Consider the following 63996-nt stretch of genomic DNA (forward strand, 5'->3'; position numbering starts at 1 on the left):
ATCGATTTTGGGGGTTGGGAAGGATCAGGTGATGGTTTTGGGTGTGATTTGATTTTCGTCTAGAACATCAAAAATCCTTCAGGATGCTCCAAAATGACTCATCTATATCTATAATGATAGATCTTGATTAGGAGTATCTTTTTCTAGCACATGTCAAGTATCTATTTTGAAGTCTTGATCGATTTTGGGGGTTGGGAAGGATCAGGTGATGGTTTTGGGTGTGATTTGATTTTCGTCTAGAAACATCAAAAATCCTTCAGGATGCTCCAAAATGACTCATCTATATCTATAATGATAGATCTTGATTAGGAGTATCTTTTTCTAGTATATGTCAAGTATCTATTTTGAAGTCTTCATCGATTTTGGGGGTTGGGAAGGATCAGGTGATGGTTTTGGGTGTGATTTGATTTCGTCTAGAACATCAAAAATCCTTCAGGATGCTCCAAAATGACTCATCTATATCTATAATGATAGATCTTGATTAGGAGTATCTTTTTCTAGTACATGTCAAGTATCTATTTTTAAGGCTTGATCGATTTTGGGGGTTGGGGAGGATAAGGTGAAGGTTTTGGGTGTGATTTGATTTTCGTCTAGAACATCAAAAATCCTTCAGGATGCTCCAAAATGACTCATCTATATCTATAATGATAGATCTTGATTAGGAGTATCTTTTTCTAGTACATGTCAAGTATCTATTTTGAAGTCTTGATCGATTTTGGGGGTTGGGAAGGATCAGGTGATGGTTTTGGGTGTGATTTGATTTTCGTCTAGAACATCAAAAATCCTTCAGGATGCTCCAAAATGACTCATCTATATCTATAATGATAGATCTTGATTAGGAGTATCTTTTTCTAGTACATGTCAAGTATCTATTTTGAAGTCTTGATCGATTTTGGGGGTTGGAAGGATCAGGTGATGGTTTTGGGTGTGATTTGATTTTCGTCTAGAACATCAAAAATCCTTCAGGATGCTCCAAAATGACTCATCTATATCTATAATGATAGATCTTGATTAGGAGTATCTTTTTCTAGTATATGTCAAGTATCTATTTTGAAGTCTTGATCGATTTTGGGGGTTGGGAAGGATCAGGTGATGGTTTTGGGTGTGATTTGATTTTCGTCTAGAACATCAAAAATCCTTCAGATGCTCCAAAATGACTCATCTATATCTATAATGATAGATCTTGATTAGGAGTATCTTTTTCTAGTACATGTCAAGTATCTGTTTTGAAGTCTTGATCGATTTTGGGGGTTGGGAAGGATAAGGTGATGGTTTTGGGTGTGATTTGATTTTCGTCTAGAACATCAAAAATCCTTCAGGATGCTCCAAAATGACTCATCTATATCTATAATGATAGATCTTGATTAGGAGTATCTTTTTCTAGTACATGTCAAGTATCTATTTTGAAGTCTTGATCGATTTTGGGGGTTGGGAAGGATCAGGTGATGGTTTTTGGTGTGATTTGATTTTCGTCTAGAACATCAAAAATCCTTCAGGATGCTCCAAAATGACTCATCTATATCTATAATGATAGATCTTAATTAGGAGTATCTTTTTCTAGTACATGTCAAGTATCTATTTTGAAGTCTTAGATCGATTTTGGGGGTTGGGAAGGATCAGGTGATGGTTTTGGGTGTGATTTGATTTTCGTCTAGAACATCAAAAATCCTTCAGGATGCTCCAAAATGACTCATCTATATCTATAATGATAGATCTTGATTAGGAGTATCTTTTTCTAGTACATGTCAAGTATCTATTTTGAAGTCTTGATCGATTTTGGGGGTTGGGAAGGATCAGGTGATGGTTTTGGGTGTGATTTGATTTTCGTCTAGAACATCAAAAATCCTTCAGGATGCTCCAAAATGACTCATCTATATCTATAATGATAGATCTTGATTAGAGTATCTTTTTCTGGTACATGTCAAGTATCTATTTTGAAGTCTTGATCGATTTTGGGGTTGGGAAGGATCAGGTGATGGTTTTGGGTGTGATTTGATTTTCGTCTAGAACATCAAAAATCCTTCAGGATGCTCCAAAATGACTCATCTATATCTATAATGATAGATCTTGATTAGGAGTATCTTTTTCTAGTACATGTCAAGTATCTATTTTGAAGTCTTGATCGATTTTGGGGGTTGGGAAGGATCAGGTGATGGTTTTGGGTGTGATTTGATTTTCGTCTAGAACATCAAAAATCCTTTAGTATGCTCCAAAATGACTCATCTATATCTATAATGATAGATCTTGATTAGGGAGTATCTTTTTCTGGTACATGTCAAGTATCTATTTTGAAGTCTTGATCGATTTTGGGGGTTGGGAAGGATCAGGTGATGGTTTTGGGTGTGATTTGATTTTCGTCTAGAACATCAAAAATCCTTCAGGATGCTCCAAAATGACTCATCTATATCTATAATGATAGATCTTGATTAGGAGTATCTTTTTCTAGTACATGTCAAGTATCTATTTTGAAGTCTTGATCGATTTTGGGGGTTGGGAAGGATCAGGTGATGGTTTTTGGGTTGTGATTTGATTTTCGTCTAGAACATCAAAAATCCTTTAGTATGCTCCAAAATGACTCATCTATATCTATAATGATAGATCTTGATTAGGAGTATCTTTTTCTAGTACATGTCAAGTATCTATTTTGAAGTCTTGATCGATTTTGGGGGTTGGGAAGGATCAGGTGATGGTTTTGGGTGTGATTTGATTTTCGTCTAGAACATCAAAAATCCTTCAGGATGCTCCAAAATGACTCATCTATATCTATAATGATAGATCTTGATTAGGAGTATCTTTTTCTAGTACATGTCAAGTATCTATTTTGAAGTCTTGATCGATTTTGGGGTTGGGAAGGATCAGGTGATGGTTTTGGGTGTGATTTGATTTTCGTCTAGAACATCAAAAATCCTTCAGGATGCTCCAAAATGACTCATCTATATCTATAATGATAGATCTTGATTAGGAGTATCTTTTTCTAGTACATGTCAAGTATCTATTTTGAAGTCTTGATCGATTTTGGGGGTTGGGAAGGATCAGGTGATGGTTTTGGGTGTGATTTGATTTTCGTCTAGAACATCAAAAATCCTTCAGGATGCTCCAAAATGACTCATCTATATCTATAATGATAGATCTTGATTAGGAGTATCTTTTTCTAGTACATGTCAAGTATCTATTTTGAAGTCTTGATCGATTTTGGGGGTTGGGAAGGATCAGGTGATGGTTTTGGGTGTGATTTGATTTTCGTCTAGAACATCAAAAATCCTTCAGGATGCTCCAAAATGACTCATCTATATCTATAATGATAGATCTTGATTAGGAGTATCTTTTTCTAGTACATGTCAAGTATCTATTTTGAAGTCTTGATCGATTTTGGGGGTTGGGAAGGATCAGGTGATGGTTTTGGGTGTGATTTGATTTTCGTCTAGAACATCAAAAATCCTTCAGGATGCTCCAAAATGACTCATCTATATCTATAATGATAGATCTTGATTAGGAGTATCTTTTTCTAGTACATGTCAAGTATCTATTTTGAAGTCTTGATCGATTTTGGGGGTTGGGAAGGATCAGGTGATGGTTTTGGGTGTGATTTGATTTTCGTCTAGAACATCAAAAATCCTTCAGGATGCTCCAAAATGACTCATCTATATCTATAATGATAGATCTTGATTAGGAGTATCTTTTTCTAGTACATGTCAAGTATCTATTTTGAAGTCTTGATCGATTTTGGGGGTTGGGAAGGATCAGGTGATGGTTTTGGGTGTGATTTGATTTTCGTCTAGAACATCAAAAATCCTTCAGGATGCTCCAAAATGACTCATCTATATCTATAATGATAGATCTTGATTAGGAGTATCTTTTTCTAGTACATGTCAAGTATCTATTTTGAAGTCTTGATCGATTTTGGGGGTTGGGAAGGATCAGGTGATGGTTTTGGTGTGATTTGATTTTCGTCTAGAACATCAAAAAATCCTTCAGGATGCTCCAAAATGACTCATCTATATCTATAATGATAGATCTTGATTAGGAGTATCTTTTTCTAGTACATGTCAAGTATCTATTTTGAAGTCTTGATCGATTTTGGGGGTTGGGAAGGATCAGGTGATGGTTTTGGGTGTGATTTGATTTTCGTCTAGAACATCAAAAATCCTTCAGGATGCTCCAAAATGACTCATCTATATCTATAATGATAGATCTTGATTAGGAGTATCTTTTTCTAGTACATGTCAAGTATCTATTTTGAAGTCTTGATCGATTTTGGGGTTGGGAAGGATCAGGTGATGGTTTTGGGTGTGATTTGATTTTCGTCTAGAACATCAAAAATCCTTCAGGATGCTCCAAAATGACTCATCTATATCTATAATGATAGATCTTGATTAGGAGTATCTTTTTCTAGTACATGTCAAGTATCTATTTTGAAGTCTTGATCGATTTTGGGGGTTGGGAAGGATCAGGTGATGGTTTTGGGTGTGATTTGATTTTCGTCTAGAACATCAAAAATCCTTCAGGATGCTCCAAAATGACTCATCTATATCTATAATGATAGATCTTGATTAGGAGTATCTTTTTCTAGTACATGTCAAGTATCTATTTTGAAGTCTTGATCGATTTTGGGGGTTGGGAAGGATCAGGTGATGGTTTTGGGTGTGATTTGATTTTCGTCTAGAACATCAAAAATCCTTCAGGATGCTCCAAAATGACTCATCTATATCTATAATGATAGATCTTGATTAGGAGTATCTTTTTCTAGTACATGTCAAGTATCTATTTTGAAGTCTTGATCGATTTTGGGGGTTGGGAAGGATCAGGTGATGGTTTTGGGTGTGATTTGATTTTCGTCTAGAACATCAAAAATCCTTCAGGATGCTCCAAAATGACTCATCTATATCTATAATGATAGATCTTGATTAGGAGTATCTTTTTCTAGTACATGTCAAGTATCTATTTGAAGTCTTGATCGATTTTGGGGGTTGGGAAGGATCAGGTGATGGTTTTGGGTGTGATTTGATTTTCGTCTAGAACATCAAAATCCTTCAGGATGCTCCAAAATGACTCATCTATATCTATAATGATAGATCTTGATTAGGAGTATCTTTTTCTAGTACATGTCAAGTATCTATTTTGAAGTCTTGATCGATTTTGGGGGTTGGGAAGGATCAGGTGATGGTTTTGGGTGTGATTTGATTTTCGTCTAGAACATCAAAAATCCTTCAGGATGCTCCAAAATGACTCATCTGTATCTATAATGATAGATCTTGATTAGGAGTATCTTTTTCTAGTGCATGTCAAGTATCTATTTTGAAGTCTTGATCGATTTTGGGGGTTTGGGAAGGATCAGGTGATGGTTTTGGTGTGATTTCATTTTCGTCTAGAACATCAAAAATCCTTCAGGATGCTCCAAAATGACTCATCTATATCTATAATGATAGATCTTGATTAGGAGTATCTTTTTCTAGTACAAGTCAAGTATCTATTTTGAAGTCTTGATCGATTTTGGGGGTTGGGAAGGATCAGGTGATGGTTTTGGGTGTGATTTGATTTTCGTCTAGAACATCAAAAATCCTTCAGGATGCTCCAAAATGACTCATCTATATCTATAATGATAGATCTTGATTAGGAGTATCTTTTTCTAGTACATGTCAAGTATCTATTTTGAAGTCTTGATCGATTTTGGGGTTGGGAAGGATCAGGTGATGGTTTTGGGTGTGATTTGATTTTCGTCTAGAACATCAAAAATCCTTCAGGATGCTCCAAAATGACTCATCTATATCTATAATGATAGATCTTGATTAGGAGTATCTTTTTCTAGTACATGTCAAGTATCTATTTTGAAGTCTTGATCGATTTTGGGGGTTGGGAAGGATCAGGTGATGGTTTTGGGTGTGATTTGATTTTCGTCTAGAACATCAAAAATCCTTCAGGATGCTCCAAAATGACTCATCTATATCTATAATGATAGATCTTGATTAGGAGTATCTTTTTCTAGTACATGTCAAGTATCTATTTTGAAGTCTTGATCGATTTTGGGGGTTGGGAAGGATCAGGTGATGGTTTTGGGTGTGATTTGATTTTCGTCTAGAACATCAAAAATCCTTCAGGATGCTCCAAAATGACTCATCTATATCTATAATGATAGATCTTGATTAGGAGTATCTTTTTCTAGTACATGTCAAGTATCTATTTTGAAGTCTTGATCGATTTTGGGGGTTGGGAAGGATCAGGTGATGGTTTTGGGTGTGATTTGATTTTCGTCTAGAACATCAAAAATCCTTCAGGATGCTCCAAAATGACTCATCTATATCTATAATGATAGATCTTGATTAGTAGTATCTTTTTCTAGTACATGTCAAGTATCTATTTTGAAGTCTGGATCGATTTTGGGGGTTGGGAAGGATCAGGTGATGGTTTTGGGTGTGATTTGATTTTCGTCTAGAACATCAAAAATCCTTCAGGATGCTCCAAAATGACTCATCTATAATCTATAATGATAGATCTTGATTAGGAGTATCTTTTTCTAGTACATGTCAAGTATCTATTTTGGAAGTCTTGATCGATTTTGGGGGTTGGGAAGGATCAGGTGATGGTTTTGGGTGTGATTTGATTTTCGTCTAGAACATCAAAAATCCTTCAGGATGCTCCAAAATGACTCATCTATATCTATAATGATAGATCTTGATTAGTAGTATCTTTGTCTAGTACATGTCAAGTATCTATTTTGAAGTCTTGATCGATTTTGGGGGTTGGGAAGGATCAGGTGATGGTTTTGGGTGTGATTTGATTTTCGTCTAGAACATCAAAAATCCTTCAGGATGCTCCAAAATGACTCATCTATATCTATAATGATAGATCTTGATTAGGAGTATCTTTTTCTAGTACATGTCAAGTATCTATTTTGAAGTCTTGATCAATTTTGGGGGTTGGGAAGGATCAGGTGATGGTTTTGGGTGTGATTTGATTTTCGTCTAGAACATCAAAAATCCTTCAGGATGCTCCAAAATGACTCATCTATATCTAAAATGATAGATCTTGATTAGGAGTATCTTTTTCTAGTACATGTCAAGTATCTATTTTGAAGTCTTGATCGATTTTGGGGGTTGGGAAGGATCAGGTGATGGTTTTGGGTGTGATTTGATTTTCGTCTAGAACATCAAAAAATCCTTCAGGATGCTCCAAAATGACTCATCTGTATCTATAATGATAGATCTTTGATTAGGAGTATCTTTTTCTAGTGCATGTCAAGTATCTATTTTGAAGTCTTGATCGATTTTGGGGGTTGGGAAGGATCAGGTGATGGTTTTGGGTGTGATTTCATTTTCGTCTAGAACATCAAAAATCCTTCAGGATGCTCCAAAATGACTCATCTATATCTATAATGATAGATCTTGATTAGGAGTATCTTTTTCTAGTACAAGTCAAGTATCTATTTTGAAGTCTTGATCGATTTTGGGGGTTGGGAAGGATCAGGTGATGGTTTGGGTGTGATTTGATTTTCGTCTAGAACATCAAAAATCCTTCAGGATGCTCCAAAATGACTCATCTATATCTATAATGATAGATCTTGATTAGGAGTATCTTTTTCTAGTACATGTCAAGTATCTATTTTGAAGTCTTGATCGATTTTGGGGGTTGGGAAGGATCAGGTGATGGTTTTGGGTGTGATTTGATTTTCGTCTAGAACATCAAAAATCCTTCAGGATGCTCCAAAATGACTCATCTATATCTATAATGATAGATCTGATTAGGAGTATCTTTTTCTAGTACATGTCAAGTATCTATTTTGAAGTCTTGATCGATTTTGGGGGTTGGAAGGATCAGGTGATGGTTTTGGGTGTGATTTGATTTTCGTCTAGAACATCAAAAATCCTTCAGGATGCTCCAAAATGACTCATCTATATCTATAATGATAGATCTTGATTAGGAGTATCTTTTTCTAGTACATGTCAAGTATCTATTTTGAAGTCTTGATCGATTTTGGGGGTTGGGAAGGATCAGGTGATGGTTTTGGGTGTGATTTGATTTTCGTCTAGAACATCAAAAATCCTTCAGGATGCTCCAAAATGACTCATCTATATCTATAATGATAGATCTTGATTAGGAGTATCTTTTTCTAGTACATGTCAAGTATCTATTTTGAAGTCTTGATCGATTTTGGGGGTTGGGAAGGATCAGGTGATGGTTTTGGGTGTGATTTGATTTTCGTCTAGAACATCAAAAATCCTTCAGGATGCTCCAAAATGACTCATCTATATCTATAATGATAGATCTTGATTAGTAGTATCTTTTTCTAGTACATGTCAAGTATCTATTTTGAAGTCTGGATCGATTTTGGGGGTTGGGAAGGATCAGGTGATGGTTTTGGGTGTGATTTGATTTTCGTCTAGAACATCAAAAATCCTTCAGGATGCTCCAAAATGACTCATCTATATCTATAATGATAGATCTTGATTAGGAGTATCTTTTTCTAGTACATGTCAAGTATCTATTTTGAAGTCTTGATCGATTTTGGGGGTTGGGAAGGATCAGGTGATGGTTTTGGGTGTGATTTGATTTTCGTCTAGAACATCAAAAATCCTTCAGGATGCTCCAAAATGACTCATCTATATCTATAATGATAGATCTTGATTAGTAGTATCTTTGTCTAGTACATGTCAAGTATCTATTTTGAAGTCTTGATCGATTTTGGGGGTTGGGAAGGATCAGGTGATGGTTTTGGGTGTGATTTGATTTTCGTCTAGAACATCAAAAATCCTTCAGGATGCTCCAAAATGACTCATCTATATCTATAATGATAGATCTTGATTAGGAGTATCTTTTTCTAGTACATGTCAAGTATCTATTTTGAAGTCTTGATCAATTTTGGGGGTTGGGAAGGATCAGGTGATGGTTTTGGGTGTGATTTGATTTTCGTCTAGAACATCAAAAATCCTTCAGGATGCTCCAAAATGACTCATCTATATCTATAATGATAGATCTTGATTAGGAGTATCTTTTTCTAGTACATGTCAAGTATCTATTTTGAAGTCTTGATCGATTTTGGGGGTTGGGAAGGATCAGGTGATGGTTTTGGGTGTGATTTGATTTTCGTCTAGAACATCAAAAATCCTTCAGGATGCTCCAAAATGACTCATCTATATCTATAATGATAGATCTTGATTAGGAATATCTTTTTCTAGTACATGTCAAGTATCTATTTTGAAGTCTTGATCGATTTTGGGGGTTGGGAAGGATCAGGTGATGGTTTTGGGTGTGATTTGATTTTCGTCTAGAACATCAAAAATCCTTCAGGATGCTCCAAAATGACTCATCTATATCTATAATGATAGATCTTGATTAGGAGTATCTTTTTCTAGTACATGTCAAGTATCTATTTTGAAGTCTTGATCGATTTTGGGGGTTGGGAAGGATCAGGTGATGGTTTTGGGTGTGATTTGATTTTCGTCTAGAACATCAAAAATCCTTCAGGATGCTCCAAAATGACTCATCTATATCTATAATGATAGATCTTGATTAGGAGTATCTTTTTCTAGTACATGTCAAGTATCTGTTTTGAAGTCTTGATCGATTTTGGGGGTTGGGAAGGATCAGGTGATGGTTTTGGGTGTGATTTGATTTTCGTCTAAAACAATAAAAATCCTTCAGGATGCTCCAAAATGACTCATCTATATCTATAATGATAGATCTTGATTAGGAGTATCTTTTTCTAGTACATATCAAGTATCTATTTTGAAGTCTTGATCGATTTTGGGGGTTGGGAAGGATCAGGTGATGGTTTTGGGTGTGATTTGATTTTCGTCTAGAACATCAAAAATCCTTCAGGATGCTCCAAAATGACTCATCTATATCTATAATGATAGATCTTGATTAGGAGTATCTTTTTCTAGTACATGTCAAGTATCTATTTTGAAGTCTTGATCGATTTTGGGGGTTGGGAAGGATCAGGTGATGGTTTTGGGTGTGATTTGATTTTCGTCTAGAACATCAAAAATCCTTCAGGATGCTCCAAAATGACTCATCTATATCTATAATGATAGATCTTGATTAGGAGTATCTTTTTCTAGTACATGTCAAGTATCTATTTTGAAGTCTTGATCGATTTTGGGGGTTGGGAAGGATCAGGTGATGGTTTTGGGTGTGATTTGATTTTCGTCTAGAACATCAAAAATCCTTCAGGATGCTCCAAAATGACTCATCTATATCTATAATGATAGATCTTGATTAGGAGTATCTTTTTCTAGTACATGTCAAGTATCTATTTTGAAGTCTTGATCGATTTTGGGGGTTGGGAAGGATCAGGTGATGGTTTTGGGTGTGATTTGATTTTCGTCTAGAACATCAAAAATCCTTCAGGATGCTCCAAAATGACTCATCTATATCTATAATGATAGATCTTGATTAGGAGTATCTTTTTCTAGTACATGTCAAGTATCTATTTTGAAGTCTTGATCGATTTTGGGGGTTGGGAAGGATCAGGTGATGGTTTTGGGTGTGATTTGATTTTCGTCTAGAACATCAAAAATCCTTCAGGATGCTCCAAAATGACTCATCTATATCTATAATGATAGATCTTGATTAGGAGTATCTTTTTCTAGTACATGTTAAGTATCTATTTTGAAGTCTTGATCGATTTTGGGGGTTGGGAAGGATCAGGTGATGGTTTTGGGTGTGATTTGATTTTCGTCTAGAACATCAAAAATCCTTCAGGATGCTCCAAAATGACTCATCTATATCTATAATGATAGATCTTGATTAGGAGTATCTTTTTCTAGTACATGTCAAGTATCTATTTTGAAGTCTTGATCGATTTTGGGGGTTGGGAAGGATCAGGTGATGGTTTTGGGTGTGATTTGATTTTCGTCTAGAACATCAAAAATCCTTCAGGATGCTCCAAAATGACTCATCTATATCTATAATGATAGATCTTGATTAGGAGTATCTTTTTCTAGTACATGTCAAGTATCTATTTTGAAGTCTTGATCGATTTTGGGGGTTGGGAAGGATCAGGTGATGGTTTTGGGTGTGATTTGATTTTCGTCTAGAACATCAAAAATCCTTCAGGATGCTCCAAAATGACTCATCTATATCTATAATGATAGATCTTGATTAGGAGTATCTTTTTCTAGTACATGTCAAGTATCTATTTTGAAGTCTTGATCGATTTTGGGGGTTGGGAAGGATCAGGTGATGGTTTTGGGTGTGATTTGATTTTCGTCTAGAACATCAAAAATCCTTCAGGATGCTCCAAAATGACTCATCTATATCTATAATGATAGATCTTGATTAGGAGTATCTTTTTCTAGTACATGTCAAGTATCTATTTTGAAGTCTTGATCGATTTTGGGGGTTGGGAAGGATCAGGTGATGGTTTTGGGTGTGATTTGATTTTCGTCTAGAACATCAAAAATCCTTCAGGATGCTCCAAAATGACTCATCTATATCTATAATGATAGATCTTGATTAGGAGTATCTTTTTCTAGTACATGTCAAGTATCTATTTTGAAGTCTTGATCGATTTTGGGGGTTGGGAAGGATCAGGTGATGGTTTTGGGTGTGATTTGATTTTCGTCTAGAACATCAAAAATCCTTCAGGATGCTCCAAAATGACTCATCTATATCTATAATGATAGATCTTGATTAGGAGTATCTTTTTCTAGTACATGTCAAGTATCTATTTTGAAGTCTTGATCGATTTTGGGGGTTGGGAAGGATCAGGTGATGGTTACGGGTGTGATTTGATTTTCGTCTAGAACATCAAAAATCCTTCAGGATGCTCCAAAATGACTCATCTATATCTATAATGATAGATCTTGATTAGGAGTATCTTTTTCTAGTACATGTCAAGTATCTATTTTGAAGTCTTGATCGATTTTGGGGGTTGGGAAGGATCAGGTGATGGTTTTGGGTGTGATTTGATTTTCGTCTAGAACATCAAAAATCCTTCAGGATGCTCCAAAATGACTTATCTATATCTATAATGATAGATCTTGATTAGGAGTATCTTTTTCTAGTACATGTCAAGTATTTATTTTGAAGTCTTGATCGATTTTGGGGGTTGGGAAGGATCAGGTGATGGTTTTGGGTGTGATTTGATTTTCGTCTAGAACATCAAAAATCCTTCAGGATGCTCCAAAATGACTCATCTATATCTATAATGATAGATCTTGATTAGGAGTATCTTTTTCTAGTACATGTCAAGTATCTATTTTGAAGTCTTGATCGATTTTGGGGGTTGGGAAGGATCAGGTGATGGTTTTGGGTGTGATTTGATTTTCGTCTAGAACATCAAAAATCCTTCAGGATGCTCCAAAATGACTCATCTATATCTATAATGATAGATCTTGATTAGGAGTATCTTTTTCTAGTACATGTCAAGTATCTTTTTTGAAGTCTTGATCGATTTTGGGGGTTGGGAAGGATCAGGTGATGGTTTTGGGTGTGATTTGATTTTCGTCTAGAACATCAAAATTCCTTCAGGATGCTCCAAAATGACTCATCTATATCTATAATGATAGATCTTGATTAGGAGTATCTTTTTCTAGTACATGTCAAGTATCTATTTTGAAGTCTTGATCGATTTTGGGGGTTGGGAAGGATCAGGTGATGGTTTTGGGTGTGATTTGATTTTCGTCTAGAACATCAAAAATCCTTCAGGATGCTCCAAAATGACTCATCTATATCTATAATGATAGATCTTGATTAGGAGTATCTTTTTCTAGTACATGTCAAGTATCTATTTTGAAGTCTTGATCGATTTTGGGGGTTGGGAAGGATCAGGTGATGGTTTTGGGTGTGATTTGATTTTCGTCTAGAACATCAAAAATCCTTCAGGATGCTCCAAAATGACTCATCTATATCTATAATGATAGATCTTGATTAGGAGTATCTTTTTCTAGTACATGTCAAGTATCTATTTTGAAGTCTTGATCGATTTTGGGGGTTGGGAAGGATCAGGTGATGGTTTCGGGTGTGATTTGATTTTCGTCTAGAACATCAAAAATCCTTCAGGATGCTCCAAAATGACTCATCTATATCTATAATGATAGATCTTGATTAGGAGTATCTTTTTCTAGTACATGTCAAGTATCTATTTTGAAGTCTTGATCGATTTTGGGGGTTGGGAAGGATCAGGTGATGGTTTTGGGTGTGATTTGATTTTCGTCTAGAATATCAAAAATCCTTCAGGATGCTCCAAAATGACTTATCTATATCTATAATGATAGATCTTGATTAGGAGTATCTTTTTCTAGTACATGTCAAGTATTTATTTTGAAGTCTTCATCGATTTTGGGGGTTGGGAAGGATCAGGTGATGGTTTTGGGTGTGATTTGATTTTCGTCTAGAACATCAAAAATCCTTCAGGATGCTCCAAAATGACTCATCTATATCTATAATGATAGATCTTGATTAGGAGTATCTTTTTCTAGTACATGTCAAGTATCTATTTTGAAGTCTTGATCGATTTTGGGGGTTGGGAAGGATCAGGTGATGGTTTTGGGTGTGATTTGATTTTCGTCTAGAACATCAAAAATCCTTCAGGATGCTCCAAAATGACTCATCTATATCTATAATGATAGATCTTGATTAGGAGTATCTTTTTCTAGTACATGTCAAGTATCTATTTTGAAGTCTTGATCGATTTTGGGGGTTGGGAAGGATCAGGTGATGGTTTTGGGTGTGATTTGATTTTCGTCTAGAACATCAAAAATCCTTCAGGATGCTCCAAAATGACTCATCTATATCTATAATGATAGATCTTGATTAGGAGTATCTTTTTCTAGTACATGTCAAGTATCTATTTTGAAGTCTTGATCGATTTTGGGGGTTGGGAAGGATCAGGTGATGGTTTTGGGTGTGATTTGATTTTCGTCTAGAACATCAAAAATCCTTCAGGATGCTCCAAAATGACTCATCTATATCTATAATGATAGATCTTGATTAGGAGTATCTTTTTCTAGTACATGTCAAGTATCTATTTTGAAGTCTTGATCGATTTTGGGGGTTGGGAAGGATCAGGTGATGGTTTTGGGTGTGATTTGATTTTCGTCTAGAACATCAAAAATTCTTCAGGATGCTCCAAAATGACTCATCTATATCTATAATGATAGATCTTGATTAGGAGTATCTTTTTCTAGTACATGTCAAGTATCTATTTTGAAGTCTTGATCGATTTTGGGGGTTGGGAAGGATCAGGTGATGGTTTTGGGTGTGATTTGATTTTCGTCTAGAACATCAAAAATCCTTCAGGATGCTCCAAAATGACTCATCTATATCTATAATGATAGATCTTGATTAGGAGTATCTTTTTCTAGTACATGTCAAGTATCTATTTTGAAGTCTTGATCGATTTTGGGGGTTGGGAAGGATCAGGTGATGGTTTTGGGTGTGATTTGATTTTCGTCTAGAACATCAAAAATCCTTCAGGATGCTCCAAAATGACTCATCTATATCTATAATGATAGATCTTGATTAGGAGTATCTTTTTCTAGTACATGTCAAGTATCTATTTTGAAGTCTTGATCGATTTTGGGGGTTGGGAAGGATCAGGTGATGGTTTTGGGTGTGATTTGATTTTCGTCTAGAACATTAAAAATCCTTCAGGATGCTCCAAAATGACTCATCTATATCTATAATGATAGATCTTGATTAGGAGTATCTTTTTCTAGTACATGTCAAGTATCTATTTTGAAGTCTTGATCGATTTTGGGGGTTGGGAAGGATCAGGTGATGGTTTTGGGTGTGATTTGATTTTCGTCTAGAACATCAAAAATCCTTCAGGATGCTCCAAAATGACTCATCTATATCTATAATGATAGATCTTGATTAGGAGTATCTTTTTCTAGTACATGTCAAGTATCTATTTTGAAGTCTTGATCGATTTTGGGGGTTGGGAAGGATCAGGTGATGGTTTCGGGTGTGATTTGATTTTCGTCTAGAACATCAAAAATCCTTCAGGATGCTCCAAAATGACTCATCTATATCTATAATGATAGATCTTGATTAGGAGTATCTTTTTCTAGTACATGTCAAGTATCTATTTTGAAGTCTTGATCGATTTTGGGGGTTGGGAAGGATCAGGTGATGGTTTTGGGTGTGATTTGATTTTCGTCTAGAACATCAAAAATCCTTCAGGATGCTCCAAAATGACTTATCTATATCTATAATGATAGATCTTGATTAGGAGTATCTTTTTCTAGTACATGTCAAGTATTTATTTTGAAGTCTTCATCGATTTTGGGGGTTGGGAAGGATCAGGTGATGGTTTTGGGTGTGATTTGATTTTCGTCTAGAACATCAAAAATCCTTCAGGATGCTCCAAAATGACTCATCTATATCTATAATGATAGATCTTGATTAGGAGTATCTTTTTCTAGTACATGTCAAGTATCTATTTTGAAGTCTTGATCGATTTTGGGGGTTGGGAAGGATCAGGTGATGGTTTTGGGTGTGATTTGATTTTCGTCTAGAACATCAAAAATCCTTCAGGATGCTCCAAAATGACTCATCTATATCTATAATGATAGATCTTGATTAGGAGTATCTTTTTCTAGTACATGTCAAGTATCTATTTTGAAGTCTTGATCGATTTTTGGGGTTGGGAAGGATCAGGTGATGGTTTTGGGTGTGATTTGATTTTCGTCTAGAACATCAAAAATCCTTCAGGATGCTCCAAAATGACTCATCTATATCTATAATGATAGATCTTGATTAGGAGTATCTTTTTCTAGTACATGTCAAGTATCTATTTTGAAGTCTTGATCGATTTTGGGGGTTGGGAAGGATCAGGTGATGGTTTTGGGTGTGATTTGATTTTCGTCTAGAACATCAAAAATCCTTCGGGATGCTCCAAAATGACTCATCTATATCTATAATGATAGATCTTGATTAGGAGTATCTTTTTCTAGTACATGTCAAGTATCTATTTTGAAGTCTTGATCGATTTTGGGGGTTGGGAAGGATCAGGTGATGGTTTTGGGTGTGATTTGATTTTCGTCTAGAACATCAAAAATCCTTCAGGATGCTCCAAAATGACTCATCTATATCTATAATGATAGATCTTGATTAGGAGTATCTTTTTCTAGTACATGTCAAGTATCTATTTTGAAGTCTTGATCGATTTTGGGGGTTGGGAAGGATCAGGTGATGGTTTTGGGTGTGATTTGATTTTCGTCTAGAACATCAAAAATCCTTCAGGATGCTCCAAAATGACTCATCTATATCTATAATGATAGATCTTGATTAGGAGTATCTGTTTCTAGTACATGTCAAGTATCTATTTTGAAGTCTTGATCGATTTTGGGGGTTGGGAAGGATCAGGTGATGGTTTCGGGTGTGATTTGATTTTCGTCTAGAACATCAAAAATCCTTCAGGATGCTCCAAAATGACTCATCTATATCTATAATGGTAGATCTTGATTAGGAGTATCTTTTTCTAGTACATGTCAAGTATCTATTTTGAAGTCTTGATCGATTTTGGGGGTTGGGAAGGATCAGGTGATGGTTTTGGGTGTGATTTGATTTTCGTCTAGAATATCAAAAATCCTTCAGGATGCTCCAAAATGACTTATCTATATCTATAATGTTAGATCTTGATTAGGAGTATCTTTTTCTAGTACATGTCAAGTATTTATTTTGAAGTCTTCATCGATTTTGGGGGTTGGGAAGGATCAGGTGATGGTTTTGGGTGTGATTTGATTTTCGTCTAGAACATCAAAAATCCTTCAGGATGCTCCAAAATGACTCATCTATATCTATAATGATAGATCTTGATTAGGAGTATCTTTTTCTAGTACATGTCAAGTATCTATTTTGAAGTCTTGATCGATTTTGGGGGTTGGGAAGGATCAGGTGATGGTTTTGGGTGTGATTTGATTTTCGTCTAGAACATCAAAAATCCTTCAGGATGCTCCAAAATGACTCATCTATATCTATAATGATAGATCTTAATTAGGAGTATCTTTTTCTAGTACATGTCAAGTATCTATTTTGAAGTCTTGATCGATTTTGGGGGTTGGGAAGGATCAGGTGATGGTTTTGGGTGTGATTTGATTTTCGTCTAGAACATCAAAAATCCTTCAGGATGCTCCAAAATGACTCATCTATATCTATAATGATAGATCTTGATTAGGAGTATCTTTTTCTAGTACATGTCAAGTATCTATTTTGAAGTCTTGATCGATTTTGGGGGTTGGGAAGGATCAGGTGATGGTTTTGGGTGTGATTTGATTTTCGTCTAGAACATCAAAAATCCTTCAGGATGCTCCAAAATGACTCTTCTATATCTATAATGATAGATCTTGATTAGGAGTATCTTTTTCTAGTACATGTCAAGTATCTATTTTGAAGTCTTGATCGATTTTGGTTTTGGGAAGGATCAGGTGATGGTTTTGGGTGTGATTTGATTTTCGTCTAGAACATCAAAAATCCTTCAGGATGCTCCAAAATGACTCATCTATATCTATAATGATAGATCTTGATTAGGAGTATCTTTTTCTAGTACATGTCAAGTATCTATTTTGAAGTCTTGATCGATTTTGGGGGTTGGGAAGGATCAGGTGATGGTTTTGGGTGTGATTTGATTTTCGTCTAGAACATCAAAAATCCTTCAGGATGCTCCAAAATGACTCATCTATATCTATAATGATAGATCTTGATTAGGAGTATCTTTTTCTAGTGCATGTCAAGTATCTATTTTGAAGTCTTGATCGATTTTGGGGGTTGGGAAGGATCAGGTGATTGTTTTGGGTGTGATTTGATTTTCGTCTAGAACATCAAAAATCCTTCAGGATGCTCCAAAATGACTCATCTATATCTATAATGATAGATCTTGATTAGGAGTATCTTTTTCTAGTACATGTCAAGTATCTATTTTGAAGTCTTGATCGATTTTGGGGGTTGGGAAGGATCAGGTGATGGTTTTGGGTGTGATTTGATTTTCGTCTAGAACATCAAAAATCCTTCAGGATGCTCCAAAATGACTCATCTATATCTATAATGATAGATCTTGATTAGGAGTATCTTTTTCTAGTACATGTCAAGTATCTATTTTGAAGTCTTGATCGATTTTGGGGGTTGGGAAGGATCAGGTGATGGTTTTGGGTGTGATTTGATTTTCGTCTAGAACATCAAAAATCCTTCAGGATGCTCCAAAATGACTCATCTATATATATAATGATAGATCTTGATTAGGAGTATCTTTTTCTAGTACATGTCAAGTATCTATTTTGAAGTCTTGATCGATTTTGGGGGTTGGGAAGGATCAGGTGATGGTTTTGGGTGTGATTTAATTTTCGTCTAGAACATCAAAAATCCTTCAGGATGCTCCAAAATGACTCATCTATATCTATAATGATAGATCTTGATTAGGAGTATCTTTTTCTAGTACATGTCAAGTATCTATTTTGAAGTCTTGATCGATTTTGGGGGTTGGGAAGGATCAGGTGATGGTTTTGGGTGTGATTTGATTTTCGTCTAGAACATCAAAAATCCTTCAGGATGCTCCAAAATGACTCATCTATATCTATAATGATAGATCTTGATTAGGAGTATCTTTTTCTAGTACATGTAAAGTATCTATTTTGAAGTCTTGATCGATTTTGGGGGTTGGGAAGGATCAGGTGATGGTTTTGGGTGTGATTTGATTTTCGTCTAGAACATCAAAAATCCTTCAGGATGCTCCAAAATGACTCATCTATATCTATAATGATAGATCTTGATTAGGAGTATCTTTTTCTAGTACATGTCAAGTATCTATTTTGAAGTCTTGATCGATTTTGGGGGTTGGGAAGGATCAGGTGATGGTTTTGGGTGTGATTTGATTTTCGTCTAGAACATCAAAAATCCTTCAGGATGCTCCAAAATGACTCATCTATATCTATAATGATAGATCTTGATTAGGAGTATCTTTTTCTAGTACATGTCAAGTATCTATTTTGAAGTCTTGATCGATTTTGGGGGTTGGGAAGGATCAGGTGATGGTTTTGGGTGTGATTTGATTTTCGTCTAGAACATCAAAAATCCTTCAGGATGCTCCAAAATGACTCATCTATATCTATAATGATAGATCTTGATTAGGAGTATCTTTTTCTAGTACATGTCAAGTATCTATTTTGAAGTCTTGATCGATTTTGGGGGTTGGGAAGGATCAGGTGATGGTTTTGGGTGTGATTTGATTTTCGTCTAGAACATCAAAAATCCTTCAGGATGCTCCAAAATGACTCATCTATATATATAATGATAGATCTTGATTAGGAGTATCTTTTTCTAGCACATGTCAAGTATCTATTTTGAAGTCTTGATCGATTTTGGGGGTTGGGAAGGATCAGGTGATGGTTTTGGGTGTGATTTGATTTTCGTCTAGAACATCAAAAATCCTTCAGGATGCTCCAAAATGACTCATCTATATCTATAATGATAGATCTTGATTAGGAGTATCTTTTTCTAGTACATGTCAAGTATCTATTTTGAAGTCTTGATCGATTTTGGGGGTTGGGAAGGATCAGGTGATGGTTTTGGGTGTGATTTGATTTTCGTCTAGAACATCAAAAATCCTTCAGGATGCTCCAAAATGACTCATCTATATCTATAATGATAGATCTTGATTAGGAGTATCTTCTTCTAGTACATGTCAAGTATCTATTTTGAAGTCTTGATCGATTTTGGGGGTTGGTAAGGATCAGGTGATGGTTTTGGGTGTGATTTGATTTTCGTCTAGAACATCAAAAATCCTTCAGGATGCTCCAAAATGACTCATCTATATCTATAATGATAGATCTTGATTAGGAGTATCTTTTTCTAGTACATGTCAAGTATCTATTTTGAAGTCTTGATCGATTTTGGGGGTTGGGAAGGATCAGGTGATGGTTTTGGGTGTGATTTGATTTTCGTCTAGAACATCAAAAATCCTTCAGGATGCTCCAAAATGACTCATCTATATCTATAATGATAGATCTTGATTAGGAGTATCTTTTTCTAGTACATGTCAAGTATCTATTTTGAAGTCTTGATCGATTTTGGGGGTTGGGAAGGATCAGGTGATGGTTTTGGGTGTGATTTGATTTTCGTCTAGAACATCAAAAATCCTTCAGGATGCTCAAAAATGACTCATCTATATCTATAATGATAGATCTTGATTAGGAGTATCTTTTTCTAGTACATGTCAAGTATCTATTTTGAAGTCTTGATCGATTTTGGGGGTTGGGAAGGATCAGGTGATGGTTTTGGGTGTGATTTGATTTTCGTCTAGAACATCAAAAATCCTTCAGGATGCTCCAAAATGACTCATCTATATCTATAATGATAGATCTTGATTAGGAGTATCTTTTTCTAGTACATGTCAAGTATCTATTTTGAAGTCTTGATCGATTTTGGGGGTTGGGAAGGATCAGGTGATGGTTTTGGGTGTGATTTGATTTTCGTCTAGAACATCAAAAATCCTTCAGGATGCTCCAAAATGACTCATCTATATCTATAATGATAGATCTTGATTAGGAGTATCTTTTTCTAGTACATGTCAAGTATCTATTTTGAAGTCTTGATCGATTTTGGGGGTTGGGAAGGATCAGGTGATGGTTTTGGGTGTGATTTGATTTTCGTCTAGAACATCAAAACTCCTTCAGGATGCTCCAAAATGACTCATCTATATCTATAATGATAGATCTTGATTAGGAGTATCTTTTTCTAGTACATGTCAAGTATCTATTTTGAAGTCTTGATCGATTTTGGGGGTTGGGAAGGATCAGGTGATGGTTTTGGGTGTGATTTGATTTTCGTCTAGAACATCAAAAATCCTTCAGGATGCTCCAAAATGACTCATCTATATCTATAATGATAGATCTTGATTAGGAGTATCTTTTTCTAGTACATGTCAAGTATCTATTTTGAAGTCTTGATCGATTTTGGGGGTTGGGAAGGATCAGGTGATGGTTTTGGGTGTGATTTGATTTTCGTCTAGAACATCAAAAATCCTTCAGGATGCTCCAAAATGACTCATCTATATCTATAATGATAGATCTTGATTAGGAGTATCTTTTTCTAGTACATGTCAAGTATCTATTTTGAAGTCTTGATCGATTTTGGGGGTTGGGAAGGATCAGGTGATGGTTTTGGGTGTGATTTGATTTTCGTCTAGAACATCAAAACTCCTTCAGGATGCTCCAAAATGACTCATCTATATCTATAATGATAGATCTTGATTAGGAGTATCTTTTTCTAGTACATGTCAAGTATCTATTTTGAAGTCTTGATCGATTTTGGGGGTTGGGAAGGATCAGGTGATGGTTTTGGGTGTGATTTGATTTTCGTCTAGAACATCAAAAATCCTTCAGGATGCTCCAAAATGACTCATCTATATCTATAATGATAGATCTTGATTAGGAGTATCTTTTTCTAGTACATGTCAAGTATCTATTTTGAAGTCTTGATCGATTTTGGGGGTTGGGAAGGATCAGGTGATGGTTTTGGGTGTGATTTGATTTTCGTCTAGAACATCAAAAATCCTTCAGGATGCTCCAAAATGACTCATCTATATCTATAATGATAGATCTTGATTAGGAGTATCTTTTTCTAGTACATGTCAAGTATCTATTTTGAAGTCTTGATCGATTTTGGGGGTTGGGAAGGATCAGGTGATGGTTTTGGGTGTGATTTGATTTTCGTCTAGAACATCAAAAATCCTTCAGGATGCTCCAAAATGACTCATCTATATCTATAATGATAGATCTTGATTAGGAGTGTCTTTTTCTTGTACATGTCAAGTATCTATTTTGAAGTCTTGATCGATTTTGGGGGTTGGGAAGGATCAGGTGATGGTTTTGGGTGTGATTTGATTTTCGTCTAGAACATCAAAAATCCTTCAGGATGCTCCAAAATGACTCATCTATATCTATAATGATAGATCTTGATTAGGAGTATCTTTTTCTAGTACATGTCAAGTATCTATTTTGAAGTCTTGATCGATTTTGGGGGTTGGGAAGGATCAGGTGATGGTTTTGAGTGTGATTTGATTTTCGTCTAGAACATCAAAAATCCTTCAGGATGCTCCAAAATGACTCATCTATATCTATAATGATAGATCTTGATTAGGAGTATCTTTTTCTAGTACATGTCAAGTATCTATTTTGAAGTCTTGATCGATTTTGGGGGTTGGGAAGGATCAGGTGATGGTTTTGGGTGTGATTTGATTTTCGTCTAGAACATCAAAAATCCTTCAGGATGCTCCAAAATGACTCATCTATATCTATAATGATAGATCTTGATTAGGGGTATCTGTTGAAGCACAAGCAGTTCATCAATCTATTATTGAATTTTTTAAACTAATTTTTTGAATTCACTTAAAATCTATACCTAAATTAACTTTTGACTTAAAACTAAATATATTTTCATTTTGATATTAATACTTTAACTTTATTTTAAATGTAAAATTTAAAGTCTTAACTTGAATTAAACAATAACATTCCAAAATGTAAATAAAAAATCATTGCGAGCATAGCTTAAAATGTGAAGATACTAAAATTGTACTAAAATTAAACTTTCAAATTTGCCGCCGCTAAAAATTATCGGCCATCTTTTAATATAACAAAAAAAAATGTACTAAAACTAAGAAAACAAGAAAGAAGAAAATAAAAGAAGGATCGGGGCATTCAAGCACTGACCACCTTAACGAGAAGTTGAACTTCGTTTTGTTTTTTTTGGAATCCGCTCCACCGTCGTCGTCGCTCTTTAGTTATTGGTGGAATTATCCGAAGACTTTTTATTTTTTTAAAGTAAGTAAAAAAAAAAAAAAAAAAAGAATTGATTTATCTGCTAAGATTTTCTAATCCGATCATTCTTGATTAAGATCGTAGCAGAGCGAGCGAAAAAAGCTTTGCTCGTACATTTTTGGCGACCGTGACAGGACGAAGCCTGTAATTTTCATTTAAACACAAGTGTTCGGTGCTTTTACCTGTATATACAAAATATAGCGTTACGAAGATTTCGGTATAAGACATTTAAGTGTGCGGTAATTTATAAAAAAAAAAAAAACCAAAACGGTGTCGGTATCGGTAACGGGAGTGTGCGATAAAAAAAAAAATTATATCAAAAGAAAAACAAACGGTGGTTCTAACGGTTGTGTGCTGATAGACAAAAAAGAACAAAAAAAAGAAGTGTGAAACATACTGTCCTATGCAACGGAACGTTTTGGAAACGCCAAGTGCTAGTGAGTGTGGCAGCAGTACCTACATCAAATTGAAGAAAAAATATCATCACACACAATTGCAGTTCGCAGACAAAAAACAACTTTGGGATATGGAATGAGGTATGTATGTCGACAATAAGGAATATTTTGCCGCCATTCAATTAAAAACACATACATACCATCCACAACCAAATGTCATCAAACGAATACGTTCCACATTAATAAGCAAGTACATGAGCTTTAACCAGATGTACACTGGAGATGTTTGATTTTTTGTTTCATCTACATTATTTATTACTGCTGTCATATTTCGCTTAGCAATAGTTGCCGTATCGAAATCTTCTTTGGCAAGTTACCACGAACATATTTAAATTTCTACATATACCGTCTGTCGCTATTTTTTGGAAATTAAGAGAATTTACTGTTTCGATTCGTTTGTCACACTGCTCATTTCCACTACAGTCAGATTACGTTCTTATTTGCTGCAGTTACAAAATAAACATTGTTGTTTATCGCTGGTCATTGCATTTATTGCTCTTACTATTGCATTGATTTCGGATTATTCCTGCTGCACAACAGGTTTGCTGCATATCCAATAAATTCTCGCTGCTCGTCGGTTGCTGTTGTTCGTTGGTTGCTGTTGTTCGTTGGTTGCTGTTGTTTATCGCTGGTCATTGCATGTAGTGCTCTTACTATCGATTCCTCGAGTACCCAAATTCATTTGTTGCTGCTGCTGTTTACCCGATTCACACCTGCTGCAATTCAGGTCGTTGTTTTTACGTGTTTCGCTGCAACTATTCTTCGGTTGTTATTGCTACAACACTTCAGTTTGTTCTTTGCGCTGCATTAGTAAATTCGTCATCGTTGTTCTAGAGCTACTATAGCAATTAAGCTGCTGCCCTATTCACATTTGACAATTTGTTTGCGTTAATACACCGTGGTCTTGAAGAATTATAACGCTTATTTCTATCTTCGTTTGAATCATACCAACTCGAAATGGCACAAAGTTTAGATGAACTCAAAACGTCTCGTGCTTCTACAAAAGGCATAACTCTAATCAAGAACTTGGTTGATTCAAGAGTATTGTCTACAACGGAACTCGAATGCCGTCTAGGAATTCTGGAATCATACTTTAAGCAGGGATTAGCCTACCAAACCGCTATTGAAAGTCATGCACCTGCAGATACTACTGGTCGTAGTGAATTAGAGGATTTGTACGTGTCTACAAAAGAAAAAATTCTGTTGCTAATGGGGAGTGAAAGGAGGAACAGTTCCTTGGACACGACGTTATCAATTCCTCAAATTGTAGGCAGTCATTTACCGAAACTTAAACTACCTCGCTTCGATGGAAAATATTCCGATTACAAAAACTTTATCAACTCATTTACAAAACTTGTCGATAGTAATGTCACCCTTTCGAAAATAGAAAAATTTAACCATCTGCTTAGTTGCTTACAAGGTGCAGCGCTTAGCACTGTAAAGGCATTTCCAGTTACAGATGAAAATTATGAAAAGGCTCTCGAACGATTAAAAGAACGTTTTGATAATGATTGTCTTATTTTCCTAGAGAATATATCCCAACTTTTCGATTTACCTAAGGTTCAAAAATCTTCTGCGGCACAGTTAAGAAACTTGCTAATCGATGTTTCAGCTTTGTTCAGCTCATTAAAGTCATTAGGTACAGAGTCAGAAATTTGTAACGGCATTATAATACATCTTGCCATGTCTAAAGTAGATTCTGAAACTCAAGCTAAATGGGACGAACAATTCGACTACAAAACTCTTCCAACGTGGCAGAAATGTTCAGACCTAATAAATAAGCGTTGTCAGTATTTGGAAGCTCGAGAAAGCAAGACTTTGCGTCAAGAACCAAGACTCATTAAGACAGAAAGTAAAAAATCTTCTTTTCGACCCAAGTATTCGGCTGCAGACACCTTTCGTCAAACATCTTTAGCTACGATGCAACGTCCTTGTAGTTTTTGTGGAGATAATTCCCATGCTATAAGCAATTGCGCTTCTTTTCTTCAATTATCTACTATGAACAGATTCACTAATGTAAAAAATTTGGGTATTTGTATCAACTGCCTTGCTAAAGGCCACAATGTAACAAAATGTTTTTCAGCCATAAGGTGCAAACACTGCAAAAAGAAACATCATTCGGTGCTTCATCGTCAAGGGGGTGAAACAAAGGTGACTGGAAATGAAACGTCGCAAACTGGGTCTTCATCCGCTACAACCAATTCTGCAATGGAAAAAGATATGCTTCAATCTAAAGCTCAAGTGATTTTAGCAACTGCTATAGTACTTATTAAAGATGCATCAGGAGGATATCAACTTGGTAGAGTTTTGTTGGATTCTGGGTCGCAGGTCAACTTTATCAAAGAAGAGTTCGCTCGTTCTCTAAATCTTCAAGAGCAAAAGAAAAACGTAGATATCATTGGCATAGGGTCAACAGAAACCAGAATAAGCTCATTAACCCAAACTACAATTCGATCGCGTTATTCTGCATTCGAACTTTCGCTAGAATTTCTTGTTGCACCTTCCATCACTGGATACCAACCTGATGTTACTCTGGACGTTACTAATTGGAATATACCGAAAAATATCGAGCTTGCTGACGAACAGTTCAATCAGCCAGCTGCAATCGACATTCTTCTTGGAGCCGAAGCCTTTTTCGGATTGTTGCTCGTGGGTCAGATCAAATTGGGTCCCGAAATGCCGCTGCTTCAAAACACCTATTTGGGATGGATTGTGTCTGGAAGGTACAAACAGCGTTCAGGAAATCTAAGAAACAATTGCTGTTTCAGCGTAAGCGATGATAACTTAAACGAATTTGTGGAACGGTTTTGGGAGTTGGAAACTGTCTCTGGACAAAAATCAAAATGGACAGAAGAACAAACGGAGTGTGAAGAACTATTCAACAAATCTAATGAAGAACTGCCGAGTGGACGACTCATGCTAAAACTTCCGTTCAAAAAAGATCCTGAAACACTTGGAGATTCCTATGGAGCAGCTTTTCGACGTTTTATGTCCTTAGAGCGCAGATTGCAGAAAGATTCATCTCTTAAATCAGCTTACGTTGACTTCCTGCGGGAGTATCAGACACTAGGTCACATGTCTCTTGTTAGAAATCCAGTCTTAAACGAACCCCACTATTACTTGCCGCACCAGTGTGTGTTGCGCCCTAATAGCTCTTCAACCAAATTAAGGGTTGTCTTTGATGCTTCTTGTAGAACAGCTACTCAGGTTTCTCTCAATAGTATCTTAATGGTAGGTCCTACAATTCAGGATGATCTTTTCATGATATTGCTTCGGTTTAGAATGCACAAATACGTGCTGACTGCTGACATTGTCAAAATGTATAGACAGATCCTAATTCATCCATCGCAACGAAAGTACCTGTACATTCTATGGAGGGAAAGTGAAGAGTCACCTATAGAAACGTACGAACTGAATACGGTAACATATGGTACTACTTCTGCGCCATTCATGGCGAAAAGGTGTCTCAAGTATTTGGGAGACAAATATGAATCTCAATACAAACTTGGTGCTAACGTTTTGCGTTCAGATTTTTATGTAGACGACATGCTAACCGGCTCAGATGATCTCAATACTCTGAAACAAATACAACAGGAAGTTGTGGCTATTCTGGCATCCGCGGGACTCGAATTATCCAAATGGCATAGTAACCATTCGTCAATATCTTCAAATGAGGAGATTAAAGACCTCAACTTATCAGAATCGAATTTAACAAGTGCCCTTGGAATAACTTGGGACGTTCACGAAGACAATTTTTGTTTTTCATACAATAGTACAAAATCTTACGCTTCATATACTAAAAGGAAAATTCTGTCTGTTGCGTCATCACTATTTGATCCACTAGGTTTACTTTGTCCCATCATCGTGAGGGCAAAGACAATACTTCAACAGCTGTGGATAGACAAAATCAATTGGGATGCAGCTATTCCACAGGCTATTGATACCGAATGGAGGCAATTCATGGTTGATTTAAACGCTGTACAAAATGTCAAAGTTCCTCGATACGTTCCAGCTGATACAAGAAAACATCTTCAAATACATGGTTTTTGTGACGCGTCCATGAAGGCTTACGGGTGCTGCCTTTATGTCCGAACAGTTAATAGAACGGGGGATGTTACTGTGAAATTGTTGGTCGCAAAATCAAAAGTAGCTCCATCGAAGAAGAAGCAAATTCCTCGTTTGGAACTTTGTGCTGCTCATCTTCTCATCAAATTGTGGTGGAAAATCAGGTCGGTCTTCAATCATTCTGGCTCAGAGACTTATTTCTGGAGTGATTCATCGGTGATATTACACTGGATCTCAACTCACTCATCTAAACTCAGCACATTTGTCGGAAACCGCGTCGCTGAAATCCAAGAAAAATCTAAAGGTATAACATGGAGGCACGTTCCAACTGAATTCAACCCAGCTGATATCGTGTCAAGGGGAAGCTCTGTTGAGGAACTGAGAAACTCGTATTGGTTTGCTGGGCCTCCGTTTTTGCTCAAACCGTCAAATTATTGGCCTACAAATCCACAAAATCTACTGTCTTCTGAAGAATTGGAAATGGAGAAACGGAAAACAATATTAGTATGCAGCCAAGCACCCGAAAACAATATGGTCATTACTATCAACAATTGCAGTAGCTACATCAAGATTATTAATATCTTCGCCTATATTCTAAGATACATTAATCAGCTGAAAGTATGGAAATCAAAGAACATCCAGCCGTTAGTAAGAAAACAAATGCTCCTTGAGCAACTGAATAAACGAAAGTCGGAAAACTCATCTGAACTGTCACCACTTAAAATTGTTGAGCTTGATAACGCGTTTAGTAACATAGTCTACCTACTGCAAACCCAAATATTTCCAGAAGAAATAGGTCAAATTCAAAAGAAAAAGGAGCTTAAAAATTCTCTGAAATACCTTAATCCATTCTTGGATAATTCCCTAGGATACCCTATTCTTAAAGTTGGAGGGCGATTAACGAATGCTGAAATTCCAGAAGAAGAGAAACATCCGATTCTGCTGAGTAAAGAGTCAAACTTCAGTCTATGTTATGCCGACTATCTTCATCGTACCAATTATCACGCGGGACCTAAGTCATTGGTCACCTTACTTCGACAGAAAGTGTGAATCATCAATGCTCGAGACCTAGCCAGAAAAGTGGTTCGAAAATGCGTTCACTATGTTCGATACAAACCTAAGCTACTACAACAGGTTATGGGAAATCTTCCTGCCGAAAGGTTAACGGCTTGCCGACCCTTTTTACGTTGTGGAGTAGATTTTGCAGAACCTGTCTTTACTTATCATCGTGTCAGGGGGAAAGTCCCTTTCAAGTCGTATATCGCTGTCTTCGTCTGTTTCACTTCTAAAGCCGTTCATTTAGAACCTGTCTCTGATTTATCATCTGACGCCTTTATCGCCTCACTTAAGCGAATGATTAGTCGGAGAGGGCTTCCATCCGATGTCTTCTGTGACAATGCAACTAACTTCGTAGGGGCTGAATCCAAACTCTCTGAATTTCGTAGCATGTGGCTTAATAAATCCACAAATGATTCCATTATTAATTTTTGTAACAAAGAACACATTAAATTTCATTTTATTCCTCCTAGGGCTCCGCATTTTGGTGGGATCTGGGAGGCTGCTGTAAAGGTGGCTAAAGGCCATCTCTACCGGTCTCTTCAAAATACTAAATTATCGTTTGAAGAACTCGCTACAGCGCTATGTGAAATTGAAGCTGTGATGAACTCTCGGCCCATCACTCCACTCACTAATGACCCTAACGATTTTGAAGCTTTAACACCAGGGCACCTCTTGATTGGTACGTCGATGAGAGCGATTCCAGAACCTTCAGATGCTAACACAAACCCTGACATTCTACCTTATTGGCGTCGCATCAACAATGTCAAATCACACTTCTGGCAACGCTGGCAAAAAGAGTATCTACAAGAACTTCAACAACGATCAAAGTGGGCTTCAAAATCACCGAATATTGCTGTTGGCTCTATGGTTGTTGTACACGAAGATAATTTACCACCTATGAGATGGTCACTAGGAAGAATCCAAAAAACTTTCCCTGGTGAAGACGGGAACGTTAGAGTTGCTGAAATTCGTACTGCAAAAGGCACCATTAAACGTCCCATCCACAAACTTGCCCTACTGCCTTGTTGAAAGAGGGTACTTTCAAAAGGGGCGGAATGTTGAAGCACAAGCAGTTCATCAATCTATTATTGAATTTTTTAAACTAATTTTTTGAATTCACTTAAAATCTATACCTAAATTAACTTTTGACTTAAAACTAAATATATTTTCATTTTGATATTAATACTTTAACTTTATTTTAAATGTAAAATTTAAAGTCTTAACTTGAATTAAACAATAACATTCCAAAATGTAAATAAAAAATCATTGCGAGCATAGCTTAAAATGTGAAGATACTAAAATTGTACTAAAATTAAACTTTCAAATTTTGCCGCCGCTAAAAATTATCGGCCATCTTTTAATATAACAAAAAAAAATGTACTAAAACTAAGAAAACAAGAAAGAAGAAAATAAAAGAAGGATCGGGGCATTCAAGCACTGACCACCTTAACGAGAAGTTGAACTTCGTTTTGTTTTTTTGGAATCCGCTCCACCGTCGTCGTCGCTCTTTAGTTATTGGTGGAATTATCCGAAGACTTTTTATTTTTTTAAAGTAAGTACAAAAAAAAAAAAAAAAAGAATTGATTTATCTGCTAAGATTTTCTAATCCGATCATTCTTGATTAAGATCGTAGCAGAGCGAGCGAAAAAAGCTTTGCTCGTACAGTATCTTTTTCTAGTACATGTCAAGTATCTATTTTGAAGTCTTGATCGATTTTGGGGGTTGGGAAGGATCAGGTGATGGTTTTGAGTGTGATTTGATTTTCGTCTAGAACATCAAAAATCCTTCAGGATGCTCCAAAATGACTCATCTATATCTATAATGATAGATCTTGATTAGGAGTATCTTTTTCTAGTACATGTCAAGTATCTATTTTGAAGTCTTGATCGATTTTGGGGGCTGGGAAGGATCAGGTGATGGTTTTGGGTGTGATTTGATTTTCGTCTAGAACATCAAAAATCCTTCAGGATGCTCCAAAATGACTCATCTAATCTATAATGATAGATCTTGATTAGGAGTATCTTTTTCTAGTACATGTCAAGTATCTATTTTGAAGTCTTGATCGATTTTGGGGGTTGGGAAGGATCAGGTGAAGGTTTTGGGTGTGATTTGATTTTCGTCTAGAACATCAAAAATCCTTCAGGATGCTCCAAAATGACTCATCTATATCTATAATGATAGATCTTGATTAGGAGTATCTTTTTCTAGTACATGTCAAGTATCTATTTTGAAGTCTTGATCGATTTTGGGGGTTGGGAAGGATCAGGTGATGGTTTTGGGTGTGATTTGATTTTCGTCTAGAACATCAAAAATCCTTCAGGATGCTCCAAAATGACTCATCTATATCTATAATGATAGATCTTGATTAGGAGTATCTTTTTCTAGTACATGTCAAGTATCTATTTTGAAGTCTTGATCGATTTTGGGGGTTGGGAAGGATCAGGTGATGGTTTTGAGTGTGATTTGATTTTCGTCTAGAACATCAAAAATCCTTCAGGATGCTCCAAAATGACTAATCTATATCTATAATGATAGATCTTGATTAGGAGTATCTTTTTCTAGTACATGTCAAGTATCTATTTTGAAGTCTTGATCGATTTTGGGGGCTGGGAAGGATCAGGTGATGGTTTTGGGTGTGATTTGATTTTCGTCTAGAACATCAAAAATCCTTCAGGATGCTCCAAAATGACTCTTCTATATCTATAATGATAGATCTTGATTAGGAGTATCTTTTTCTAGTACATGTCAAGTATCTATTTTGAAGTCTTGATCGATTTTTGGGGTTGGGAAGGATCAGGTGATGGTTTTGGGTGTGATTTGATAGTAGTACCCGTGGCATGATGGTTAGTGCGTTGGACTGTCATGCAAGGGGTCTTGGGTTCAATCCCTGCCTGTGCCACCTTAATTAAAAAAAAATATATAATTTTCGCGGGTACTGCCTCTTGCGAGGAATTGACAAATCCTTCAAGAGTAATTCTTGTCATGAAAAAGTGCTTTCTCAAACTAGCCGTTCGGATTCGGCCTTAAATTGTAGGTCCCTTCCATTCCTGAAAACAGTACTCGCACACAGGAATGGTTGAGAGTTGTAAGTCACTAGGCCCTGGTTCACAACGGACTGTTGCGCCACCCCATTTGATTTTTTGAAGGATCAGGTGAAGGTTTTGGGTGTGATTTGATTTTCGTCTAGAACATCAAAAATCCTTCAGGATGCTCCAAAATGACTCATCTATATCTATAATGATAGATCTTGATTAGGAGTATCTTTTTCTAGTACATGTCAAGTATCTATTTTGAAGTCTTGATCGATTTTGGGGGTTGGGAAGGATCAGGTGATGGTTTTGGGTGTGATTTGATTTTCGTCTAGAACATCAAAAATCCTTCAGGATGCTCCAAAATGACTCATCTATATCTATAATGATAGATCTTGATTAGGAGTATCTTTTTCTAGTACATGTCAAGTATCTATTTTGAAGTCTTGATCGATTTTGGGGGTTGGGAAGGATCAGGTGATGGTTTTGGGTGTGATTTGATTTTCGTCTAGAACATCAAAAATCCTTCAGGATGCTCCAAAATGACTCATCTATATCTATAATGATAGATCTTGATTAGGAGTATCTTTTTCTAGTACATGTCAAGTATCTATTTTGAAGTCTTGATCGATTTTGGGGGTTGGGAAGGATCAGGTGATGGTTTTGGGTGTGATTTGATTTTCGTCTAGAACATCAAAAATCCTTCAGGATGCTCCAAAATGACTCATCTATATCTATAATGATAGATCTTGATTAGGAGTATCTTTTTCTAGTACATGTCAAGTATCTATTTTGAAGTCTTGATCGATTTTGGGGGTTGGGAAGGATCAGGTGATGGTTTTGGGTGTGATTTGATTTTCGTCTAGAACATCAAAAATCCTTCAGGATGCTCCAAAATGACTCATCTATATCTATAATGATAGATCTTGATTAGGAGTATCTTTTTCTAGTACATGTCAAGTATCTATTTTGAAGTCTTGATCGATTTTGGGGGTTGGGAAGGATCAGGTGATGGTTTTGGGTGTGATTTGATTTTCGTCTAGAACATCAAAAATCCTTCAGGATGCTCCAAAATGACTCATCTATATCTATAATGATATATCTTGATTAGGAGTATCTTTTTCTAGTACATGTCAAGTATCTATTTTGAAGTCTTGATCGATTTTGGGGGTTGGGAAGGATCAGGTGATGGTTTTGGGTGTGATTTGATTTTCGTCTAGAACATCAAAAATCCTTCAGGATGCTCCAAAATGACTCATCTATATCTATAATGATAGATCTTGATTAGGAGTATCTTTTTCTAGTACATGTCAAGTATCTATTTTGAAGTCTTGATCGATTTTGGGGGTTGGGAAGGATCAGGTGATGGTTTTGGGTGTGATTTGATTTTCGTCTAGAACATCAAAAATCCTTCAGGATGCTCCAAAATGACTCATCTATATCTATAATGATAGATCTTGATTAGGAGTATCTTTTTCTAGTACATGTCAAGTATCTATTTTGATGTCTTGATCGATTTTGGGGGTTGGGAAGGATCAGGTGATGGTTTTGGGTGTGATTTGATTTTCGTGTAGAACATCAAAAATCCTTCAGGATGCTCCAAAATGACTCATCTATATCTATAATGATAGATCTTGATAAGGAGTATCTTTTTCTAGTACATGTCAAGTATCTATTTTGAAGTCTTGATCGATTTTGGGGGTTGGGAAGGATCAGGTGATGGTTTTGGGTGTGATTTGATTTTCGTCTAGAACATCAAAAATCCTTCAGGATGCTCCAAAATGACTCATCTATATCTATAATGATAGATCTTGATTAGGAGTATCTTTTTCTAGTACATGTCAAGTATCTATTTTGAAGTCTTGATCGATTTTGGGGGTTGGGAAGGATCAGGTGATGGTTTTGGGTGTGATTTGATTTTCGTCTAGAACATCAAAAATCCTTCAGGATGCTCCAAAATGACTCATCTATATCTATAATGATAGATCTTGATTAGGAGTATCTTTTTCTAGTACATGTCAAGTATCTATTTTGAAGTCTTGATCGATTTTGGGGGTTGGGAAGGATCAGGTGATGGTTTTGGGTGTGATTTGATTTTCGTCTAGAACATCAAAAATCCTTCAGGATGCTCCAAAATGACTCATCTATATCTATAATGATAGATCTTGATTAGGAGTATCTTTTTCTAGTACATGTCAAATATCTATTTTGAAGTCTTGATCGATTTTGGGGGTTGGGAAGGATCAGGTGATGGTTTTGGGTGTGATTTGATTTTCGTCTAGAACATCAAAAATCCTTCAGGATGCTCCAAAATGACTCATCTATATCTATAATGTGTAAGCGATAATCTAGGAATAATGAAAACCGATCACCCTGTACACATTTCTAATTTTTAGTACTCAATTTATATTATTTATGTACACAACGTTTTCATATAAATTCATTATATATTACTCCTACTGTAAAATCGAATGATTTATGTTGTATATAATATGTACGTATCAATATGTTATGTACTCTCTTTGACAGAACTGTTAATTTTTAAATAAGAAAAGATCACTTGTAATAAAGCTTTCTCCAAGACAAGACGTGTCTTTCAATTTTCATGAAAACTTATTTTTAATTGTGCATGGTTTTTTGTGTTTGCATGATAATTTTTAGTATATGTACCTATATTAATCGGTTATAATATTCAGAAGTGAGATAAAAAACCTACTAAGTTGTGCATGCTGAAAAAAGTAGATTTTGCTGTTGGTTCGATTTAATTGAAAAATAATTATTTCAAATCACATGATGGATGCAAGTGCTCGTGCCGCTATGTTTGTTCAGAGTGCGACTGTACCTAGCCTGAAAGCTAAGCTTGATGAGATGGGCTTATCTACGGTGGGATTGAAATCTGTGCTAAGAATACGTTTAGAAGAGGGAATAGCTCTTCTCGATGATGGTCGATTAGAGAAGCTGTTCACACATGACGGGGTTTGTGCTGACGTGAATGATGATGAAAGTTTGTCAGGTTTGGAGGAGGAAAGTAGGGCTGTGTCTCAAAGATTGGAAAATTTGAGAGAGCTGGTTAAAAAGAAGGAAGAAATAGCGTTGCTAGAAAAAAGGCTGTCTGAATTGTGTCAGCCCCAAAAAATTGAACAATCGACATCATGCACGTTTCGTGATTTGGAAGACACGATTCCGACATTTTCTGGTGATGATACCTATCCCGTAAAAAAGTGGATCAGTGGTTTTGACGATGCAAGGGTTTTGTACAAGTTTACTGATTCTGAAAGTTTTATATATGCCAAGAGACTTCTTCGTGGTACTGCAAAACTATTTTTGAGGTCAACATCACTGCGTTCTTGGGATGAGCTAAAAGCAGCTTTACTGGCTGAGTTTCACAACCATGCTTCAGCCACAGATGTCCACAACATGTTGAGAGGTCGTAAGAAACGTCGAGATGAAACCTTTCAACAATACTTATTGGCAATGCAGGAAATAGCATCACAAGTCGACATCGAAGAGCAAGATGTTATAAGCTATATAATCAAGGGAATTCCTGATTCTATTTTCAATAAACAAATTTTGCTAACTGCAAATAACATCGTTGAACTTAAAATAATATTACGAAAATAAGAGAAGATGAAATATGAACCGCAAGCATTTGTTCAATCAAAAACGTCGCATCCAAAAAATATTTCAAATTCCAATTCGAAACCCACTGTGAAGTGCTTCAACTGTAATGAGGTTGGACATGTTTCCACTAGTTGTCCAAAACCTCCTAGAGAAAAAGGGTCCTGTTTTCGCTGTGGACAAAAAGGCCATGTCATAAAAGACTGTCCACAGTCATCATCAGTTCTTGTGGTCCAAAATGATGCAAAACATGAGTCACAAGAAGGAAATAAAAACTCATCTTGTTCCTACAAGGGCGACTTTCAAGAAGTGTTCGAGTATGGGTTCCAAACAGATGAATCTAGCCCTGTGTGTTTGACTATGCACGCAATGACATTAATCGATACAGGAAGTCCCATCAGTTTCGTGCAGCAGCGATACATTCCACAATTTTTGATGACATCGGTACCAACGCTTTATCAGGATTTTGTAGGTATTAATAATTCAAAGCTTGTTTTATATGGTAGTGTTTTATGTAAAGTTAAGGTTAAAAATGATTCTGTTAAATTATGTTTATTAGTGGTAAAAAATGATTCAATGCATAATGCCATAGTTTTAGGGCGAGACTTTTTACAAAAAAATAATATTAAGCTTGCTTTTGAAGATCAAAATAGTATTGAAAATAAGTGTTTGAACAAAACTATCGAAGTAAATGATAAAAATACTGATTTAGAAGATTCTGTTTGTGAAGGATTTAACAAAGAAATTTTAAGTATTGATATTGAGAGCGAAAATTCGGTGTGTTTAAAAATCAATGAGAATTTAAATTTTAGTGACCAAGATTTAGTTAGAAGTATAGTTATGAGAGATATGCCTACGGAAACGGAGTTTAAAGATAATTTTGAAATGAAAATCACAATGACAAATGAAAACAGTTTTTTTAATTGCACGCCTCGACGTTTACCATATACGCATAAGTTAGAACTTCAAAGAATTATTGATGATTTACTAAAAAATAAAGTTATTCGGGAAAGCAACTCCCCCTTTGCCTCACCAATTGTCTTAGCAAGGAAAAAATCCGGTGAATTGCGACTCTGCATTGATTATCGTCAATTAAATAAGCTAACTATAAAAGATAATTTTCCAATTCCTCTTATTGAAGATCATCTTGATAGATTACGAGGTAAAAAGTATTTTTCATTGTTGGACATGAAAAGTGGATTTCATCATGTCAAGATGGCGGAAAACTCTGTGAAGTTTACGTCGTTTATAACTCCTTTAGGGCAATACGAATATTTGCGTATGCCCTTTGGCTTAAAAAACGCACCATCTGTTTTTCAACGATACATAAATTCACTTTTCAAGGATCTAATTAATGCAGGAAAATTGCTTGTATACATTGATGATTTGCTTATAGCAACCGAATCAAAGGAAAGTCATTTTGAAATTTTAAGAGAAGTTATGGATGTTGTTTTAAGACACAATTTGCAATTGCGCTATGATAAGTGTTTCTTTATGTTTGAGAAAATCACTTATTTAGGCTATGAGATTTCTGCTAACGGTATAGGGCCAAATGTAAGTGGTTTGAAAGCTGTAGATGAGTTTCCGGTTCCTTCAAATGTAAAAAATCTGCATTCATTCTTGGGGTTAACTTCCTATTTTAGAAAATTTATAAAGGACTTTTCCACCATTGCTAAGCCTTTATATGATCTCCTTAAAAAAGATGCAAAATTTATTTTCGGTGAAAAAGAGCTTTTAGTTTTTGAGTGCCTTAAACAAAAGTTATTGAATGCACCTATTCTAAGTATTTATAATCCTAATGCAGAAACGGAATTACATTGCGATGCGAGTAGTTTAGGGTTTGGTGCAGTGTTGATGCAACGCCAAGATGATAAGCATCTTCATCCCATTTTCTTTTATTCCAAGCGTGCAACACCACAAGAAGAAAAATATCACTCATATGAGTTAGAAACTTTAGCTATTATATCTGCTTTAAGAAGGTTTAAAATATACTTAACTGGTATTCGGTTTAAAATCATTACCGACTGTAAATCTCTCACTCTTACCCTTAGTAAAAAAATGCTAAACCCAAGAATTTCTAGGTGGGCTTTAGAGCTTCAAGATTTTGATTATGTTATTGAGCATAGGGGTGGGGAGAGAATGAAACATGTCGATGCTTTAAGCCGATGCCATAACGTTTTGATAATTGAATCAGATTCCTTTGAGAATGTTCTTGCAGCTTCACAACAAAAAGATCCTGTTGTGAAGAATCTAGTCAAAATGTTGGAAAAACGAGAAAGCCCGACTTATGAACTAATTAACGGTTTGGTGTACCGGAAAATCAACAAAAAAGTGTATTTCTTTGTTCCATCGCAAATGGAGAGAAATGTAATACAGACCCATCATGACGCATTGTGCCATGTCGGTGTTGAAAAATGTTACGATTTTTTAAGAAACACGTATTGGTTTCCCGGCATGAAAACCAAAATTAAAGCCTATATTAATAATTGTCTAAAATGTGTGCACTTCTCTCCACCATATGGTAAAAAGGAAGCTATTTTACATAGCATTCCTAAAGGCGATAAGCCATTTCATACGATACATGTCGACCATTATGGCCCATTACCATCATCCGTTCGTAATTCAAAAAAACATATTTTTCTTATTGTCGATGCGTTTTCAAAGTATACGAAATTGTATGCAGTTAAAAGTACAAGTTCAAAAGAGGTGATCCAATGTCTTGAAACTTATTTTTCCAGCTACAGTAGGCCCAATCGTTTGATTTCGGATAGAGGTAGCTGCTTTACATCCGATGAGTTTTCCTTATTTTGCAAAAATAATAACATTCAACATATCAAGGTGGCTACTAGTTCCCCGCAGTCAAATGGACAAGTCGAACGTATCAATCGATGCCTCACTCCAATGTTGTCAAAGGAAAGTGAAGCTGAACCAGGTGACTGGACTAAGCATTTGCATAAGGTTGAATTTGCGTTAAATAATACAATTAATAAGGGTACTGGTTTTTGTCCAAGCGTTTTACTTTTGGTGTGGAGCAAAAAGGGATTGTTACTGATAACATAAGAGAGTTTTTAAATAATAACATTATACCCGATAAACCCAGAGATTTGGAAACGTTAAGGCAAGAAGCAAATAAAAACACAGTTCAAAGTCAAGATAAAAATAAAGAATATTATGATAAGCATCATAAAAAACCAAATATTTATAATGTTGGTGATTTTGTAATGGTCAAAAATGTAGTAACGACTCCAGGTGTTAACAAAAAACTTCTTCCTAAATTTAAAGGTCCGTTTGAAGTTGTAAAAATTCTCCCAAACGATAGATACTTAATTAAAGATCTAGAAAACCTTCAGATTTCTAGAATTCCTTATGAAGGAGTTTCATGTCCTGAAAATATGAAACCATATGTTTCAACTTGATAAAAAAGAAGGGTTTTCACTCAATAATCAATACTTATAATCGAATGCCTACTTATCGTGTAAGAAAAATATAAATTATTAATTATGAAAAAATATGTATATGTATGTATTATTCTTTTTATTAAAAATGACGTTCTTTAAACAATTCATTGTATTACTCATTGACTTAACATATATACATTTAAAACTCTATGTTAAAAGTTTGTTACAACTTCAAAGTTTTTGCTAATCGATATGTTATATTTATATATATGTATGTTAAATTCGTATATAAATTTTTGTAAAAGAAAGAAATTCAGAAATATGTATGTAGTGAAAAAAAGAGATATCTAAATCGAGGACGATTTGTATTCAGGATGGTCGAGTTGTAAGCGATAATCTAGGAATAATGAAAACCGATCACCCTGTACACATTTCTAATTTTTAGTACTCAATTTATATTATTTATGTACACAACGTTTTCATATAAATTCATTATATATTACTCCTACTGTAAAATCGAATGATTTATGTTGTATATAATATGTACGTATCAATATGTTATGTACTCTCTTTGACAGAACTGTTAATTTTTAAATAAGAAAAGATCACTTGTAATAAAGCTTTCTCCAAGACAAGACGTGTCTTTTAATTTTTCATGAAAACTTATTTTTAATTGTGCATGGTTTTTTGTGATTGCATGATAATTTTTAGTATATGTACCTATATTAATCGGTTATAAATGATAGATCTTGATTAGGAGTATCTTTTTCTAGTACATGTCAAGTATCTATTTTGAAGTCTTGATCGATTTTGGGGGTTGGGAAGGATCAGGTGATGGTTTTGGGTGTGATTTGATTTTCGTCTAGAACATCAAAAATCCTTCAGGATGCTCCAAAATGACTCATCTATATCTATAATGATAGATCTTGATTAGGAGTATCTTTTTCTAGTACATGTCAAGTATCTATTTTGAAGTCTTGATCGATTTTGGGGGTTGGGAAGGATCAGGTGATGGTTTTGGGTGTGATTTGATTTTCGTCTAGAACATCAAAAATCCTTCAGGATGCTCCAAAATGACTCATCTATATCTATAATGATAGATCTTGATTAGGAGTATCTTTTTCTAGTACATGTCAAGTATCTATTTTGAAGTCTTGATCGATTTTGGGGGTTGGGAAGGATCAGGTGATGGTTTTGGGTGTGATTTGATTTTCGTCTAGAACATCAAAAATCCTTCAGGATGCTCCAAAATGACTCATCTATATCTATAATGATAGATCTTGATTAGGAGTATCTTTTTCTAGTTCATGTCAAGTATCTATTTTGAAGTCTTGATCGATTTTGGGGGTTGGGAAGGATCAGGTGATGGTTTTGGGTGTGATTTGATTTTCGTCTAGAACATCAAAAATCCTTCAGGATGCTCCAAAATGACTCATCTATATCTATAATGATAGATCTTGATTAGGAGTATCTTTTTCTGGTACATGTCAAGTATTTATTTTGAAGTCTTGATCGATTTTGGGGGTTGGGAAGGATCAGGTGATGGTTTTGGGTGTGATTTGATTTTCGTCTAGAACATCAAAAATCCTTCAGGATGCTCCAAAATGACTCATCTATATCTATAATGATAGATCTTGATTAGGAGTATCTTTTTCTAGTACATGTCAAGTATCTATTTTGAAGTCTTGATCGATTTTGGGGGTTGGGAAGGATCAGGTGATGGTTTTGGGTGTGATTTGATTTTCGTCTAGAACATCAAAAATCCTTCAGGATGCTCCAAAATGACTCATCTATATCTATAATGATAGATCTTGATTAGGAGTATCTTTTTCTAGTACATGTCAAGTATCTATTTTGAAGTCTTGATCGATTTTGGGGGTTGGGAAGGATCAGGTGATGGTTTTGGGTGTGATTTGATTTTCGTCTAGAACATCAAAAATCCTTCAGGATGCTCCAAAATGACTCATCTATATCTATAATGATAGATCTTGATTAGGAGTATCTTTTTCTAGTACATGTCAAGTATCTATTTTGAAGTCTTGATCGATTTTGGGGGTTGGGAAGGATCAGGTGATGGTTTTGGGTGTGATTTGATTTTCGTCTAGAACATCAAGAATCCTTTAGGATGCTCCAAAATGACTCATCTATATCTATAATGATAGATCTTGATTAGGAGTATCTTTTTCTAGTACATGTCAAGTATCTATTTTGAAGTCTTGATCGATTTTGGGGGTTGGGAAGGATCAGGTGATGGTTTTGGGTGTGATTTGATTTTCGTCTAGAACATCAAAAATCCTTCAGGATGCTCCAAAATGACTCATCTATATCTATAATGATAGATCTTGATTAGGAGTATCTTTTTCTAGTACATGTCAAGTATCTATTTTGAAGTCTTGATCGATTTTGGGGGTTGGGAAGGATCAGGTGATGGTTTTGGGTGTGATTTGATTTTCGTCTAGAACATCAAAAATCCTTCAGGATGCTCCAAAATGATTCATCTATATCTATAATGATAGATCTTGATTAGGAGTATCTTTTTCTAGTACATGTCAAGTATCTATTTTGAAGTCTTGATCGATTTTGGGGGTTGGGAAGGATCATTTGATGGTTTTGGGTGTGATTTGATTTTCGTCTAGAACATCAAAAATCCTTCAGGATGCTCCAAAATGACTCATCTATATCTATAATGATAGATCTTGATTAGGAGTATCTTTTTCTAGTACATGTCAAGTATCTATTTTGAAGTCTTGATCGATTTTGGGGGTTGGGAAGGATCAGGTGATGGTTTTGGGTGTGATTTGATTTTCGTCTAGAACATCAAAAATCCTTCAGGATGCTCCAAAATGACTCATCTATATCTATAATGATAGATCTTGATTAGGAGTATCTTTTTCTAGTACATGTCAAGTATCTATTTTGAAGTCTTGATCGATTTTGGGGGTTGGGAAGGATCAGGTGATGGTTTTGGGTGTGATTTGATTTTCGTCTAGAACATCAAAAATCCTTCAGGATGCTCCAAAATGACTCATCTATATCTATAATGATAGATCTTGATTAGGAGTATCTTTTTCTAGTACATGTCAAGTATCTATTTTGAAGTCTTGATCGATTTTGGGGGTTGGGAAGGATCAGGTGATGGTTTTGGGTGTGATTTGATTTTCGTCTAGAACATCAAAAATCCTTCAGGATGCTCCAAAATGACTCACCTATATCTATAATGATAGATCTTGATAAGGAGTATCTTTTTCTAGTACATGTCAAGTATCTATTTTGAAGTCTTGATCGATTTTGGGGGTTGGGAAGGATCAGGGGTTTTGGGTGTGATTTGATTTTCGTCTAGAACATCAAAAATCCTTCAGGATGCTCCAAAATGACTCATCTATATCTATAATGATAGATCTTGATTAGGAGTATCTTTTTCTAGTACATGTCAAGTATCTATTTTGAAGTCTTGATCGATTTTGGGGGTTGGGAAGGATCAGGTGATGGTTTTGGGTGTGATTTGATTTTCGTCTAGAACATCAAAAATCCTTCAGGATGCTCCAAAATGACTCATCTATATCTATAATGATAGATCTTGATTAGGAGTATCTTTTTCTAGTACATGTCAAGTAGTAATTTTGAAGTCTTGATCGATTTTGGGGGTTGGGAAGGATCAGGTGATGGTTTTGGGTGTGATTTGATTTTCGTCGAGAACATCAAAAATCCTTCAGGATGCTCCAAAATGACTCATCTATATCTATAATGATAGATCTTGATTAGGAGTATCTTTTTCTAGTACATGTCAAGTATCTATTTTGAAGTCTTGATCGATTTTGGGGGTTGGGAAGGATCAGGTGATGGTTTTGGGTGTGATTTGATTTTCGTCTAGAACATCAAAAATCCTTCAGGATGCTCCAAAATGACTCATCTATATCTATAATGATAGATCTTGATTAGGAGTATCTTTTTCTAGTACATGTCAAGTATCTATTTTGAAGTCTTGATCGATTTTGGGGGTTGGGAAGGATCAGGTGATGGTTTTGGGTGTGATTTGATTTTCGTCTAGAACATCAAAAATCCTTCAGGATGCTCCAAAATGACTCATCTATATCTATAATGATAGATCTTGATTAGGAGTATCTTTTTCTAGTACATGTCAAGTATCTATTTTGAAGTCTTGATCGATTTTGGGGGTTGGGAAGGATCAGGTGATGGTTTTGGGTGTGATTTGATTTTCGTCTAGAACATCAAAAATCCTTCAGGATGCTCCAAAATGACTCATCTATATCTATAATGATAGATCTTGATTAGGAGTATCTTTTTCTAGTACATGTCAAGTATCTATTTTAAAGTCTTGATCGATTTTGGGGGTTGGGAAGGATCAGGTGATGGTTTTGGGTGTGATTTGATTTTCGTCTAGAACATCAAAAATCCTTCAGGATGCTCCAAAATGACTCATCTATATCTATAATGATAGATCTTGATTAGGAGTATCTTTTTCTAGTACATGTCAAGTATCTATTTTGAAATCTTGATCGATTTTGGGGGTTGGGAAGGATCAGGTGATGGTTTTGGGTGTGATTTGATTTTCGTCTAGAACATCAAAAATCCTTCAGGATGCTCCAAAATGACTCATCTATATCTATAATGATAGATCTTGATTAGGAGTATCTTCTTCTAGTACATGTCAAGTATCTATTTTGAAGTCTTGATCGATTTTGGGGGTTGGGAAGGATCAGGTGATGGTTTTGGGTGTGATTTGATTTTCGTCTAGAACATCAAAAATCCTTCAGGATGCTCCAAAATGACTCATCTATATCTATAATGATAGATCTTGATTAGGAGTATCTTTTTCTAGTACATGTCAAGTATCTATTTTGAAGTCTTGATCGATTTTGGGGGTTGGGAAGGATCAGGTGATGGTTTTGGGTGTGATTTTATTTTCGTCTAGAACATCAAAAATCCTTCAGGATGCTCCAAAATGACTCATCTATATCTATAATGATAGATCTTGATTAGGAGTATCTTTTTCTAGTACATGTCAAGTATCTATTTTAAAGTCTTGATCGATTTTGGGGGTTGGGAAGGATCAGGTGATGGTTTTGGGTGTGATTTGATTTTCGTCTAGAACATCAAAAATCCTTCAGGATGCTCCAAAATGACTCATCTATATCTATAATGATAGATCTTGATTAGGAGTATCTTTTTCTAGTACATGTCAAGTATCTATTTTGAAGTCTTGATCGATTTTGGGGGTTGGGAAGGATCAGGTGATGGTTTTGGGTGTGATTTGATTTTCGTCTAGAACATCAAAAATCCTTCAGGATGCTCCAAAATGACTCATCTATATCTATAATGATAGATCTTGATTAGGAGTATCTTTTTCTAGTACATGTCAAGTATCTATTTTGAAGTCTTGATCGATTTTGGGGGTTGGGAAGGATCAGGTGATGGTTTTGGGTGTGATTTGATTTTCGTCTAGAACATCAAAAATCTTTCAGGATGCTTCAAAATGACTCATCTATATCTATAATGATAGATCTTGATTAGGAGTATCTTTTTCTAGTACATGTCAAGTATCTATTTTGAAGTCTTGATCGATTTTGGGGGTTGGGAAGGATCAGGTGATGGTTTTGGGTGTGATTTGATTTTCGTCTAGAACATCAAAAATCCTTCAGGATGCTCCAAAATGACTCATCTATATCTATAATGATAGATCTTGATTAGGAGTTTCTTTTTCTAGTACATGTCAAGTATCTATTTTGAAGTCTTGATCGATTTTGGGGGTTGGGAAGGATCAGGTGATGGTTTTGGGTGTGATTTGATTTTCGTCTAGAACATCAAAAATCCTTCAGGATGCTCCAAAATGACTCATCTATATCTATAATGATAGATCTTGATTAGGAGTATCTTTTTCTAGTACATGTCAAGTATCTATTTTGAAGTCTTGATCGATTTTGGGGGTTGGGAAGGATCAGGTGATGGTTTTGGGTGTGATTTGATTTTCGTCTAGAACATCAAAAATCCTTCAGGATGCTCCAAAATGACTCATCTATATCTATAATGATAGATCTTGATTAGGAGTATCTTTTTCTAGTACATGTCAAGTATCTATTTTGAAGTCTTGATCGATTTTGGGGGTTGGGAAGGATCAGGTGATGGTTTTGGGTGTGATTTGATTTTCGTCTAGAACATCAAAAATCCTTCAGGATGCTCCAAAATGACTCATCTATATCTATAATGATAGATCTTGATTAGGAGTATCTTTTTCTAGTACATGTCAAGTATCTATTTTGAAGTCTTGATCGATTTTGGGGGTTGGGAAGGATCAGGTGATGGTTTTGGGTGTGATTTGATTTTCGTCTAGAACATCAAAAATCCTTCAGGATGCTCCAAAATGACTCATCTATATCTATAATGATAGATCTTGATTAGGAGTATCTTTTTCTAGTACATGTCAAGTATCTATTTTGAAGTCTTGATCGATTTTGGGGGTTGGGAAGGATCAGGTGATGGTTTTGGGTGTGATTTGATTTTCGTCTAGAACATCAAAAATCCTTCAGGATGCTCCAAAATGACTCATCTATATCTATAATGATAGATCTTGATTAGGAGTACCTTTTTCTAGTACAAGTCAAGTATCTATTTTGAAGTCTTGATCGATTTTGGGGGTTGGGAAGGATTAGGTGATGGTTTTGGGTGTGATTTGATTTTCGTCTAGAACATCAAAAATCCTTTAGGATGCTCCAAAATGACTCATCTATATCTATAATGATAGATCTTGATTAGGAGTATCTTTTTCTAGTACATGTCAAGTATCTATTTTGAAGTCTTGATCGATTTTGGGGGTTGGGAAGGATCAGGTGATGGTTTTGGGTGTGATTTGATTTTCGTCTAGAACAACAAAAATCCTTCAGGATGCTCCAAAATGACTCATCTATATCTATAATGATAGATCTTGATTAGGAGTATCTTTTTCTAGTACATGTCAAGTATCTATTTTGAAGTCTTGATCGATTTTGGGGGTTGGGAAGGATCAGGTGATGGTTTTGGGTGTGATTTGATTTTCGTCTAGAACATCAAAAATCCTTCAGGATGCTCCAAAATGACTCATCTATATCTATAATGATAGATCTTGATTAGGAGTATCTTTTTCTAGTACATGTCAAGTATCTATTTTGAAGTCTTGATCGATTTTGGGGGTTGGGAAGGATCAGGTGATGGTTTTGGGTGTGATTTGATTTTCGTCTAGAACATCAAAAATCTTTCAGGATGCTCCAAAATGACTCATCTATATCTATAATGATAGATCTTGATTAGGAGTATCTTTTTCTAGTACATGTCAAGTATCTATTTTGAAGTCTTGATCGATTTTGGGGGTTGGGAAGGATCAGGTGATGGTTTTGGGGTGTGATTTGATTTTCGTCTAGAACATCAAAAATCCTTCAGGATGCTCCAAAATGACTCATCTATATCTATAATGATAGATCTTGATTAGGAGTATCTTTTTCTAGTACATGTCAAGTATCTATTTTGAAGTCTTGATCGATTTTGGGGGTTGGGAAGGATCAGGTGATGGTTTTGGGTGTGATTTGATTTTCGTCTAGAACATCAAAAATCCTTCAGGATGCTCCAAAATGACTCATCTATATCTATAATGATAGATCTTGATTAGGAGTATCTTTTTCTAGTACATGTCAAGTATCTATTTTGAAGTCTTGATCGATTTTGGGGGTTGGGAAGGATCAGGTGATGGTTTTGGGTGTGATTTGATTTTCGTCTAGAACATCAAAAATCCTTCAGGATGCTCCAAAATGACTCATCTATATCTATAATGATAGATCTTGATTAGGAGTATCTTTTTCTAGTACATGTCAAGTATCTATTTTGAAGTCTTGATCGATTTTGGGGGTTGGGAAGGATCAGGTGATGGTTTTGGGTGTGATTTGATTTTCGTCTAGAACATCAAAAATCCTTCAGGATACTCCAAAATGACTCATCTATATCTATAATGATAGATCTTGATTAGGAGTATCTTTTTCTAGTACATGTCAAGTATCTATTTTGAAGTCTTGATCGATTTTGGGGGTTGGGAAGGATCAGGTGATGGTTTTGGGTGTGATTTGATTTTCGTCTAGAACATCAAAAATCCTTCAGGATGCTCCAAAATGACTCATCTATATCTATAATGATAGATCTTGATTAGGAGTATCTTTTTTCTAGCACATGTCAAGTATCTATTTTGAAGTCTTGATCGATTTTGGGGGTTGGGAAGGATCAGGTGATGGTTTTGGGTGTGATTTGATTTTCGTCTAGAACATCAAAAATCTTTCAGGATGCTCCAAAATGACTCATCTATATCTATAATGATAGATCTTGATTAGGAGTATCTTTTTCTAGTACATGTCAAGTATCTATATTTTGAAGTCTTGATCGATTTTGGGGGTTGGGAAGGATCAGGTGATGGTTTTGGGTGTGATTTGATTTTCGTCTAGAACATCAAAAATCCTTCAGGATGCTCCAAAATGACTCATCTATATCTATAATGATAGATCTTGATTAGGAGTATCTTTTTCTAGTACATGTCAAGTATCTATTTTGAAGTCTTGATCGATTTTGGGGGTTGGGAAGGATCAGGTGATGGTTTTGGGTGTGATTTGATTTTCGTCTAGAACATCAAAAATCCTTCAGGATGCTCCAAAATGACTCATCTATATCTATAATGATAGATCTTGATTAGGAGTATCTTTTTCTAGTACATGTCAAGTATCTATTTTGAAGTCTTGATCGATTTTGGGGGTTGGGAAGGATCAGGTGATGGTTTTGGGTGTGATTTGATTTTCGTCTAGAACATCAAAAATCCTTCAGGATGCTCCAAAATGACTCATCTATATCTATAATGATAGATCTTGATTAGGAGTATCTTTTTCTAGTACATGTCAAGTATCTATTTTGAAGTCTTGATCGATTTTGGGGGTTGGGAAGGATCAGGTGATGGTTTTGGGTGTGATTTGATTTTCGTCTAGAACATCAAAAATCCTTCAGGATGCTCCAAAATGACTCATCTATATCTATAATGATAGATCTTGATTAGGAGTATCTTTTTCTAGTACATGTCAAGTATCTATTTTGAAGTCTTGATCGATTTTGGGGGTTGGGAAGGATCAGGTGATGGTTTTGGGTGTGATTTGATTTTCGTCTAGAACATCAAAAATCCTTCAGGATGCTCCAAAATGACTCATCTATATCTATAATGATAGATCTTGATTAGGAGTATCTTTTTCTAGTACATGTCAAGTATCTATTTTGAAGTCTTGATCGATTTTGGGGGTTGGGAAGGATCAGGTGATGGTTTTGGGTGTGATTTGATTTTCGTCTAGAACATCAAAAATCCTTCAGGATGCTCCAAAATGACTCATCTATATCTATAATGATAGATCTTGATTAGGAGTACCTTTTTCTAGTACAAGTCAAGTATCTATTTTGAAGTCTTGATCGATTTTGGGGGTTGGGAAGGATCAGGTGATGGTTTTGGGTGTGGTTTGATTTTCGTCTAGAACATCAAAAATCCTTTAGGATGCTCCAAAATGACTCATCTATATCTATAATGATAGATCTTGATTAGGAGTATCTTTTTCTAGTACATGTCAAGTATCTATTTTGAAGTCTTGATCGATTTTGGGGGTTGGGAAGGATCAGGTGATGAATTTGGGTGTGATTTGATTTTCGTCTAGAACAAAACAAAAATCCTTCAGGATGCTCCAAAATGACTCATCTATATCTATAATGATAGATCTTGATTAGGAGTATCTTTTTCTAGTACATGTCAAGTATCTATTTTGAAGTCTTGATCGATTTTGGGGGTTGGGAAGGATCAGGTGATGGTTTTGGGTGTGATTTGATTTTCGTCTAGAACATCAAAATTCCTTCAGGATGCTCCAAAATGACTCATCTATATCTATAATGATAGATCTTGATTAGGAGTATCTTTTTCTAGTACAATGTCAAGTATCTATTTTTAAGTCTTGATCGATTTTGGGGGTTGGGAAGGATCAGGTGATGGTTTTGGGTGTGATTTGATTTTCGTCTAGAACATCAAAAATCCTTCAGGATGCTCCAAAATGACTCATCTATATCTATAATGATAGATCTTGATTAGGAGTATCTTTTTCTAGTACATGTCAAGTATCTATTTTGAAGTCTTGATCGATTTCGGGGGTTGGGAAGGATCAGGTGATGGTTTTGGGTGTGATTTGATTTTCGTCTAGAACATCAAAAATCCTTCAGGATGCTCCAAAATGACTCATCTATATTCTATAATGATAGATCTTGATTAGGAGTATCTTTTTCTGGTACATGTCAAGTATCTATTTTGAAGTCTTGATCGATTTTGGGGGTTGGGAAGGATCAGGTGATGGTTTTGGGTGTGATTTGATTTTCGTCTAGAACATCAAAAATCCTTCAGGATGCTCCAAAATGACTCAATCTATATCTATAATGATAGATCTTGATTAGGAGTATATTTTTCTAGTACATGTCAAGTATCTATTTTGAAGTCTTGATCGATTTTGGGGGTTGGGAAGGATCAGGTGATGGTTTTGGGTGTGATTTGATTTTCGTCTAGAACACCAAAAATCCTTCAGGATGCTCCAAAATGACTCATCTATATTTATAATGATAGATCTTGATTAGGAGTATCTTTTTCTAGTACATGTCAAGTATCTATTTTGAAGTCTTGATCGATTTTGGGGGTTGGGAAGGATCAGGTGATGGTTTTGGGTGTGATTTGATTTTCGTCTAGAACATCAAAAATCCTTCAGGATGCTCCAAAATGACTCATCTATATCTATAATGATAGATCTTGATTAGGAGTATCTTTTTCTAGTACATGTCAAGTATCTATTTTAAAGTCTTGATCGATTTTGGGGGTTGGGAAGGATCAGGTGATGGTTTTGGGTGTGATTTGATTTTCGTCTAGAACATCAAAAATCCTTCAGGATGCTCCAAAATGACTCATCTATATCTATAATGATAGATCTTGATTAGGAGTATCTTTTTCTAGTACATGTCAAGTATCTATTTTGAAGTCTTGATCGATTTTGGGGGTTGGGAAGGATCAGGTGATGGTTTTGGGTGTGATTTGATTTTCGTCTAGAACATCAAAAATCCTTCAGGATGCTCCAAAATGACTCATCTATATCTATAATGATAGATCTTGATTAGGAGTATCTTTTTCTAGTACATGTCAAGTATCTATTTTGAAGTCTTGATCGATTTTGGGGGTTGGGAAGGATCAGGTGATGGTTTTGGGTGTGATTTGATTTTCGTCTAGAACATCAAAAATCCTTCAGGATGCTCCAAAATGACTCATCTATATCTATAATGATAGATCTTGATTAGGAGTATCTTTTTCTAGTACATGTCAAGTATCTATTTTGAAGTCTTGATCGATTTTGGGGGTTGGGAAGGATCAGATGATGGTTTTGGGTGTGATTTGATTTTCGTCTAGAACATCAAAAATCCTTCAGGATGCTCCAAAATGACTCATCTATATCTATAATGATAGATCTTGATTAGGAGTATCTTTTTCTAGTACATGTCAAGTATCTATTTTGAAGTCTTGATCGATTTTGGGGGTTGGGAAGGATCAGGTGATGGTTTTGGGTGTGATTTGATTTTCGTCTAGAACATCAAAAATCCTTCAGGATGCTCCAAAATGACTCATCTATATCTATAATGATAGATCTTGATTAGGAGTATCTTTTTCTAGTACATGTCAAGTATCTATTTTGAAGTCTTGATCGATTTTGGGGGTTGGGAAGGATCAGGTGATGGTTTTGGGTGTGATTTGATTTTCGTCTAGAACATCAAAAAATCCTTCAGGGATGCTCCAAAATGACTCATCTATATCTATAATGATAGATCTTGATTAGGAGTATCTTTTTCTAGTACATGTCAAGTATCTATTTTGAAGTCTTGATCGATTTTGGGGGTTGGGAAGGATCAGGTGATGGTTTTGGGTGTGATTTGATTTTCGTCTAGAACATCAAAAATCCTTCAGGATGCTCCAAAATGACTCATCTATATCTATAATGATAGATCTTGATTAGGAGTATCTTTTTCTAGTACATGTCAAGTATCTATTTTGAAGTCTTGATCGATTTTGGGGGTTGGGAAGGATCAGGTGATGGTTTTGGGTGTGATTTGATTTTCGTCTAGAACATCAAAAATCCTTCAGGATGCTCCAAAATGACTCATCTATATCTATAATGATAGATCTTGATTAGGAGTATCTTTTTCTAGTACATGTCAAGTATCTATTTTGAAGTCTTGATCGATTTTGGGGGTTGGGAAGGATCAGGTGATGGTTTTGGGTGTGATTTGATTTTCGTCTAGAACATCAAAAATCCTTCAGGATGCTCCAAAATGACTCATCTATATCTATAATGATAGATCTTGATTAGGAGTATCTTTTTCTAGCACATGTCAAGTATCTATTTTGAAGTCTTGATCGATTTTGGGGGTTGGGAAGGATCAGGTGATGGTTTTGGGTGTGATTTGATTTTCGTCTAGAACATCAAAAATCCTTCAGGATGCTCCAAAATGACTCATCTATATCTATAATGATAGATCTTGATTAGGAGTATCTTTTTCTAGTACATGTCAAGTATCTATTTTGAAGTCTTGATCGATTTTGGGGGTTGGGAAGGATCAGGTGATGGTTTTGGGTGTGATTTGATTTTCGTCTAGAACATCAAAAATCCTTCAGGATGCTCCAAAATGACTCATCTATATCTATAATGATAGATCTTGATTAGGAGTATCTTTTTCTAGTACATGTCAAGTATCTATTTTGAAGTCTTGATCGATTTTGGGGGTTGGGAAGGATCAGGTGATGGTTTTGGGTGTGATTTGATTTTCGTCTAGAACATCAAAAATCCTTCAGGATGCTCCAAAATGACTCATCTATATCTATAATGATAGATCTTGATTAGGAGTATCTTTTTCTAGTACATGTCAAGTATCTATTTTGAAGTCTTGATCGATTTTGGGGGTTGGGAAGGATCAGGTGATGGTTTTGGGTGTGATTTGATTTTCGTCTAGAACATTAAAAATCCTTCAGGATGCTCCAAAATGACTCATCTATATCTATAATGATAGATCTTGATTAGGAGTATCTTTTTCTAGTACATGTCAAGTATCTATTTTGAAGTCTTGATCGATTTTGGGGGTTGGGAAGGATCAGGTGATGGTTTTTGGGTGTGATTTGATTTTCGTCTAGAACATCAAAAATCCTTCAGGATGCTCCAAAATGACTCATCTATATCTATAATGATAGATCTTGATTAGGAGTATCTTTTTCTAGTACATGTCAAGTATCTATTTTGAAGTCTTGATCGATTTTGGGGGTTGGGAAGGATCAGGTGATGGTTTTGGGTGTGATTTGATTTTCGTCTAGAACATCAAAAATCCTTCAGGATGCTCCAAAATGACTCATCTATATCTATAATGATAGATCTTGACTAGGAGTATCTTTTTCTAGTACATGTCAAGTATCTATTTTGAAGTCTTGATCGATTTTGGGGGTTGGGAAGGATCAGGTGATGGTTTTGGGTGTGATTTGATTTTCGTCTAGAATATCAAAAATCCTTCAGGATGCTCCAAAATGACTCATCTATATCTATAATGATAGATCTTGATTAGGAGTATCTTTTTCTAGTACATGTCAAGTATCTATTTTGAAGTCTTGATCGATTTTGGGGGTTGGGAAGGATCAGGTGATGGTTTTGGGTGTGATTTGATTTTCGTCTAGAACATCAAAAATCCTTCAGGATGCTCCAAAATGACTCATCTATATCTATAATGATAGATCTTGATTAGGAGTATCTTTTTCTAGTACATGTCAAGTATCTATTTTGAAGTCTTGATCGATTTTGGGGGTTGGGAAGGATCAGGTGATGGTTTTAGGTGTGATTTGATTTTCGTCTAGAACATCAAAAATCCTTCAGGATGCTCCAAAATGACTCATCTATATCTATAATGATAGATCTTGATTAGGAGTATCTTTTTCTAGTACATGTCAAGTATCTATTTTGAAGTCTTGATCGATTTTGGGGGTTGGGAAGGATCAGGTGATGGTTTTGGGTGTGATTTGATTTTCGGTCTAGAACATCAAAAATCCTTCAGGATGCTCCAAAATGACTCATCTATATCTATAATGATAGATCTTGATTAGGAGTATCTTTTCTAGTACATGTCAAGTATCTATTTTGAAGTCTTGATCGATTTTGGGGGTTGGGAAGGATCAGGTGATGGTTTTGGGTGTGATTTGATTTTCGTCTAGAACATCAAAAATCCTTCAGGATGCTCCAAAATGACTCATCTATATCTATAATGATAGATCTTGATTAGGAGTATCTTTTTCTAGTACATGTCAAGTATCTATTTTGAAGTCTTGATCGATTTTGGGGGTTGAGAATGATCAGGTGATGGTTTTGGGGTGTGATTTGATTTTCGTCTAGAACATCAAAAATCCTTCAGGATGCTCCAAAATGACTCATCTATATCTATAATGATAGATCTTGATTAGGAGTATCTTTTTCTAGTACATGTCAAGTATCTATTTTGAAGTCTTGATCGATTTTGGGGGTTGGGAAGGATCAGGTGATGGTTTTGGGTGTGATTTGATTTTCGTCTAGAACATCAAAAATCCTTCAGGATGCTCCAAAATGACTCATCTATATCTATAATGATAGATCTTGATTAGGAGTATCTTTTTCTAGTACATGTCAAGTATCTATTTTGAAGTCTTGATCGATTTTGGGGGTTGGGAAGGATCAGGTGATGGTTTTGGTGTGATTTGATTTTCGTCTAGAACATCAAAAATCCTTCAGGATGCTCCAAAATGACTCATCTATATCTATAATGATAGATCTTGATTAGGAGTATCTTTTTCTAGTACATGTCAAGTATCTATTTTGAAGTCTTGATCGATTTTGGGGGTTGGAAAGGATCAGGTGATGGTTTTGGGTGTGATTTGATTTTCGTCTAGAACATCAAAAATCCTTCAGGATGCTCAAAATGAACTCATCTATATCTATAATGATAGATCTTGATTAGGAGTATCTTTTTCTAGTACATGTCAAGTATCTATTTTGAAGTCTTGATCGATTTTGGGGGTTGGGAAGGATCAGGTGATGGTTTTGGGTGTGATTTGATTTTCGTCTAGAACATCAAAAATCCTTCAGGATGCTCCAAAATGACTCATCTATATCTATAATGATAGATCTTGATTAGGAGTATCTTTTTCTAGTACATGTCAAGTATCTATTTTGAAGTCTTGATCGATTTTGGGGGTTGGGAAGGATCAGGTGATGGTTTTGGGTGTGATTTGATTTTCGTCTAGAACATCAAAAATCCTTCAGGATGCTCCAAAATGACTCATCTATATCTATAATGATAGATCTTGATTAGGAGTATCTTTTTCTAGTACATGTCAAGTATCTATTTTGAAGTCTTGATCGATTTTGGGGGTTGGGAAGGATCAGGTGATGGTTTTGGGTGTGATTTGATTTTCGTCTAGAACATCAAAAATCCTTCAGGATGCTCCAAAATGACTCATCTATATCTATAATGATAGATCTTGATTAGGAGTATCTTTTTCTAGTACATGTCAAGTATCTATTTTGAAGTCTTGATCGATTTTGCGGGTTGGGAAGGATCAGGTGATGGTTTTGGGTGTGATTTGATTTTCGTCTAGAACATCAAAAATCCTTCAGGATGCTCCAAAATGACTCATCTATATCTATAATGATAGATCTTGATTAGGAGTATCTTTTTCCAAAATGACTCATCTATATCTATAATGATAGATCTTGATTAGGAGTATCTTTTTCTAGTACATGTCAAGTATCTATTTTGAAGTCTTGATCGATTTTGGGGGTTGGGAAGGATCAGGTGATGGTTTTGGGTGTGATTTGATTTTCGTCTAGAACATCAAAAATCCTTCAGGATGCTCCAAAATGACTCATCTATATCTATAATGATAGATCTTGATTAGGAGTATCTTTTTCTAGTACATGTCAAGTATCTATTTTGAAGTCTTGATCGATTTTGGGGGTTGGGAAGGATCAGGTGATGGTTTTGGGTGTGATTTGATTTTCGTCTAGAACATCAAAAATCCTTCAGGATGCTCCAAAATGACTCATCTATATCTATAATGATAGATCTTGATTAGGAGTATCTTTTTCTAGTACATGTCAAGTATCTATTTTGAAGTCTTGATCGATTTTGGGGGTTGGGAAGGATCAGGTGATGGTTTTGGGTGTGATTTGATTTTCGTCTAGAACATCAAAAATCCTTCAGGATGCTCCAAAATGACTCATCTATATCTATAATGATAGATCTTGATTAGGAGTATCTTTTTCTAGTACATGTCAAGTATCTATTTTGAAGTCTTGATCGATTTTGGGGGTTGGGAAGGATCAGGTGATGGTTTTGGGTGTGATTTGATTTTCGTCTAGAACATCAAAAATCCTTCAGGATGCTCCAAAATGACTCATCTATATCTATAATGATAGATCTTGATTAGGAGTATCTTTTTCTAGTACATGTCAAGTATCTATTTTGAAGTCTTGATCGATTTTGGGGGTTGGGAAGGATCAGGTGATGGTTTTGGGTGTGATTTGATTTTCGTCTAGAACATCAAAAATCCTTCAGGATGCTCCAAAATGACTCATCTATATCTATAATGATAGATCTTGATTAGGAGTATCTTTTTCTAGTACATGTCAAGTATCTATTTTGAAGTCTTGATCGATTTTGGGGGTTGGGAAGGATCAGGTGATGGTTTTGGGTGTGATTTGATTTTCGTCTAGAACATCAAAAATCCTTCAGGATGCTCCAAAATGACTCATCTATATCTATAATGATAGATCTTGATTAGGAGTATCTTTTGCTAGTACATGTCAAGTATCTATTTTGAAGTCTTGATCGATTTTGGGGGTTGGGAAGGATCAGGTGATGGTTTTGGGTGTGATTTGATTTTCGTCTAGAACATCAAAAATCCTTCAGGATGCTCCAAAATGACTCATCTATATCTATAATGATAGATCTTGATTAGGAGTATCTTTTTCTAGTACATGTCAAGTATCTATTTTGAAGTCTTGATCGATTTTGGGGGTTGGGAAGGATCAGGTGATGGTTTTGGGTGTGATTTGATTTTCGTCTAGAACATCAAAAATCCTTCAGGATGCTCCAAAATGACTCATCTATATCTATAATGATAGATCTTGATTAGGAGTATCTTTTTCTAGTACATGTCAAGTATCTATTTTGAAGTCTTGATCGATTTTGGGGGTTGGAAAGGATCAGGTGATGGTTTTGGGTGTGATTTGATTTTCGTCTAGAACATCAAAAATCCTTCAGGATGCTCCAAAATGACTCATCTATATCTATAATGATAGATCTTGATTAGGAGTATCTTTTTCTAGTATATGTCAAGTATCTATTTTGAGGTCTTGATCGATTTTGGGGGTTGGGAAGGATCAGGTGATGGTTTTGGGTGTGATTTGATTTTCGTCTAGAACATCAAAAATCCTTCAGGATGCTCCAAAATGACTCATCTATATCTATAATGATAGATCTTGATTAGGAGTATCTTTTTCTAGTACATGTCAAGTATCTTTTTTGAAGTCTTGATCGATTTTGGGGGTTGGGAAGGATCAGGTGATGGTTTTGGGTGTGATTTGATTTTCGTCTAGAACATCAAAAATCCTTCAGGATGCTCCAAAATGACTCATCTATATCTATAATGATAGATCTTGATTAGGAGTATCTTTTTCTAGTACATGTCAAGTATCTATTTTGAAGTCTTGATCGATTTTGGGGGTTGGGAAGGATCAGGTGATGGTTTTGGGTGTGATTTGATTTTCGTCTAGAACATCAAAAATCCTTCAGGATGCTCCAAAATGACTCATCTATATGTATAATGATAGATCTTGATTAGGAGTATCTTTTTCTAGTACATGTCAAGTATCTATTTTGAAGTCTTGATCGATTTTGGGGGTTGGGAAGGATCAGGTGATGGTTTTGGGTGTGATTTGATTTTCGTCTAGAACATCAAAAATCCTTCAGGATGCTCCAAAATGACTCATCTATATCTATAATGATAGATCTTGATTAGGAGTATCTTTTTCTAGTACATGTCAAGTATCTATTTTGAAGTCTTGATCGATTTTGGGGGTTGGGAAGGATCAGGTGATGGTTTTGGGTGTGCTTTGATTTTCGTCTAGAACATCAAAAATCCTTCAGGATGCTCCAAAATGACTCATCTATATCTATAATGATAGATCTTGATTAGGAGTATCTTTTTCTAGTACATGTCAAGTATCTATTTTGAAGTCTTGATCGATTTTGGGGGTTGGGAAGGATCAGGTGATGGTTTTGGGTGTGATTTGATTTTCGTCTAGAACATCAAAAATCCTTCAGGATGCTCCAAAATGACTCATCTATATCTATAATGATAGATCTTGATTAGGAGTATCTTTTTCTAGTACATGTCAAGTATCTATTTTGAAGTCTTGATCGATTTTGGGGGTTGGAAAGATCAGGTGATGGTTTTGGGTGTGATTTGATTTTCGTCTAGAACATCAAAAATCCTTCAGGATGCTCCAAAATGACTCATCTATATCTATAATGATAGATCTTGATTAGGAGTATCTTTTTCTAGTACATGTCAAGTATTTATTTTGAAGTCTTCATCGATTTTGGGGGTTGGGAAGGATCAGGTGATGGTTTTGGGTGTGATTTGATTTTCGTCTAGAACATCAAAAATTCTTCAGGATGCTCCAAAATGACTCATCTATATCTATAATGATAGATCTTGATTAGGAGTATCTTTTTCTAGTACATGTCAAGTATCTATTTTGAAGTCTTGATCGATTTTGGGGGTTGGGAAGGATCAGGTGATGGTTTTGGGTGTGATTTGATTTTCGTCTAGAACATCAAAAATCCTTCAGGATGCTCCAAAATGACTCATCTATATCTATAATGATAGATCTTGATTAGGAGTATCTTTTTCTAGTACATGTCAAGTATCTATTTTGAAGTCTTGATCGATTTTGGGGGTTGGGAAGGATCAGGTGATGGTTTTGGGTGTGATTTGATTTTCGTCTAGAACATCAAAAATCCTTCAGGATGCTCCAAAATGACTCATCTATATCTATAATGATAGATCTTGATTAGGAGTATCTTTTTCTAGTACATGTCAAGTATCTATTTTGAAGTCTTGATCGATTTTGGGGGTTGGAAAGATCAGATGATGGTTTTGGGTGTGATTTGATTTTCGTCTAGAACATCAAAAATCCTTCAGGATGCTCCAAAATGACTCATCTATATCTATAATGATAGATCTTGATTAGGAGTATCTTTTTCTAGTACATGTCAAGTATTTATTTTGAAGTCTTGATCGATTTTGGGGGTTGGGAAGGATCAGGTGATGGTTTTGGGTGTGATTTGATTTTCGTCTAGAACATCAAAAATTCTTCAGGATGCTCCAAAATGACTCATCTATATCTATAATGATAGATCTTGATTAGGAGTATCTTTTTCTAGTACATGTCAAGTATCTATTTTGAAGTCTTGATCGATTTTGGGGGTTGGGAAGGATCAGGTGATGGTTTTGGGTGTGATTTGATTTTCGTCTAGAACATCAAAAATCCTTCAGGATGCTCCAAAATGACTCATCTATATCTATAATGATAGATCTTGATTAGGAGTATCTTTTTCTAGTACATGTCAAGTATCTATTTTGAAGTCTTGATCGATTTTGGGGGTTGGGAAGGATCAGGTGATGGTTTTGGGTGTGATTTGATTTTCGTCTAGAACATCAAAAATCCTTCAGGATGCTCCAAAATGACTCATCTATATCTATAATGATAGATCTTGATTAGGAGTATCTTTTTCTAGTACATGTCAAGTATCTATTTTGAAGTCTTGATCGATTTTGGGGGTTGGGAAGGATCAGGTGATGGTTTTGGGTGTGATTTGATTTTCGTCTAGAACATCAAAAATCCTTCAGGATGCTCCAAAATGACTCATCTATATCTATAATGATAGATCTTGATTAGGAGTATCTTTTTCTAGTACATGTCAAGTATCTACTTTGAAGTCTTGATCGATTTTGGGGGTTGGGAAGGATCAGGTGATGGTTTTGGGTGTGATTTGATTTTCGTCTAGAACATCAAAAATCCTTCAGGATGCTCCAAAATGACTCATCTATATTTATAATGATAGATCTTGATTAGGAGTATCTTTTTCTAGTACATGTCAAGTATCTATTTTGAAGTCTTGATCGATTTTGGGGGGTTGGGAAGGATCAGGTGATGGTTTTGGGTGTGATTTGATTTTCGTCTAGAACATCAAAAATCCTTCAGGATGCTCCAAAATGGCTCATCTATATCTATAATGATAGATCTTGATTAGGAGTATCTTTTTCTAGTACATGTCAAGTATCTATTTTGAAGTCTTGATCGATTTTGGGGGTTGGGAAGGATCAGGTGATGGTTTTGGGTGTGATTTGATTTTCGTCTAGAACATCAAAAATCCTTCAGGATGCTCCAAAATGACTCATCTATATCTATAATGATAGATCTTTATTGGGAGTATCTTTTTCTAGTACATGTCAAGTATCTATTTTGAAGGGGGTTGGGAAGGATCAGGTGATGGTTTTGGGTGTGATTTGATTTTCGTCTAGAACATCAAAAATCCTTCAGGATGCTCCAAAATGACTCATCTATATCTATAATGATAGATCTTGATTAGGAGTATCTTTTTCCAGTACATGTCAAGTATCTATTTTGAAGTCTTGATCGATTTTGGGGGTTGGGAAGGATCAGGTGATGGTTTTGGGTGTGATTTGATTTTCGTCTAGAACATCAAAAATCCTTCAGGATGCTCCAAAATGACTCATCTATATCTATAATGATAGATCTTGATTAGGAGTATCTTTTTCTAGTACATGTCAAGTATCTATTTTGAAGTCTTGATCGATTTTGGGGGTTGGGAAGGATCAGGTGATGGTTTTGGGTGTGATTTGATTTTCGTCTAGAACATCAAAAATCCTTCAGGATGCTCCAAAATGACTCATCTATATCTATAATGATAGATCTTGATTAGGAGTATCTTTTTCTAGTACATGTCAAGTATCTATTTTGAAGTCTTGATCGATTTTGGGGGTTGGGAAGGATCAGGTGATGGTTTTGGGTGTGATTTGATTTTCGTCTAGAACATCAAAAATCCTTCAGGATGCTCCAAAATGACTCATCTATATCTATAATGATAGATCTTGATTAGGAGTATCTTTTTCTAGTACATGTCAAGTATCTATTTTGAAGTCTTGATCGATTTTGGGGGTTGGGAAGGATCAGGTGATGGTTTTGGGTGTGATTTGATTTTCGTCTAGAACATCAAAAATCCTTCAGGATGCTCCAAAATGACTCATCTATATCTATAATGATAGATCTTGATTAGGAGTATCTTTTTCTAGTACATGTCAAGTATCTATTTTGTAGTCTTGATCGATTTTGGGGGTTGGGAAGGATCAGGTGATGGTTTTGGGTGTGATTTGATTTTCGTCTAGAACATCAAAAATCCTTCAGGATGCTCCAAAATGACTCATCTATATCTATAATGATAGATCTTGATTAGGAGTATCTTTTTCTAGTACATGTCAAGTATCTATTTTGAAGTCTTGATCGATTTTGGGGGTTGGGAAGGATCAGGTGATGGTTTTGGGTGTGATTTGATTTTCGTCTAGAACATCAAAAATCCTTCAGGATGCTCCAAAATGACTCATCTATATCTATAATGATAGATCTTGATTAGGAGTATCTTTTTCTAGTACATGTCAAGTATCTATTTTGAAGTCTTGATCGATTTTGGGGGTTGGGAAGGATCAGGTGATGGTTTTGGGTGTGATTTGATTTTCGTCTAGAACATCAAAAATCCTTCAGGATGCTCCAAAATGACTCATCTATATCTATAATGATAGATCTTGATTAGGAGTATCTTTTTCTAGTACATGTCAAGTATCTATTTTGAAGTCTTGATCGATTTTGGGGGTTGGGAAGGATCAGGTGATGGTTTTGGGTGTGATTTGATTTTCGTCTAGAACATCAAAAATCCTTCAGGATGCTCCAAAATGACTCATCTATATCTATAATGATAGATCTTGATTAGGAGTATCTTTTTCTAGTACATGTCAAGTATCTATTTTGAAGTCTTGATCGATTTTGGGGGTTGGGAAGGATCAGGTGATGGTTTTGGGTGTGATTGGATTTTCGTCTAGAACATCAAAAATCCTTCAGGATGCTCCAAAATGACTCATCTATATCTATAATGATAGATCTTGATTAGGAGTATCTTTTTCTAGTACATGTCAAGTATCTATTTTGAAGTCTTGATCGATTTTGGGGGTTGGGAAGGATCAGGTGATGGTTTTGGGTGTGATTTGATTTTCGTCTAGAACATCAAAAATCCTTCAGGATGCTCCAAAATGACTCATCTATATCTATAATGATAGATCTTGATTAGGAGTATCTTTTTCTAGTACATGTCAAGTATCTATTTTGAAGTCTTGATCGATTTTGGGGGGTTGGGAAGGATCAGGTGATGGTTTTGGGTGTGATTTGATTTTCGTCTAGAACATCAAAAATCCTTCAGGATGCTCCAAAATGACTCATCTATATCTATAATGATAGATCTTGATTAGGAGTATCTTTTTCTAGTACATGTCAAGTATCTATTTTGAAGTCTTGATCGATTTTTTGGGTTGGGAAGGATCAGGTGATGGTTTTGGGTGTGATTTGATTTTCGTCTAGAACATCAGAAATCCTTCAGGATGCTCCAAAAATGACTCATCTATATCTATAATGATAGATCTTGATTAGGAGTATCTTTTTCTAGTACATGTCAAGTATCTATTTTGAAGTCTTGATCGATTTTGGGGGTTGGGAAGGATCAGGTGATGGTTTTGGGTGTGATTTGATTTTCGTCTAGAACATCAAAAATCCTTCAGGATGCTCCAAAATGACTCATCTATATCTATAATGATAGATCTTGATTAGGAGTATCTTTTTCCAGTACATGTCAAGTATCTATTTTGAAGTCTTGATCGATTTTGGGGGTTGGGAAGGATCAGGTGATGGTTTTGGGTGTGATTTGATTTTCGTCTAGAACATCAAAAATCCTTCAGGATGCTCCAAAATGACTCATCTATATCTATAATGATAGATCTTGATTAGGAGTATCTTTTTCTAGTACATGTCAAGTATCTATTTTGAAGTTTTGATCGATTTTGGGGGTTGGGAAGGATCAGGTGATGGTTTTGGGTGTGATTTGATTTTCGTCTAGAACATCAAAAATCCTTCAGGATGCTCCAAAATGACTCATCTATATCTATAATGATAGATCTTGATTAGGAGTATCTTTTTCTAGTACATGTCAAGTATCTATTTTGTAGTCTTGATCGATTTTGGGGGTTGGGAAGGATCAGGGGATGGTTTTGGGTGTGATTTGATTTTCGTCTAGAACATCAAAAATCCTTCAGGATGCTCCAAAATGACTCATCTATATCTATAATGATAGATCTTGATTAGGAGTATCTTTTTCTAGTACATGTCAAGTATCTATTTTGAAGTCTTGATCGATTTTGGGGGTTGGGAAGGATCAGGTGATGGTTTTGGGTGTGATTTGATTTTCGTCTAGAACATCAAAAATCCTTCAGGATGCTCCAAAATGACTCATCTATATCTATAATGATAGATCTTGATTAGGAGTATCTTTTTCTAGTACATGTCAAGTATCTATTTTGAAGTCTTGATCGATTTTGGGGGTTGGGAAGGATCAGGAAATGGTTTTAGGTGTGATTTGATTTTCGTCTAGAACATCAAAAATCCTTCAGGATGCTCCAAAATGACTCATCTATATCTATAATGATAGATCTTGATTAGGAGTATCTTTTTTCTAGTACATGTCAAGTATCTATTTTGAAGTCTTGATCGATTTTGGGGGTTGGGAAGGATCAGGTGATGGTTTTGGGTGTGATTTTATTTTCGTCTAGAACATCAAAAATCCTTCAGGATGCTCCAAAATGACTCATCTATATCTATAATGATAGATCTTGATTAGGAGTATCTTTTTCTAGTACATGTCAAGTATCTATTTTGAAGTCTTGATCGATTTTGGGGGTTGGGAAGGATCAGGTGATGGTTTTGGGTGTGATTTGATTTTCGTCTAGAACATCAAAAATCCTTCAGGATGCTCCAAAATGACTCATCTATATCTATAATGATAGATCTTGATTAGGAGTATCTTTTTCTAGTACATGTCAAGTATCTATTTTGAAGTTTTGATCGATTTTGGGGGTTGGGAAGGATCAGGTGATGGTTTTGGGTGTGATTTGATTTTCGTCTAGAACATCAAAAATCCTTCAGGATGCTCCAAAATGACTCATCTATATCTATAATGATAGATCTTGATTAGGAGTTCTTTTTCTAGTACATGTCAAGTATCTATTTTGAAGTCTTGATCGATTTTGGGGGTTGGGAAGGATCAGGTGATGGTTTTGGGTGTGATTTGATTTTCGTCTAGAACATCAAAAATCCTTCAGGATGCTCCAAAATGACTCATCTATATCTATAATGATAGATCTTGATTAGGAGTATCTTTTTCTAGTACATGTCAAGTATCTATTTTGAAGTCTTGATCGATTTTGGGGGTTGGGAAGGATCAGGTGATGGTTTTGGGTGTGATTTGATTTTCGTCTAGAACATCAAAAATCCTTCAGGATGCTCCAAAATGACTCATCTATATCTATAATGATAGATCTTGATTAGGAGTATCTTTTTCTAGTACATGTCAAGTATCTATTTTGAAGTCTTGATCGATTTTTTGGGTTGGGAAGGATCAGGTGATGGTTTTGGGTGTGATTTGATTTTCGTCTAGAACATCAAAAATCCTTCAGGATGCTCCAAAATGACTCATCTATATCTATAATGATAGATCTTGATTAGGAGTATCTTTTTCTAGTACATGTCAAGTATCTATTTTGAAGTCTTGATCGATTTTGGGGGTTGGGAAGGATCAGGTGATGGTTTTGGGTGTGATTTGATTTTCGTCTAGAACATCAAAAATCCTTCAGGATGCTCCAAAATGACTCATCTATATCTATAATGATAGATCTTGATTAGGAGTATCTTTTTCTAGTACATGTCAAGTATCTATTTTGAAGTCTTGATCGATTTTGGGGGTTGGGAAGGATCAGGTGATGGTTTTGGGTGTGATTTGATTTTCGTCTAGAACATCAAAAATCCTTCAGGATGCTCCAAAATAACTCATCTATATCTATAATGATAGATCTTGATTAGGAGTATCTTTTTCTAGTACATGTCAAGTATCTATTTTGAAGTCTTGATCGATTTTGGGGGTTGGGAAGGATCAGGTGATGGTTTTGGGTGTGATTTGATTTTCGTCTAGAACATCAAAAATCGTTCAGGATGCTCCAAAATGACTCATCTATATCTATAATGATAGATCTTGATTAGGAGTATCTTTTTCTAGTACATGTCAAGTATCTATT

General features: G+C 35.6%; 1 protein-coding gene across 1 annotated transcript; it reads left to right on the plus strand.

Annotated features, from left to right (window-relative positions):
* The first annotated feature begins 22283 nt into the window (after positions 1–22283).
* LOC129953584 (uncharacterized) lies at positions 22284–29811 on the plus strand. The gene is made up of 2 exons (XM_056066826.1): positions 22284–23287; positions 28801–29811. The coding sequence occupies exons 1-2, from the start codon at positions 23283–23285 to the stop codon at positions 29357–29359; spliced, it is 564 nt and encodes a 187-aa protein (XP_055922801.1). The 5' UTR covers positions 22284–23282; the 3' UTR covers positions 29360–29811.
* The last annotated feature ends 34185 nt before the right edge of the window (positions 29812–63996 follow it).

The sequence above is a fragment of the Eupeodes corollae genome, unplaced genomic scaffold (genome assembly GCF_945859685.1).
Source record: "Eupeodes corollae unplaced genomic scaffold, idEupCoro1.1 scaffold_455, whole genome shotgun sequence".
Classification (NCBI taxonomy): domain Eukaryota; kingdom Metazoa; phylum Arthropoda; class Insecta; order Diptera; family Syrphidae; genus Eupeodes; species Eupeodes corollae.